This window comes from Heptranchias perlo, chromosome 2 (genome assembly GCF_035084215.1).
Source record: "Heptranchias perlo isolate sHepPer1 chromosome 2, sHepPer1.hap1, whole genome shotgun sequence".
In the NCBI taxonomy this organism is placed as follows: Eukaryota; Metazoa; Chordata; class Chondrichthyes; order Hexanchiformes; family Hexanchidae; genus Heptranchias; species Heptranchias perlo.
In genome coordinates, this window is record NC_090326.1 from 94,087,332 (window position 1) to 94,159,420 (window position 72,089).

At 39.0% G+C, this 72,089-nt stretch overlaps 1 protein-coding gene across 2 annotated transcripts; it reads right to left on the reverse strand.

The window, feature by feature from the left end:
* Positions 1-7,405: 7,405 nt before the first annotated feature.
* Positions 7,406-58,195, reverse strand: col1a2 (collagen, type I, alpha 2). 2 transcript variants are annotated; one of them, XM_068004446.1, is made up of 52 exons: positions 57,995-58,195; positions 53,936-53,952; positions 53,810-53,830; positions 51,392-51,436; positions 51,046-51,123; positions 49,952-50,002; positions 47,848-47,892; positions 47,636-47,689; positions 47,476-47,529; positions 45,524-45,577; positions 45,277-45,330; positions 45,102-45,155; positions 41,033-41,077; positions 40,830-40,883; positions 40,332-40,376; positions 37,892-37,945; positions 35,469-35,567; positions 35,320-35,364; positions 35,121-35,219; positions 34,934-34,987; positions 34,709-34,816; positions 34,079-34,132; positions 33,809-33,907; positions 33,071-33,124; positions 31,627-31,725; positions 30,750-30,803; positions 28,647-28,700; positions 28,052-28,105; positions 26,670-26,723; positions 25,368-25,412; positions 25,174-25,272; positions 23,575-23,682; positions 22,999-23,052; positions 22,831-22,884; positions 20,367-20,420; positions 20,114-20,167; positions 19,904-20,011; positions 17,380-17,433; positions 17,229-17,282; positions 15,871-16,032; positions 15,649-15,756; positions 13,591-13,698; positions 13,413-13,466; positions 13,195-13,302; positions 13,028-13,081; positions 12,284-12,391; positions 12,138-12,191; positions 11,927-12,034; positions 10,095-10,344; positions 9,213-9,403; positions 8,851-9,093; positions 7,406-7,574 (listed from the first exon to the last, which is right to left on the reverse strand). In XM_068004446.1, the coding sequence occupies exons 1-52, from the start codon at positions 58,074-58,076 to the stop codon at positions 7,428-7,430; spliced, it is 4,113 nt and encodes a 1,370-aa protein (XP_067860547.1). In that variant the 5' UTR covers positions 58,077-58,195; the 3' UTR covers positions 7,406-7,427. The 2 variants fall into 2 exon arrangements, with proteins under 2 accessions (XP_067860547.1, XP_067860539.1); XM_068004438.1 differs by lacking the exon at positions 33,071-33,124 and adding an exon at positions 33,164-33,217.
* Between the last annotated feature and the right edge of the window lie 13,894 nt (positions 58,196-72,089).

Genomic DNA, 72,089 nt, shown 5'->3' on the forward strand with positions numbered 1-72,089 from the left:
ACAATACTCCAAATGTGGTCTAACCAAGGTTCTTTACAAGTTTAACATAACTTCTCTGCTTTTCAAGCCTATTATTTAAATGGTGATAGATTGGGAAATGTTAATGTACAAAGGGACCTGGGTGTCCTTGTACACCAGTCACTGAAAGCAAACATACAGGTGCAGCATGCAGTTAGGAAGGCAAATGGTATGTTGGCCTTCATTGCAAAGGATTTGAGTACAGGAGCAAGGATGTCTTACTGCAGTTATACAGGGTCCACACCTGGAGTATTGTGTGCAGTTTTGGTCTCCTTACCTAAGAAAGGATATACTTGCCAAAGAGAGAGTGCAGCGAAGGCACACCAGACTGATTCCTGGGATGGCAAGACTGTCGCATGAGGAGAGATTGGGCCAATTACATGCCCATTCTGCAAGTTTATTAATGTCCTCTTGCATTTTGATGGATTCCTCCAATTTGGTGTCATCCGCAAATTTTGAATTTGCGATTCCCAAATCAAAATTGTTGATATAAACTGTGAACAACAGTGGTTCCAGCACCGGTCCCTGTGGAACACCACTTCCCAGCTTTTGCAGCCTGAGTAGCTACCCTTAATCCCTGCTCTCTGTTTTCTGTTTTGAACTGAAAAATGTTCTGATTAATCTATGACTAGATGTTGGACAATCATTTGTGAACAGTCATGAAACTGAGCGTGGAGAAGTAGAGGTAAAGCTCGCTGTCTTTGGCATGCATATGAAAGGTGACTCCATGCTTACGGATTATGGGAGGGGCCAAGGACGGAAATTTTAGGCACACCGGAGGTGACTGTGCTGGTTACTTTTGGATATGTGAAGACAGTGCAATGGAGGTGAACCATAGATAAGTGGTGGAGGAGGATGGTATAGCCGACTGTATGGAAGACCACAGAAAAATTGAGGAGTAAGGGGAGGGATGATGCATTGCAGTTGCAGTTGTCCAGGATACTGTTGGTGACTTTGAAGCAATGTAGTTTGTGTGTTATACTGAGTCTGTTTGTATTACGAACATTTACCTGTAGTGGTATCACAAATAAAATGTATTATATAAGGATTCTGTTTATATAAAGAAATAATTTGTGACAGTTACAGTGAGATTCAGTACATTTTTAAAATATTACATTTTTTAAATCAGTCAAAAAATGTTTTTCCTTCTCCTGGAACTCCTTGGACCAGGCAGTATACTCTCTGTCCAAACAAGCTGATGACTGCCAATGATGCTCTATACCGTGGGCACTTGGAGATGCCTAAGAGCAGCCGGATGTGACGTCAAGTGACTTTTCCTTCTTCATCTTCCCTTGGTGGGCAAGCGTTTACTGATGTTATTCTGGGACCGGCCACTAGATGGTGCACAAGAGTTGCTGACAGTGACCTATCATTTTGTAACAGGGTATCGGTGCTCGGATATGCTGCATCATTGGAATAGATTTTAATCCCCCTCCCCTGCCCAGTGGAAAGGTGCGGGTGAGGGGTTAAGATGGTGGGGGGGGGGGAGGGGGGGTTAAAATGGTGGAAGGGTTACGCAGCATTTCTGCCGCATTCCTGCCCCCACCATCTGAATTTACCTGAGAACAGGAAAAGGAGATGCTGCCCACCCTCAGCAAGTGCGGGCCTACTTTACATTAAAATTCATCAGCAAAGCTTTAGGGCTCTGTTTGTTAATATCTACTGCTATATTGTCAGTTGTCATTTGCATTGCTTATTTCACTAAGAAATTAAGGTAATGCGTGAAGGGCCATGACGCAGGATACCAAGAAAAAAACAAAACTGAGGCTTATGGAGGTGGCTTTAGCAATGGAAGGAATGTGGGAGTTTCAGTTGAAGTCAGAATAGATAGTGATGCCAGGAAAGCTGATAGATAAAGAACTTAACCACGAATGTCCACATACTGCACAGCAGTGAAGTTCTGTTTTTCCAGCAATATGACAGAACAGAGATTACCGTTCAATTTCCAAATCTGCCCCAGTTCCTCTACAAAAGTAAGTATTAAGGATTTGTGAATGAGCATGAGCTCCTGTGTGATTCAACAACAACAACTTGTATTTATATAGTGCCTTTAACGTAGTAAAACATCCCGAGGCGCTTCACAGGAGCATTATCAAAGAAAATTTGACACAGAGCCACATAAGGACAGGTGAAAGAGGAAGTTTTTAAAGAGTGTGTAAAAGAGGAGAGAGGTAGAGAGGCAGAGAGGTTTAGGGAGGGAGTTCCAGAGCTTAGGGCCTAGGCAGCTGAAGGCACGGCCGCCAATGGTGGAGAAATTAAAATCGGGGATGCACAAAAGGCCAGAATTGGAGGAGTGCAGAGATCTCGGAGGGTTGTAGGGCTGGAGGAGGTTACAGAGATAGGGAGGGGCTAGGCCATGGAGGGATTTGAAAACAAGGATGAGAATTTTAAAATCAAGGCATTGCCAGATCAGGAGCCAATGTAGGTCAGCGAGCACAGGGGTGATGGATGAATGAGACTTGGTACGAGTTAGGATACAGACAGTAGAGTTTTGGATGAGCTTAAGTTTATGGAAGGTGCGAGGTGTAAGGTCGGCCTGGAGAGCATTGGACTAGTCGAGTCTAGAGGTAACAAAGGCATGAATGAGGGTTTCAGCAGCATGGCAGGGGTGGAGATGGGCGATATTACAGAGGAGGAAGTAGGCGATCTTGGTGATAGAGAGGATATGAGGTCGGAAGCTCAGCTCAGGGTCAAATAGGACGCCAAGGTTGTGAACAGTCTGGTTAAGCATCAGACAGTGTACAGGGAGAGGGATGGAGTCGGTGAAAAGGGAACGGAGTTTGTGGTGGGGACTGAACACAATGGCTTCAGTCTTCCCAACATTTAATTGGAGGAAATTTCTGCTCATCCAGTACTGGATGTCGGACAAGCTGCATGACAAATCAGAGGCTGTAGAGGGGTTGAGAGATGTAGTGGTGAGGTAGAGCTGGGTGTCATTAGCGTCCATGTGGAACCTGATGTGTTTTTGGATGATATTGCCGAGGGGCAGCATGTAGATGAGAAAGATGAGGAGGCCAAGATTAGAACCTTGGGGGACTCCAGAGGTAATGGTGTGGGAGCTGGAAGAGAAGCCATTGCAGGAGATTCTCTGGCTACGACTAGATAGGAATGGAACCAGGCGAGGTTAGTTGCATCAAATTTCTCAATGTAAACATTTGTTATAAAGTAAAAAAAGTAATTGATGAAACACTTAAATAATTGTTTTCTTTTGTCAATAACATTTACATTTATATATTAATGTACTTGCAATTAAACACTTGCCACTCGCTAATGTTTTGGGGGTTATGTTTCCACAGGGGTTCTCCTGATCTCCCACCACAACTTTGACGAAAGCCCCGGAGAAATGGCACAAATGGCGGTTTACACTGTTTCTTCGAGTTATCTGTTGCAGTTACGGTGGGCGAGCAGAAGAATCCCACGGAAATGATTACCCCGTGTCAGTTGTGTAGTTTGAATGTGCAGTGTTTATTGGCTGAGGCTTTGCTATACACTTAGGAGAACTTAGCATCACTGTGAAGAATCCCAGCTGTATATGGCTTCATATGATGTATTGCTGCCATATATCGTTTTGATTTTATTGATTTATCTCTAGCCATTTCAGTAGATGGATGAACAAAACCAATCAGCTTAAAGAAGTATAATCTATAGAATTGCTTCATAATTTTAAATGTATATATAGAGATGCTTTACAACGCACTGATGGTTCCCAGTCATCCCTTGTTACCCACTTTTATGCTTTTTAATTACTGCTTAGAAGCAACCTGGGAACAGACACTTTATGTAGCATGTTCCTTGCTGTGCCATCATGTCTACTGACAACATGAATGGGGGCAGTGGATTGTGGGCAGCACTTCTTTATTTTTGACGTCACTGGTGGCTTTCAGTCAGCAGTTCTAAAGTTTAGCAAAGGGTATTCAGGGGTGACTAAGAGACACTGGTGCTCATTTATGTCATTTAAACTGTTAGGATGAGGTGACAGTTCTGTAGACTATGGCCTCGGTTTTTACAGGGGGTGGCGGGTAGGGTACGGGGGAGCCCGGTAGCGGGTGACAAACCCGGCAAGGTCGGGGACGTGGCGGCCCTACCGATCTTAACGGCAGGGGCTCATTTGAATAATCATTTCCAGAGCCCCGGTCTGAAAATCTGGCCGGGAAGTGGGAGTGGGAATCTGGTGGCAGGAGGCTGCAGCCGGGGACCCACGGGAACAGTCCCCAGCAGTCAGTGGGAGGAGGGGATTCCCTCGCATTGTGGTGAGAGGGGCAGGCCGGGATTTCTTTTCATCGAAGATCAGGGGAATGCCAGGGCTCGGGATTCCCTAAAGATCTTGAGGATGCCAGGCTGGGAAGGCTTAAGGACTCCTTAAGGGGCATGGGGGGAGCACTTCTGCTCCACCTCTTCTGGCCAGTCTGCTCCTCCAGCTGTGTTGCTGCTGCCGGGCAGCAGACAGCGCAGGGCCCCCTCTGCATGGACCTTAAAATTAGGTAGCGGCACTGATGACATCATTGGGCCATGACTTATGAATCTGAAGAAGGCCCCTGCTTGCTTTTAGCGGAAGCTTCGTCTACAGCCCGAGTCGCCGCCGCAAATATTATGAGGGCCGGGAACGCGGCAACTTGGAGGTGGGAACTCGAATTTTAGAATTATAAGCCTCTGCCCGACTCTTTCCTGCTTGTGGTGGGTTGGGGTGGGGGGTTAAATCGGAGCCGATACTTCAAAAGAAATCCAAGACAATGATCTCAAACCAAATTAGCTGTAATAAATTCAAGTACATGACAGCATCTCAGCAAATTTTTCTTGTATAAAAAAATGACTTTATGGCTCACCTGATGTCTCAGAAGGTTTATCCGGTGAGTAGCCGAGCTATGCAGACAAAGGTCCCAGGCTCGACCCCTGGACTCTGCTTGTTTTAGCTAGAATGGTGGCATGGGCTCTACAACTGTTCTTAGTGATCCTGGTGAGGGAGGGGACAAATTGGCTAGGGTTACTACTCTTGATTATTATCCAGTGTCCCTGCTGGAAATGTGCATGCATGGACATTGCAAAGATGGGACCAGGTTGGGCTGTGACCCGCTCTGCAATCAACTAAACTGCTGACAGTCATTATCGAGGCTCAGACATGAATAATAGCCGTTTGGCAAAATACTAGAGGTGCTTGATGCTGGTATAACCATACCCCAGCAAGGATTCAATGCCTTTAGGGAAAAAAGTGAAAAAAATCTGAGATGATATAGTGGTATATTTTCCTCTGTTGACAAATCTTAGCAAAAAAGTCAGCAAGATTATAAAGTGTGGCAACTTGTTTATATTTCTGTTGACTTTTCTTGAACATTAGTGAACTGAGAAACTATAACCACTGCTCTCAGAATTTTAGATATTGGGAAGTATTTTCATGTCACAGATTTCAGTAAAGGCCTGCAACAGACCAAGGAAAAGGAATACTTTATTCTCATCTGGACTTGGAAAGAACATTTAAATGGTCTCGCAATGCAAGTGCAATAACTGTTCACTCTGTTAATAATGATTTCTTGTGTTATTCCAAAACAGTTGATGGGCAGCTGATTCCTTAATCCCATTATTTTTACAGTTACAGATAAAATGTGTAAAATCTGCTGCATAAACTGATAGTTTACTTGAAAAAAATGACTTTTAATTCTGTCTGTATGAATGCATGGCTTTTGTGCTTTTCTTAACTTGTTTACTCTGCCTTGATTAAGATTTTAATTTTAGAAATAAACTGAATGCAAGTTTTGTTTGATTACTCTCCTGTGAAGTGCCTTGAGACGTTTTACTATGTTAAAGGCGCTATATAAACGTGAGTTGTTGTTGTACCACTCAAATAAGGAAACACGGTAAGGTAGAGCGAAGTGGGAAAATTTAAATGGGTAGGAGACAAAAGGGACAAAGAGAAGGATTTTTAGAAGGTTTCTGAAGATACGAAGGCAGATGGCAAGATGAAGTGGCTGAGGGAGAAAATTCCAGAGGGCGGGAACAGACACGGATGGTGTAGTGGAACATTAGTAGTCCATTGTCATAAAATTGGAAGGTGCATGCAGGGACATAGGGAGGAAACATCATATGTGGCTGTTCTTACAACCACAAGAAAGCAAATTCTGCACATTTTCTGCGTTCCAATGAAGAAAATTGTTGTGTTGAACATGAATAATAAGCAAATTAGTTAGAATATTTCACTCTAGAAATGCTTTCTATTTGTTCAAGATACAGATGGTAATCATTCAAGTTAGCTATTGCCTTGAGTTTACATTGCCAACTCCCACTTTAGAAGATAATGTTTTATTGCACCAATTACTCTACTTTCCCTACAATTTCCAGCCAAATTACATTGTGAGTACAACAGTAAGATTACCAGTATCTCGAGTAACATGTGATATCAAACAGGTACTCGCGACAACAGGCTTTTATTACCAGTCACTGGACTCAAGATAATCTTAGGTCTCCATGTGAGAAAGGTGGCGACATCTGAACCAGCTACTCCTCTGTCAATATGGAAGGTAGAGACTAAGGGGAAATCTATTTTAAAAAGTTGTAACATGAACCACAGTCATGAAACAAGTTACTTTAGAACATTTTCATGCTTTATTTCACAATTATTAAAACATCTCACTTGTCACATATACAAAATAGGAACATTTTTAGTTTTTATTATGTTGTTTTTAGAACTGTCGCCTCCTTTTTCCATTCAGTTGGAGTGAAAGTGCATGGCTAAAAGCATGAACACCTGAAGTAATGCGATGGAAATGGCAAGGAAGGTATCCACATGTTTAATTTGGGAATAGACAAGAGGATTCCATGATAATAATCAATGGATTTTACTAAGAAATAAAACCACTGCACAACTTAATACAGCACTGGAAATGTGGTCTCACATAGTGACAGTCTCAATGATGGCACGGGACATTCAGTTAGCACCACAGTCAGTACTTCAAGTACGGTATCTGCACAATTCAATACCACTTAGCACCTTTACAAAACGACTTGAACCCCAAGTACCACAGTTAATTTTGAGAAAGAAATTATGTGTTTAATACTTTAAAATAAGTATATGAGGTAGTTTAAACCTTGGGAAGCTGTGGTTTTAAACTTCCTCTTTGAAAAATATTCAAAGACTACAGATGACACTAGTTTTCACTTTCTTTTATTTATTTTCCATTATTTGTGATTTAAACCTTTAGGGCAAGGTTTCACCTGCAATAATCTCTTGAAATTTCCAAGTTGTTGGGAACTGCATTAAAATTGCATTGAGAAAACAATGTTCCTTTTTTTGGATTTCCTACTTCTCTTTAAGCCCAGAACTTAAGCAAGTGGATGAGCAGAAGACATGGAATGAGTCAGCATTCAGTAAAAAGGAAAAGAAAAAATGCGGAGAGTATTCTAAGTTAGCTCAAGTTCATTTATTTGAAACAGACTGGGCCAATGTCCAAACCAAATTCTTGTTCAGGGCCACCAATATCCATAGGTGCAATGTCCATAAATGGCAAGCGAGATGTTTTCTGTGTTCTGTATTCAATGACTGTCTTACTCCATTCACCGGTATGTCTCTGTTACAAGTAAAACAGAATGAAGGGTTATTTTGAGGCAATGGTTTATTATTTGTTAAAAAGATAATGAAATGAAATGGGTTGTGATTGAAAAAAAAATTATTTTCCTTCTAGTTCACAAAAGGGGCGATTTTAATGCTGCCCGTCCAAGATTCCGTTCCCGTCGGTTTTGGACAAACAATTGACCAGAGGCATGCGGATAAGGCCTAGGAACTAAAATCGGCCAGACCTCAGCTGCTGAGGTCCAGGGGGGTTTGTGCTCACCTTGGCCCCTGATGTCCAATTCCCGCCCAGAGCTAAAATTGTGGCTAAAATGTCAGCTACACACTCAAAAACGAGCCTTATTTTTGGCAGAGCACCACATAATACAGTTTGATTTAATTCATATGGTTCCGTATTCACCATTCATAAAGAAATAGAAAGAGGACATGCTATTTAAAATATTCTTCCAGAAGTTACTGAGTCCTTCAATTATTGGCTGCATGCTAAAGACCTATCAAATGTTTTGAACATGTGTGTGGACAGTTCTTATTTAATGTGTGTATTGTCGGTGGTAGCAGCATCTTGTTAATATAGGCACAAGATTTACTAATCTACAGGGTTTTATATGTTATAATTTATTTTTGTGATTAGGATGCTTGGCTTTACAGGATATATTTAACAAAAATACAAAATGCATTACATTTCTTTTCACTTTACTTTATCACAGCCAATCTTTGTTAAGGCACCAAAAGCAGTTACCATGATTATAGGATTAAAAAAGCTAGAAGCAATGAGATAGTGGGAAGTAAGTAAAACTTAAGGCATGGCCTTTACTAGAGGTGATTAAATTAAGGCACAATGGATGAAAGGAACAGAAATGATAGATGGATGTAATGAGAAGGCTGGAATGTGGTTGAGATCAATGAAGAAACGAGTGTGGCTTTTTGGGCCACATTTCCTTTGTACAATTAAATTACTGAAAATAAATATTTAAATAGGAAAGAAAAATAAAAAGGTACATAATGGAAGAGAAAGAAAAGCTGTATCCTACTTTGAAAATATTTTCTAGGAATTTTGAGTTAGGAGTATTGAAGAAATATCCACCAGTAAAAAAATTCATGTCAGAGTTTACAATTTGTTTCATTGAGATCTGTGATGCTTCACTACATTGCTTCCAATTAAGAAAAAAGTGTGCGCAAGCAGATAATCCATTTGAGAATTGCAAGCTTCCTATAAAATGCACAATTAGTGTATCTGGACACGGTTAGTGTTAAAGCAAGTACCCACGACTTACCGTGCATCCGTCTTCCAGAACGCTGTAAGTGAATCTGCTGTTACCTTCAGCTCGGAGTTCAACATCATTGGAACCTAGGAGGATAACTGACTTTTTCAGGTTTCCATCCTCCTCATCCATGTATGCTACGCTGTTCTTACAATGGTAGGTGACATTCTGTGAGGCTTCATTGGAGAGGAGGTGCAGGAAGGTCAGCTGGGTACCCATAACAAATGGAGTGATGTGTTCATCATTGTAAGCGAACTAGAACAAAGAGACTCAGGATAAGATTCCAATATTTTAAATATTGTACTTTATGCTGCATAGATTGTTCGGCACGGGTACAAAATAACCTACACAATATACATCTGAGTTGGACTTACCTGGACACCATCATTGATAGTTTCACCAAACCATATGTGTTTCTTTTCTTTGGGATTCTTGTTATTCCACCAGTTCTTGCGTTCAATGATGTCTGGGTTGGCATGTACACAAGTCTCGCCAGATACAAAGTCGCAGTAAACTCTGATGGCATCCATGATACATCCTTGATTGGGATCGATCCAATAGTAAGCTAAAACAGTCAATTTAGGAAAGTACAGTGATAAGTCATACTTTCTTTTTGCCAGAGCAACTCAGGTCAGAGCTAGCTCTATATAAAAATTTACAAAGCAGATGCTCAAGTCTGAATTATAATACCTTTCATAAATGGATATAAAATTCACAGTTAGTAAACTAAAAGTTCTACCATTTAATAAAGTACAAAAATGCAAGTGTGAAATTTATTTCTGCATTAACCAGGAATGAACAAAAAAAAAATCTTTATTTGAGGAGGTAGCAGTGAGATATGGATGTATTTTACTTTATTCCAATTTCCTCATTCCAATTTTGTAGTTGCTGGCGGTCCCTTGGCATCTTGCTCAACTGACCAATTTTCACATGAGAGCTACACAATGATTGTCATCAAAGATGGAGAACATTGTGACTAAGCCTAATTATCCCTCATCTGACGTGTGCATCTTTCCAGCAGAGATTACTGAATAGCAATTAGGAATGGGAAAGTTGGCCAATTTTTCTCCTCCCCAGCCCAAGGACAGAGGCCAATTGTAACCTTTACCCCAGTGGCTGAATTAGCTCGCTCAGCACAGATCAGGGATTGACCCTGTGACCTTCCTGATCTGGATGTACCATGCTACATGATGTATTTAGTGAATTTTACTTAAAAATAACTGATGATAATGTAGTCATTTTGTGCCTGGACATACCTGACTTCCATTCTGGGTGGCTGAGTCTCAGGTCACGGCATGAACGAGCAGGGTTTTTCTTTGAGCCTTCAGGGCTGCGGATGTTCTCAATCTGATTGGTCAAAACTTTCAGTTTGGCATCAACTTCAAGATCCTTCTCTCTTACCGCAGTTGGTTGATCAGCTCTGTAATACTCGTGATCGTAACTCACTTCATATTGACCACCAGCAACACCTGGGAAGCCAGGAGGGCCGGGTGAGCCTGGAGGACCCTAAAAAAGGCAAGGTTTAGAAATTATTTGTCTATTTTCAGTTGTGACAAATTACTTGTATACTATTCTCTGTTATCATCAATTCCTCCTCACTAAGATTTTAGATGATTCTACAATTTTCATTTATTTAGAGAAATGTTGCTTTATATATTCAGAAATAAGAGCATTAAGGACTGATCAAAACTCATACTTGTCAGGTGTCTAATTACCAGCTAGTGATTATCTTACTTGGGGTGGAAAGGAGGGGGAAGAGAGGTAAGCAGGACCTCTTTGGGTCCAAGTGGCTAAAAGTTGACATGTCTGGTGATAGACGTTCAACCCTCTGTGGCTGTCTTGGTTATCAAATACATGAACCAAGCAGATCCACAGTACTCCAGGGCAGTACTGATGATTGACTATCCAGCCTAGCTCCCTGGAAGCTGGGATTCCTCCCTTTCAGGTCTTCGTTGATCCTGCAAGCTAATGACCTGTGGATAGAGTGGTCTGGCTGGATAAGCAGTTGGGAGAAGCTCAGCCCTGACAGATGCTGATTTTAGCTTGTTAAACTCCAGCAATATCCATGTGTACAACTCAGGGTTCCCACCCCTTAGCCTTGTCAACCTGTGCCTCTGGACTTAGGTAAGTGGAGTGTATCCCTATGAGAGGGAGTATGTACTCTGAATTGGGCAAACAGAAACTTTGTGTGTAGATTTCTTAGTAGTTTGATTTGCAGATTCTTAAACATGTGAGATTTCTGTGTACATCAGACACTCGGCTCACCACAAAAAATAAGAACGGTTAGTAATTTATTTGAATCTGATAAACAAATAGTAACTTGTCAATAAATTCTGTGCTTGGAAGTACTGTCCTTTGGATGAGATGTTAAACTGAGGATGTTAAAGACCCCATGGCACTACTTCAATAAGAGCAGAGTTCTCCTATTGTTCTGGCACTAATTACTGCCTCAACCAATACCATCAAAAAAAAGACTAACTTGTCATTCATCTTTTTTTTGTGGGATCTTGCTCTGTGCAAAATGGCTGCCATGCGCATTTCAAGTAATTGATTTGAGATGTTTGAGAGATTTGAGGAGAAGCAATATTAATACAAGTTTTCTTTTTCTTCGCTTAGATCGGATGTTAAAACAATCTGGTTACATGAACAATCAAAACAAAAACTATCATTTCTAATGGGGAATCTGGAGGTCATTATTGTGGGGTTTGAATATTCATTCAGATTGCATTTTTCTCTTCAATTCTTTCCCCTTACCCTCCCTGTTCTGACGGTGGGTTCTATGAGTGGTACCTTTGGTACCTCGTCAAATATCCATTCTTCTATATGGACAATAAGTGGCCACTCTTCAAATGTGAGCCTGGACAACGATTCAATGGCTATTTGATAATGAGTGCATCAGAGCCAGGCTAGATCCTGTTGTCATCCAACAGCCATGCACATGTCATTTTCCAGCAGGGATCACTGGACCTGTCTGTAGAGTTCAATGTCATATTTCACCATGCCACTGAATCACTAGGGAAGAGGCCCTTGTATTGCATATGAAAACTGGAAAAAAAATACTGTCATCAGATTATAAATTTCAACTTACGCCAGGACCCTGATCACCAGGACGTCCACGATGACCAACGGGACCAATAGGACCAGAATGTCCGGATACACCATCTTTACCAGAAGGACCAGAAGGACCAGATGGACCCTGGAAATAATGAATACAGCAGATTGTTTTACTGTTAGTGTATTTGTTCTCAATTGCAAATGACTGATCAGTAGAATTATGAAACAGATATTTCTTTACTCACCCTTGGACCAGAAGGACCAGCAGGACCATGAGAACCAGGTTCACCAGAAATACCCTATTAAGGTAAGGAAATCAATTAGGAATTTTGTCACTGAGAACAATAGAAAAAACATTAGGGGGAAATCAAGAATCATAAATATTACTTACAGAAACACCGGGAAGGCCTTGCAAGCCACCGGGTCCTCTTAATCCTTTCAATCCTCTGACACCTGGTTCACCAGTTTCACCCTTTTCTGCACGTGGACCTTGCGGGCCCTACAAAATGAACAATAGACATATTTAATGGTTGATATCATATGAAAAAGAAATAGAATAAAATTACAAAGAAAAACGAATAGACCAAGGCTCCCAGTTTGGCCCTACTTCCAGAATCAGGAGCGTCATTACAGGCCCGAGAGGCCTGCTGCTGTGGGCCTAGCTGCTAGGCTCTTGAGGGACAATCCAATCATACCTACAATAAAAAGACACTTACCCGTTAGCCCTTCTTTGCCCTGCTGCCTTGCCCCTTTAGGCCCTCCAATCTGAGGGGGATCCTGGTGCAAAGCCCACTGCCAGACTCTTGGAGTGCAATTGTAAGTGGGTATCTCTTGAAGATTAGCAGAGAAAATTGAGTTGGGAGAACTGGAATTGCTCCTTCCCATCTCATTATCATGCAAATGCTGGACATGCGACTTATTGCAGGTGCAGATCCTGCTCTGCTCCTCTGAGGAAGCCCCAGAAATCCCCTAGCAACATAAGCCCTGACATAATGGGTTCTCCGTCCCTTTTCCTCTCCCTAGCACCGAGGAAATTATCGTTCCCCAGGAAAAGGGGGGAAATATTAAAGCTTATATCATCCAACTTTTTTCTATAAATGTGAATGATATTACAGCTGCTTGAACATATACTCACAGGAAGACCTCTTGGACCCATTGGACCAACTGCACCAGTTGCACCTGTAGGTCCCTGATGTAAAAGGAAACAAAGAATTACTTTTCTTTATAAATTACAAAATGTAAAACTTAACTCTACTACCACACATCTTCTTGTTTTAAAGAAAAATAAAATTGTAAACTTACACCCTCACCACGGTTGCCAAACTTGCCAACTGGACCTGCGTGACCAGGGGCACCAGGTGGACCAACCATTCCAGGTGAGCCAGCCCTACCAACATCACCACGTTCACCCTAAATACAAGAGAGGGAAAGAAAAAAAAAGTTCATTGTTAAAGAAGCAATGTGATATTAGATCAAAAAACAATAATCTTTTTGAGGGTAGATGTTAGGACTGCACATACCTTAGGTCCAGCGAATCCAGCACGACCAGGAGGACCATCATTACCATGATTTCCCTTAAAAATAAAACAGAAAGGAGGAAAAAGGATTATGTAATGTTGTGTAGTATATTGTTTACCCATTTAGGATATCATGTACTTAATAACAGCACCGGCAATAGTGCTTTATTCGTTCACTTACATCACGACCAGCTTCACCATGTTGACCAGTCAGACCGGCAGAGCCAACTGCACCAGCTGTACCACGGGAACCAGGAGCACCTGCAGGACCTGTTGCACCAGGTAAGCCCTAGAAATAAATAACAAAGAAACATGATTTAATACAGAAGAAGAATCTTGGTGGGAATGTCTCAAAATATTTCAATAACATACAGTATTCCAGCATTCGATTCTATAGGAAAGATTCTATAGAGATTCTGCAGAGATTCTTGCTGTAGCTCCAGCAAGAAATTGGAAACTCCAGGGAAATGACATATTAAGCTGCAAACAGCTGCTTACACTGTTCCCCTGCGGGCTCTGCCAGTCCTCTGCTGGAGTTATGGTGAGAGACCAGTAGCGCCTCCGTGGACTATCAGGGCTATTGTGTCTTAAAGGTGTAAATTTTCTAAATGCCTGCCTACTGCCAATGCCTAAATACTGTAGACTAAATACTGTATAGTACTGAAAAACCTAACCCTTTATTGCTAAATTGTAGAATACTGTTTTTATTATACCTTTTAAGTACAGCTTCAAAGGCTACCAGATATGGGAAGCCCCTAGAAAATAGCGTACTGACCTTTGATAGCGAGACATTGGAGTGATTGCTGTTATTTTTACATATTTATTCCAGAATGGTTCAAAATATATAAAAATATTTGGTTCTTTTGCTGTGGATAATGGTAGTAATGGTAGCATATTTGAAATAAATGTTCTAGAAGGAGTAAACATAAAGGCTGATTCCCCATTTAGGCATTTCTGGAGAGAAACGCAGGGAGTGTTGTTCGAGAAATTGCAGGCCAGCAGCCCCCTGATTTTTCATCATTTAAACAAATGGACAGAAAATCGGGGCTGCAGGTTCATGATATCCCGACCAGGGCTACCTGCAGGTGCTGCTTCTTGCTGGAGAATCAGCCCCATATTCCCAACTTAAACATGTAACAATCAGATAATAGGTGTTCTAGCTGTACTGATTGGTCATTCCCTGCCTTAAAAGAGCAGAGCAGCGTGACCAGAAAGTGAAAGAGCAACAACCCACCCTAAAATTCCACTGTGGGTAACAACCCAACCTGGAACCAGCACCCTAAAACCACTCGCTCTGCTTGAAGAGCCTAAACCAACGATCACCTACAAAGTCACCAAAGAGTGTACAATTTTGCTAGCACACTTGAGGGGCAATTTTCCATGTTCACTTTCTTGGTGGGAATCCTCGGTTGTCGTGGACACATGAAAAAAAAAGGACTTGCATTTATATAGCACCTTTTGCATTCTGAGACTGTACCAATGTGCTTCACAAATTAATTACTTTTTGAAGTGTAGTCACTGTTGTTTTTGTAGGCAAATGTGGCAGCCACTTTGCACACAGCAACATCCTACAAACAGCAAGTGAGATAAATGACCGTATATGTTTTTTGGTGATGTTGGCTGAGAGATGAATGTTGGTCAGGACACCAGGATAGCACCAATGAAAAAGTTCCACGGGGTCTTTTACAACCACCTGAACAAGGAATGGGACATCGGTTTAATGGCACCTCTGACAGTGCAGCACTCCCTCAGTACTGCACTGAAGTATCAGCCTAGATTATGTGCACATTTCAAAAATTCAGGCTTGCACAAATTTACAATATGCTCTCCTGGTGAGCAAGACTCCTTGGTGGGAATGTAGACTCAAAAAATTACCCCTTTAATGTACAGTTGTTAAGGTATTAATATAGGAAATGCCATTTAAAAAATCGTAAACTGACTAAAAGTGATATATAATTGGAGTTTCTTGTTCTTTATTTCAAATTAATTTGTATTGTCATTGAGCATAGTGGAAATCTTTACTTCTCCAAATTTTTCCTCTCTCCTACAATCTACAGGCTTTTAAAACCCAAACTTGTTAGCACCTAATCATAGCTTCTTGATTTATCTTGTTTCCTCTCTTAGTCTTTTCAATCTTTACCTAGATTTCTGAATAATAGAAAGATTAAACAACATACACTACTTAATTTATCTGTTAACTATTTCAAAAGTTACTATGTGAAAAAAAAGTTATACTTACATTTGGACCTGAGACACCTGGGACACCATGCTCGCCTCTTGAACCTGGGAGACCAAGAAAACCTACTCCACCAAGTAAACCTGTAGGACCAGAAATGCCTGTAGGACCCTGTACAGAAATATCAACATAAGTAAAAATGTGTTTGTTGAAGGAAGTAATGAAAATTCAAAAGCTACATGTCCATAAAAATAAAATCTTTACTACAAGTTCAAAGTAACTTACAGGAGCACCTGATTCACCAGCTGGACCCTTTTCTCCAGGGAAACCGAAAGGACCAGCAGGACCTGATGCACCTGAACGACCTTGAGAACCTGAATCACCTCTTGGACCTTGTGGGCCAGGATTACCAGTTGGACCACTGGGACCTTGTGAGCCTTGAGGACCCTATGAAATCACAAATGCATTAATCACATATTTATTCTCTTGATTATACCTTCTGATATAACACATTTTCTATTGTTCCATCCCTAATAGAAAACCTATATAAAATATGCTTTTTGTGTTGCTCTCAAAACGAGTCTCAAAAGGTCTATTATATGATGTATATTCAGAACGTTAGTAAATGGAGGAACATGCATTCCAGAAAACAGACAGTCCTCTGCTATTGTATGAACTTTGATGGGACACATTCAGATAGAAGTCTCCACTGATATAATAATCTCAAAAGATAAACATCAGAGGTTCTTGCCTTCATTTTTACAATTCCTCCATTGAGACACTCTTAAATCTGCATGGTCAACTCCCTGATTATTCAACAAAAGGAATCATTCAAGCTGGGGATAAGAAACATGAAATACAAACTGCAGATGCTGGAAACATTCAGCAAATCAGACAGCATCTGTGGAGAAGGAAAGATATGGTTAATGTTTCAGGTTTAAGACCCTTCAACAGAATTCACAAAGGGTCATAAACTTGAAATGTTAACCTGATCTTCCTTTCTCCACAGATGCTGTCTGACCTGCTGAGTGTTTTTAGCGTTTTCTGTTTTTATTTTAGATTTCCTGCATCTGCAGTATTTTGCTTTTTGACAAGAAACGCGATATTGGCATCCTGCTCTTCCTTGTTTTCTTTTTCCTCCTTCCTCCATCCTGAAGCAACACCTTCCTTCTTTGTGATAATTAAGCTAGCAGTCTAGCCTAAGATTGACAAAATTCACTAGAGGTAAGTGAGTTCTATAACAAACATCTTTGTGACATTAACTCACCCCTTACTGGTTGGGAGTTGAGATACTGGCAAATTAAGTGAACACATAAGGTTGAGGATAGCTGCGAATAATGAAATATTCTATCAACTTATCTTTCCTAATTATCCTCAGATTCAATCTTTAGTAATCAAACACAGGAACACCATCCATGTATTGAGGTATAATGGATGCTAGTATTGAACTTGCACCATAAACCTTCAGTCTGGATTTGCTATTCATAGCACAGAACCCCAAAGTTATCACCGTGCAAAGAAAAAACATATTGCCCTATACACCAGACGACAGATAATATTGCTAACATTATAACTCTAGCTTCTTGAATGCTGTGCATCATAATGTCAAAGTTAATTACTAAACATAAAAAAAGAATACTTACTGCTGGGCCAGGAGCACCTGATCTACCAGCTGGACCTGGGAAACCTGTCATACCCTAGAAAATGCAAGGCAGTTGTTGAAATTAGTTATTTATATTCCAAGTCGCATTACTCAGGTTGAAATATTTGTAATACAATTATTATTCAACTTACTGGTAGACCAGAAGAACCAATAGCTCCTTGTAGACCAGGAGGTCCACCAGGGCCCTAAGGGGAGGAATGCAAATAATTATGAATATAGAATGGCTGTTGTGATTACTACTAATGCGCATGATATTTACAGATGAGTCATTTCCCGAGTGCTGCAGAGAGCACATTTTACCTGACTTTGTTGTATGTTACAAAATGATTCCCCTCATGAAGTGACCCGTAGGTATAATAGTGCAGAATCCTTGAGGTCGCATTGTTTAGCATGTAATGTTTGCATGATTGCTATTTAAATCCAATTTGTAAAATTTTGCAATATTATTGCTTTGCATATGTGGTGGATTGAATGCTGATTTTTGTAACTAGTTTGTTCAAAACAAATCAGTTTGGACATGTGAGCAATGACTTTGACAGTGTTGAAGAAACAAATGGAACTGCATTCAGCGTGCCACTCATGTTGCAACTGGCTTAGGAGGACCAGAGAAAAACAGCAGTGGGCAGCCTGTGTGGTAAGGTGGTACAGAAGGCAGAAACTCATGCATCAAGTACATTGTTCCTTGCAGAGCTACAGGGGGGTTACTCGGGAAGCTGAAGCTAGTCTGCAATGTTCTTACAGATTGCTGTCATCTGCTGAATGAAGGCTTGCAGTACACTTGGATACAGCCCTGCCAGAGACAATAAAACTCACCTGAATTTCTGTGCTCCAGGGGCATTCCAGGTAAGCACTGCTGATATATTCAATGTGAACCAATTTGCAGTGCTCAGATCCATCACAGATGTTTTATTCTGCTTTGCCAACAATTTCATTTCTTTCTCAATGCACCAACAGCACCAATGGGATAGGCCAATATATTTCCCAAGGATGCAGGAGTCACTGCATGCATGTTGTCATTTGTGCCCTTGTGCACAATGTAATGCTCCACATGGACTGCAAGGGACTTTACTGAATGAACATGCAGGGTATGCAATTTCCAGCTCAGAATTATACAAGTAAATGGTCACTTTCCAGGGAACTTGCACAACACATTCATTTTAAGCCAGTCCTCTGTATCATCGTTATTTGAAAGGAAAGGAAGACTGGAAAGTTGGTTGCGGATGTACGTTCTACAGCTCAAGGCACTTTTGCATCAACCACACACACAAGTAGAGTGTAGGTTGCTGGGTGATGGGAAATGAGGAAGAACGTTTAAATGGCCACAGCTGCAAATTTAACGGAGAGAAGGATGTTTGATCTTATGTTCCTTATTAATGAAATTTGCATTTCTGAGTGGAGGCAGCTGCATGGTGATAGTTGGGGATGTTGCCTGGCCCTTTAAACTGCTGCAGGCATTGTGATCCTGCATCAGCAACGGTTTCCTGTCCCCCTCCCAGTGACAAGCTCCCAACAACAGGAAACAGTACCACAGGGGAACCACCTAATATATTTCAATTAAGCTAACTCTGGAAAGTTCACTAGGGTCAGCGCTAAATCCAATAGGCAGGCAAAATCCTGTCCCACCACACATCTGGCAATGATTGTGGTGGAGACAAAAACCAGCCTCAAGCATCTATAGCAGTAATGCCAGCATTCAAGTGCCTACGACCTGCATCACTAAGGGCTCCACTACAGACAAAAGTATTGTTCACTTATTCCTTCCCCTGCCTGACAAACCAGCCACTTCTGTGGGATGGTGCCCTTCTGTCTTGTCGGCGATGTCCATCTGTTCTCTTGTTCCCTTTGTCAGAGCCAAGTGCCCGATTGTCCCAGTGAAATTGCTCAGGAAACAGCTGCACTGAGGTGAAATGTGCAATTTTCTAAGTGGCTGCTTAGCAGATTACAAAGGTGCTGGACAGGATTAATGCAGCTAATATTCCATTGGCTGCTCTGTTGTGTGCTCATTATAGTGCACAGAATTGTGCGCTAAATAAAGAGAGTAAAATCATGGGTTCAAAATGTGCAAAATAATGCTGAAACAAGATAAACAATGCTCATTTAACCCTTCTTTATTGCCAAAAGAGTCATTTCTAAGTTCAAATCATGAATTCTTTAAGTCATGTTAGCCTAAGGACTCCCCAAGCATGACCTGATAAATGACATGGATAAAGTATCGAGGCATGCATAAGAAAATTAAAAGTTTGTCTGGGTATCGACTTAAATCATTTGTGGCACAGTATATTGTCGATAAAATAAGTTGTGCCCCTCAACATCTCAACAATTCATTTCAATGTCAATTAGTCTTTAGGATCACAATCCCAGCTAATATTTAATTCCCACAATCATGGACATCTTAAAGATGACCAAAATGGTCCTGGATTTTGGACAGTTCAGGCAGGACTTTCTTCTTATTTACCACTGCTTTAATTACAGTAATGGAGTGGGTGGCAGCAGAAAATTGGGCAGGGACCCATTACGCCAGATCTCTGCCCATTTTTATGCCAGATGATACAAGTCTCTTTAAACCATGATCTATATGTAAAAAGAGAACTATTCTATAATGAGATGTCAATGCATTCTGATTTTACTCTAATGACTTTAGATCAGGATACTTACCGCAGGACCAGCGGGACCAGTAGCACCAGCGACTCCACCAGGACCGACCTCTCCTTTGGAACCAGCAACACCGGGCTCACCTTTAGCTCCAGGCTGTCCATCTGCACCCTATGTTGTAAGAAAAGAATAAGCAGAATAAAAAAGTAGGCCCATGTTTTTAAAGGAAATGAAAATAATTTAAATGAGGTAAAAGAAAGTTTTGAAACATACGGGTGGACCAGCAAATCCTGAAGAGCCAGCACGACCAGCTTCACCACGTTCCCCCTAGCCAGAGGAAAATCAAACCAAATAACTTTACTGTTCATGCTCCTCCTCACATAGTAGGCTGATTACTATTAATTACAACAGACTTTCAATTCATTGTATTATCAGCAATTGATAAAATATTTAGAAAAATATAAAACCAAAGAATGCAGGAACTCAGTTTAAAATCAATTTACCACTTGTTCCTTTTTTTACTTACTGGAACACCACGAGCACCAGCAGAACCAGAGTGACCAGAAGCACCAGATTCACCCTGAAGAAGAAAAATGTAAGTCAGCTGATGATGATAAGAAGAAGTTATAGAGATGAAAAATATTGTGAGAAGGGAAATGTTAATTGTGATACTGGCCTTTATATCTAAAGGACTAGAATACAATGGGGTAGAAGTTATGCTGCAGCTAAACAAAGCCCTGGTTAGACCACACCTGGAGTACTGTGTTCAGTTCTGGGCACAGCACCTTAGGAAGGATATATTGGCCTTGGAGGGAGTGCAGTGTAGGTTTACTAGAATGATACCTGGACTCCAAGGGTTAAATTACAGGAGAGATTACACAAACTAGGGTTGTATTCCTTGGAATTTAGAAGATTAAGGGGTGATTTGATTGAAGTTTTCAAGATATTAAGGGGATATTAAGAGAAACTACTTGCTCTGGTTGGTGAGTCTAGGACCAGGGGACATAGCCTAAAAATTAGAGCCAGGACTTTCAGGAGTGAAGTTAGGAAACACTTCTACATGCAAAGGGTGGCAGAAGTTTGGAACTCTCTTCCACAAATGGCAGTTGATGCTAGCTCAATTGTTAATTTTAAATCTGAAATTGATAGATTTTTGTTAACTTAAGGAATATGGGGCTAAGGTGGGTATATGGAGTTAGGTCACAGATCAGCCATGATCTCACTGAATGGTGGAACAGGCTAAATAGTCCACTCCTGTTCCTATGTTCCCATGCTCCTACTAATGAGAACAATGGTGATATTTATGTTGGTAATAAAATGAGAATGACAGATTTAGTGGCATTAATAGAAATAACAGTAATTTTGATAATTGTGTGGAGTCTGTAATAGTTCTGTTATCATTGGTGATAAAGAGCCTGACATTCCTCAGTTCACAAGAACAGGTATGAAGCACGTTTTTTTCAGACTTTGAACAGGCCAATTACTGAAATCACTGTAGCTCACAACAGGCATGGTTTTCATGTGACCCCTTTCATTGGGCAAGAGGCAAGTGGAGGGATTCCGCCGCACACTCGCCCGATGAAAGTAGTCGGAGGCCCAAACCATTTTCATGGTTGTGCCTCATTACCATATTCCTGGTGAGCTGCCCCATGCTTGCTGATTGGAGGGAGGAGGAAATCCTGCAGCTTTTCCGTGGAGCAGATGGGGTCAAGTTAAGTTAATGGGGGGGGGGGGGGGGTGGAGGTGGAGGGGGGAGGGCGGGGAAGTGATCCTGGGGGAGGGCCGTGAAGGGTCAGGCATCAGACTGGTCAATTTTAGTGGGGCTCCTCTTGGCCCCACACAGATTGCTAAAAACCCTACCTGTCCCATTTTGTAGCAGCCTCCAGCAGTCCCCTTAAGGACCATTGGTTAGGCTGCTCTACACCCAATGTCACTATTTACCACTTTTACTAATGATGCTGTTACACTGCCAGGCCATCTCACACTGCTTCAGGTTTGCACTAATTGCAGCATGAAGCTACATTTTAAAAGTGCCTACGCAGTCCATTGGGTCTCTTGGCAACTTTTAAGACTCTGTAAGGAATCTTCCTAATGTTAGGATAACGTGGATGCTCCCATTGCTCTCTTTGAACCTTAAAGGAGTAATTTTCCAACTTTGTACTGCTGAAGGGGAGCCTTGCCCTTTGGGAGCTCATACCGGAAATTCAGGCACGCACTGCACATAGTTTTCCGATCATTTAAATGAAATGTCAAAAAATCATGTGCAGCATGCCGGATTTTCAATAATCTTTGGCAGCGGGTGAGACTCTCGGTTAACAGCACAAAGTTGGAAAAATTGCAGACACCAGCAACAAGTTCTAACGGTGGCAAAGTGACAGAATTCCCTGTAGTTATAGTGATTGTTTGATATGTTGATGAATAGTATAAAATATCATGATAATCGCAATACAAGAACTGCAGTGGTCCATTACACAGCTGTTGTGTCATGGCGATGCCCTTTGAATACCAGAGAGAATAATCAGAATTTCATCCATGTTGGCATGGAAAGAGTTCAAACATACTGCCTCTATTCATAGCATATAATGGTTTTGATTTTGATATTAACGTTGGAAGTACTGAGATTGAGAGAAGAAAATGTAACATTAATAACTGTTCTGGCTGATGATCTCAATCACTGTTCTCACCATTAATTCATTGCACAGGCAGCTGTTTATTGCTAAGTAAACACAGGCTCCTCAATTGTCTGTTAATAGTTATTCTATCAATGACAAAAATAATACCAATGGCAATGCTACAGCAATTAACATAAGGATAAAAGGTTGTTAATAAAGGCATTGGTGTCTGGAGCTGAAATCATCATATTGGTGAGAAGAACATTTGATCTCATAAAAACTTATGGTAAAGCAACTATCCCGACTGGAAGTTATGTGTCAACTTGAGAAAAAAAATTGTCACAGTGAGTGAACTATAAGAAGCTTCCACAAACTTACCCTATCACCAGGAGGGCCACTGGGACCAGGAGGACCACCAGGACCAGGAGCACCCTATAAAATAGGAGTATGGAAATGTTAAGATAAAGGTTATATTGGTGTTCACTTACAGATACAGCAGTATTAAAAGTTTACCTTTAATGCAGCAAATAATTATGGAACACATACCCGTGGGCCATCCATGCCTGTATTTCCTTGAGCACCGGCTGCACCACGTTCACCCTATAGAAACATGCATAATGAGGTAGACTGAATATAGGATAGTGTAAAAATATGATAACACATGGTTGTTTCTTAATATCTCTATGCATTCTTCAAAGCATTACTTTCAAAACTGCTAATAGTTTTATACTTTCGTAGAATACAAATTGCTCTGGCCATGAGCTAAAGTTGCTCTTTTTTTACACTTCCACCATAATACATCCTTTAAATTGTTAAAAAAATCCATACTAAATGATAGAACCATAGAATGAGCTATAATTATAATGTTCCTAATATGAAGCATAGGACATATGATACTGAGTGAGTTTCAACAGTTTTTATTTAGATTGGTAGATAGCACACTGTGTAGCAGTGGTGTACTGTATTTCAGAGAGAAGGGAAAAACATGCATGACCACTCTAGCTCTACAGAAGCCTACACTACAGATCAGCTACGAAGCTAGGGGCCCTTAAAAAAGGGAAAAGAAAATGGAGGAAATTATAAATAGTTTAAAAAAAGATTCACAATAAAAAAACAACTTACCTTTTCACCTTTGACACCAGGAGCTCCACCAACACCTCTCTCACCTGGCATACCCTGAGCACCTTGAGGACCTTGATGACCAAGAAGACCAAGAATACCAACTTCACCCTAATAAGAAACAAGGAACAACTGATTAGGGTTGATGAGAGTTAGTTAATACAACACCACATTTAAGGCACTGGAAACCCCTTTGCTACCTCTTCACAAGAAATTCGAGTTGTGGCATGGGACCACAATTTCCATATTTAAGGAGCCTAACTCCAGTTTCAGATGGGCGCCCTGGATGACTAAAGTCATCCAGCACACTACCGGCGCAGTTTGGGCGTGGCAGATCGCGACACAAAATTTGACGGCCTTACACCAATTTTACTCCGGAAATACGGGAGGCTGTGAATTTGTCCCATATGTTTTCATGTTAATGTAGTCTTGATATTGATACCATACAAGATGTGTGTAAATTATTTCAAAGAAATACTGTAAGAGATCAAGGAGGAAAGACCAAAGCATAGGCTGAATATTGATAATGAGTCTCCTAAAAATATTCCTAATAGTTACTGTCAAAACGTTTTAAGAACTCAAGAGTTAAATTGTGAGAAAATATTAAAAGTAACTAGGGAGAATTATATGGCTTATTTCTGAATGGCTTTTATTAGAATTTCCCCCTAGAAATTAAGGGTGCATTCACAGTGTGAGGGTGTATGGTCAGTGCAAAGTAGTTTCACATCAAATTGACACAGCAGTTACAATGGGAATGCAGCCTGAATTCAATGTCAGGGGCTGAGCTGACACCAGAACAAAGTGGAGTGAGGCGCACTGAGGGAATTCTCACCCCTTTTCATTCAGGGGCCAGTTTGGGCTTTAAAACCTGATTTACACCACACAAGTTTAGTGTTGGTGTGAAACTGAAAAGAACTTCACACTGAGGCTAAACTTGTAATGTAAATGCACTTTATTTATGACACTTTATATTATACTATTGTAAGTATATTTTTCTTTGATCAAATCAATCTATGTGGCAAGTCACTAAACTTAATTTTACTTTTGTGAATTCACAATTGACCTAAACCTGATAGAGTGAGATAAAGTATCTAGGCTTGTACAAAATACCTCTAATTAGGTATCAGAGAATTATTTAACATTATATAATGTGTGTGACATGCAAAAAAAGTACCCATACAAACTGTCTTTTGCAAGCCTTTGTAAGTTGTCACTTTGATGATATTTAATATGATTTTTAGACAGAAGGAAAAATATAGATGATTTTCTTGCCACAAATTATGGTGTAATAATGATCTATATTCTGGGGTTATTGTTCAAAGTAAAATAAACTGCATTAGAACTTTCTAATTAGTGTTATACAGAAGACAAACTATCAACTTGTGAAAGTGTTCCGTTATAATTTAAAAATAGAGCCATCAGAAATTCACTAATTAGCTGTCGAGTGAGTTTGCGTGACACCAATTGTACATTTGTGATGTCTATAATTAGATTTCAAGATACAAACCAAACATCTTCCTTGTTTTCAAAGAACTATTAGACGGCAGGCATGAGTTGTTCAATAGAGTTGTCCTTGCTACTCTTAAATTGCTTTCAACCTACCTTTCCACCATCAACACCAGGAGCACCAAGGGGACCACGAGGACCATGAAGACCGTGGGGACCTGCGGCACCTCGTTCACCTGGGAGACCTCGTTCACCCTAAATGGGAAAATGTGAAGCACACTATTTTAATTATGATCTTATGACATTAAACAAACTGAAAGTGCAAAACCACAGAAAAGACTTAAACTTACTCTTGTACCGGGAGTACCTGGACTACCAGAATCACCTCGGATACCCTGTAGAGAAGCGAGAGGGTAAGAAGTAAGACATTTTGACACCACAGTGAGTTATAAAGTACAAACAACATTTAAAAAAAAATGAATGTGCTAAATTTGGCCATTATGGTGCAGATTTTCTCTGAGTGCTATTGTAATAAATTCATAAGCCCTTTGGGTTTATAATTTCATTATACATAGCTCAAAAAGGAAACCTTATACCAATAAGTGTACAATCAAGAAAAATAAAAAAGGAGCTTTCCAGTTGGCTGGTATGGATGCTGAAAATAATGGGGTGGATTTTCATTTTCACCATCTGGGTTGTAATCTGGTGGAACGATTGTCAGTCTGTTTTTCAACCCACCTGATTGAAATCAATAGAATGAAAATCCGCGATCCGCCACACCAAATTACCCTCCAGGCAGTGAAAATGAAAATCTACCCCAAATTCCTTCAGCAAAGATCAATATGCATGAATGTAAGTAAGATACTTACTGCTGCAGTTTGTTTAGCTTAGGACAAATAATTGTCCTTTAACTTTTGTTCAGTGGGCAAAGACTAGCAGAAAAGGTTATTTATTGATACATCATTGGTAACTAAATCAAGCTATTGGAGGTAATGGGACCAATTTTGGTCTCGGTACAGCTCTGCTTTTTTGTGTGGATGCGATGGTAGCGAGGTCAAAATCACAGTGAAGCACTTATCGTTCTGTTCCCGCTGACCTCTGGCCTACTGGGATTTGAGTGGGCTGAGAAATAGGCAACTAGCACACCCGCTTGAAATAGATGGGAGCCTCATTAATTTATGCAAATTGGGGTTTTACGACATACATAGGACTCTGATGCACTTTCAGGACTGCAACACGTGGTGCATGTGCTGTGCAAGCACCGCCCAGTGGAACGCGACGTAAAACGGCCAGACCATTAGTCCTTAAAGGTACCACTGGAGGCTGCTCAAAAAATAGTTTTTCTAACTATGCTTGTGGGGCAAGCGTGCAGGCAGCTCAATGGTAATATTTTAACGTGGCCTCACCGTGAAATTGGTTCAGGCCTCCAGGGAAGTTCATTGGGAGGGTGATGGGCTCATTCTGCCCAGCACCTGCCCAATGAAGGGGGTGGGTGGGGGCGAAGAGTCATTTATATACTGTATTTCAAAGTTCAATATTTGCATAATTTTGTACCATATCTTTCAGATTATTCACGTTCAAACATATAGATCATACAAGCTATTTCTCATATTTTTTCTCTCATGGAATGGATAGACAATTGTTTTCCTTACCTGATTACCTGCTTTACCAGATTCTCCAAGCACACCAGAAGGACCAGGGAGACCCTACAATAACAGAAAAAATGCTAAACATTAGCACATTATGATTGCAATACTAGATAAAAGGGATTTTAATGGGTGAAAAATCGTGCACAGCTGGCAGACAAAGCTCCTTGCCAATAGTGCACCTTTATAAAATCTTATTATCTTTTCACTTAAGCATATAAAAAAACATTTTGGCAAATTACTTCATATTATCAATAATTACACCAAATTTTAAAAACATGCAACTGTGGAAATTATTGCTGGAGGTGTTAAAAACAAGTTAAGCAACTCATGCATTACCAACTTTTTCCCTCTATTATTTTACTATTTTAACAGAGGAATTCATCCATTTATTTTAAACGGACAGAGGAACTTGGTTTGAGTATGCTAAATATTTGTACAATAACAGTGACAGTAATTCTACTCTTTAGACTTGAAATTAGTGCATGCTGCTTATGAGTTAATGAAATAAGAAACCTTTCAAATTTATCTATTTAGCTAAGAGGAGAATATATCATCAATCTCAGCCAGTCATCCTTCAGCAATATTTAATACTTAGGAAATAGCCCTTTATTGTCACTTCAAAAATAAACTGCTTTAATACAAGAATTACATTTAGTAATATATCTATTTTATTTAATGGGCAAAACACATACTACATCCTGTTGGAACTAAGATTTAGTTAATGAGTTTTAAATTAACTCCAGATAAATATAAGAGGTTATAGTTGGCTAACCAAAGCCTGCAGTAGGTTCAAACCTAATACTAGTTCTTTTATCTCCACCAGTGATGGGATATTTGAAATTTCTTAATTTAATGCTCTGTGAGGTAATTCTGATACTGTAGAGTTAATACTAACAAAGTGACTGTAACAATTTCCAGTCAGCCATAATGTAAAATTCAGAAAAGATTATTAAAATACAATTGCTCGAAGGCCATTTTTGCATTGAAATCAAGCTGTGTGCTATTAGCAAGACACACATTAACACATATGTATGAGCATCCTTTGCTATTTATACAAAGATGTTAACCCATTTATTTAAAATTTATTTTCATTAGAACAGCACACCAACCAATTGCAATCTATTTGTGTTTTATAGTAAAGCGTAGGGTATTACTTTACTCATATTTATAATATGTTCCATTTCACTGTGCTGTTATATATAAAAGTTTATATGTAAACTTAGTGATTAGGCATGATAGCTCTTTTTCAGCCAGCACAAACTCAATGGGTCGAATGGCCTCCTTCTGTGCCGTAAATTTCTATGATTCTATGAAAAGTATTATAATTCGACAAGCTTATACTATTGTACCTAATACAAAAAGGATGTTCAATTTCAGAGACATACCTGGAAGCCAGTACTACCAGATGGACCTTGTTCACCTCTTGAACCAGTAGGACCCTAAAGAATAACAACACTGAAATTGTTTATCTGACCAAATTGCTGCATGCTAACTATATCTAACTTGTCAAATTTGTATATACAATATATATGGTGATCAAAAAGAAGTAAATTAATATATTCTGCAATAATAGTCATTAAAAAATTTCTATTATATACACATTTATTATAAGTTCAGCAACTATATAACATCTACCAGTATATAATACCTGATAAAGTTGCATGAAAAAATGTTTTTCAGATTTTAAAAGGACTGTGATACTATATATCATAAAAACTAAGATCTTGAAATTAAACTGTGAATATTAGCATACAAACAGTTTAATACACTTATATCCAATTTCTCTGTCCATTACTTAAATCTATTTATTAACCCATTTATTTTAAACTGGTTAAAGCACTCGTTAAAGTAAAGGAAAAGGAATTGCATATGAATATATTAGGCGTTCACAAATTGATATTCATACAGCATAATTTTAAGGCTTACATTTGTACAATTAAAACCAGTAACATAATTTTATGTTTGTAATGATCTACTTACACCAACACCAGGAGAACCTTGTGCTCCAGTTTCACCATCTTTGCCAGGTGCACCCTGAAGGACAAAGGGACCAGAAGAAAATCTTGTCAGTGCCATTACTTACATCAATAAGCACTACTTACTGTCATGTCTATATTCTTCATACTGCATTTAACATTCAGAACAAATAGGTAAATTGCATTTCGTGTCTGCCATTTTTGGAGTGAACTGTGATTCTATATCCTATACAATGGCCTGCTGCTCTATTACTGACTTTACTGGAGACATGAGAATGATTTCTACATGTTTCTCCAGAAATGGAGAATCATCTACAGATTTCTACATTTTTGCAAATGTAATAAATGTAAAATTTTGTCCTGTTATATTTTATTCTTTGCTTTTAGTGTCATTCCCATAAAAACTTTATTTAATAAGAGCAACAGATAAGAAAATATTGGCAATTATTGCTGTTTCTCCCACACATTGGGGGCGATTTTCAACTGTTGGCCACCCCTTTCTCACCTGAAAAGGTGACCAGCAGAGGAAAATCTAAAGGGTACCTTGGACACCCATTTGCCTACCTGATTCAATTTTCAGGCATGTCTTTAAGTAGGTGTCCAGCCTCTTCCTCCCAAAACAGGCGAGAGGTTATTTAAATATGTAAATCTGGGTTGTAGGATGCAGATTGCAGTTTCATTGTAAATATGGGTGGAGTATGCGCCGTGCATACTAGTCCCAGCTGTATCAGGCTTTGAGCGGCCTAACCAGCAGTCCATAGAGAGACCAGGAAAAGTCACGTTTTTGGATTTAAGATTTTAGTGAGGCCAGGAGGAGCAGACCCTACCTGCTGGCCTCTCCGTGTGGATGCTAGATGATTTTCCGCAGTCCAAAACCAGCAACCTGTGCCCATTTCGCTACTGCAGCTTACCGATAAAGTTCAAATGAGGCCCGTACCTGAAAACGATTCAAGCCCCTTGACTGTGGCCTTAGGCGGGTGCTGCGGGTTCACTGCCAACTTCAATGTCCGTTTTGGGTCGAAGTTGAAAATCCCTCCCCATTATTTTGTAACCTCTCACCGAATCTGCATCCAATCATTCCTTATCTTAAGTTCCCACTTAATGTGCATGAGTTTTGTTAGTAATTGAAGGAAGGTAGGCTCCTGGAATTCAGCTTCTTGCACATGAAAAAATTAATTATCCGAATGGCTCACAGAACAGCAGACTGTCATTTGCCTGCAAAAGATATTCTTTCAGTTCTCCTCATGTATAGTTCTGTTGAAGGTCCACTTCAATTTTGACTATGGCTTTTAGACTAGTTACCTGTTTTTGGACATGTCATTTTTTGATTGTCTAAGTGGTCTAATGTTAAGCCAAAGTTCATCTTTTTAGAAAAATAGAACCATAGCCTTGAATTATGCCATGAAATATTGCATATCAATGCTAATACAATTGTCTGAAATTCCTCCCTCTACCAGTTTAGGAGAGGCAGTAACCCATTTGAAATAAATCAGTTAATGTCTCCAATAAAATAGTGGATTAAGGAATTTCAGAAGACACATTATATTTCATTGTATAATTTCAAGGCCTAGGTGGGCACTGTTAACCTAACCTGCCTGCCGGGAAACTCTTGGGATTAGATTGGCTGCCTGTTTAACACCCAGCTCAATTTTACTTTTCGTTGAAGTCAATATATAATAATTCCAATTTTTGCATTTCAAGTAAGTGTGGTTAAATTATCTTTAAGTGACAGGCATTAATATTGGTGGAATTTGTGACAGAGTCAACATAAATCATTAAAGGCTGGAAGTTACTATCGTCAGATGAACACTTAACTGATCCATGCAATGGTGCTGTGCTATTTTAAATGGAGGAATTAACCCTTTTATTTAAAATGGGTTAACTCTTTCTTAAAATAATGGACATTATGCAAACAGATAAGTGTTTATCTGTTAATATCACAATAGTAGCTTCTACCCTCAAATGGTTCCAAACAGCACAACTCTTAGTATAAGTGAACAGATAGATACACTCGAGCATCAACGTATCATGTAGCGACTTTATACAGAGCATTAAATAAGCAATACCTTTGAAAGTATTGCAGGAGAATCAGTGACATTAAACATACCCTTAGACCAATAGCACCGGTAATTCCTCTCTCACCAGGCTTACCAATTACACCCTGGGAAATAAAGCAGATATAATAATAAGAATAACTTATGATCCCATGACATGGTTTTTTATATCTTTGGCACTTTGAAGAATCATGTTTGAACTCTTATCTAAATGAAGGAATATTACATGTTGTTCCAACTGGCTGATGTTTTACTTAACGTGACTAACAGTGTTTGTTTCTGAACTAAAACTTACTAGACAACATATGATTTGTGGAGCTAGTGAGGAACAAGCAAAAGGTGCTTTCACATTTAGCACTTCTATAGTTGAGTCTGTGGGAGTTGGCACCCATAAATCAGCTCCCTGCATTTACAAATCAGCTCCCTGCATTTACATTGCTAAAACCAGCAAATCTGCCATTGGGATATGGGAGCTGGTTTTAGTTATGTATATCCAGGTAGCTGGCACACGAACATCACTCAGTCACAATCCAAACAGCTGACGCATCAAATGTAAAAGCCCCTAAAGAATAACAACCCTTTCTCCAGCTGTTTAAGAGCAGAATCTATCTCTAATCACTTCTTATTGTTTGTCTAACTAAAGTTGTCTTTTGAGTGTCAAAGCTCCAATTCAGAATACACAAAGGAATTGGCTGTAATACAAAAGGTTTAGTGCATTTGCTTGACATCACTTTTTTATGTTCCTAGAATATTAAAAGTTTTTAAGGAAAAAAGGTAAAGTTTATTAAAAAAGCCTAACATTTAAATAATTTCAGATGGGAAAAATTATATTTAAAGGCCAACTGTAAAGGCTACTCAGAAAATGTTAAAACAAAATATTTTAAAATTTAGAATGTAGTTTACTGATAAAAATGTAATTGTGTTACTTACAGTAGCACCCTTTGGACCAGGGAAGCCCATCATACCAGCCTGACCTCTTGGGCCAGCAGAACCAATGGCACCAGTACGACCTTCTTCACCAACTGGGCCCTAAAATATATGATCTTAGACAATGAAATAATGCTCTTCACAAGTTACTGTAGGTTCTTCTTGCATGATTAAGGCAAGTATATTAAAGAACAGTAATGCAACATTCAAGCTATAGGCAAAAAGCATATAGCTCAATTAATTCGGTTTGGTTTATTGTTTTACTTCCATGCATGTTATTGCTAATACTCTGCATTTGTTATTCTTTTGTAATTCCATAGTAGTTGCTATTGTAGCATAAGGTATAATGCACAAATCTAACACATTAGTAGGCTTTAGTATTTTAAGGATCACATTGTACATCGTAGAAAATTGTGGCATGGACAACAAAAAATTTAAATCAATTAAGGAAGATATCCATGATTACTACTTATCCTACGATATTATCTTCAGTGATATGTAAATTGCAGCAGTATTTGTACCTTTAATCTACTGGTCTACACATTAGTCTGAAATACTCAGATACTATAATGTTGATAACACTCTAATTATGACCAGACCTTAATACAGAAAACAACTGCAACCGAATCAAAGTAAACTGCTACAGTTGAATTGAGATGGCTAATACCCTTAATCGATATGGCTCAGAATTCTGTGTGTTCAATGCATAATTAGGTAGTAATATAACATTCAAAATGTTGCTATATGGATGCACCTTGCTAATAACCAAAATGCCAATACTTCCTCAAGGAGGTTATTCTGACATTTTGCCTTTTGTTTAGCTAAAAATTAATTTAGTACATTGAACTCCTTGCGTGCTGCCAGTCTTGGACCATTTCTCCATAAGTTTGTCACTGCAAAGCTACATTTAAGTGACTGTATCTAGAGTTCCATAATATCTTGTATATATAATGCTTAAATATATATACACATAATATGCATATGGGTTCATTAATTTTTAGGTAGTAAATGGCTGATGTAACACAATTATATACTTGATTTAATTGTGAAGTGCAGTTTGTGTGTATGATTCAGGTTTCGTTTACAATATTAAAAGAAAATATTATTTCATGTTACTGGGATATAGGACATAGCCTTTGTTAAGTAATAATGAGTATGCAATGTTATTGCATCATAAATAAGTAATTGTTAGTATCACTAAATGGCACAGTGTTTGCAGTTACTGCACCCACATTAATAAATTAATTATTTGAATTGCTTTTTAATAAAAATGTTATTACCTTAAAGGTTAGCAAAACCTAACAATTGAAGCCTTTTCATTATTTAAATGTTCTGTAACATTTGTAGTGTAGTATCCCCATGCAATTTGCCATGCTTGATTCAAACCTAATATTAGCTTGAATAAGCTGTCAAGAATGGGGAGTAGAAAACCTCAAAAACAACTTACAGCAGCACCTGACTTGCCTGGAGCACCAATATTGCCAGAACTACCTACGAGACCCTGAAAAATAACACATTACTGTAAGGTGAGAAAACTTACTGCAAGACCTTGATTTCCCAGAGTACCAGATCTACCAGGTTGTCCAATGTGACCCTATAAATATTGAGGAAAGCAAAAACATTTTACATCTTATTCCATCATACAACTAAGATATTTTATTCTAGATTTTCATTGAACTTGTCTATTAATTTTCATTTGTCTTTAAAAAAAAACCTCAAGGTTTAATTCTAATTAGGAATGATGACAATCCGATCTGTGAAAACAAAAGTGTGTTGTTCCTAAATGTCCTCAACAAATATAGATTGACAAACCAATCGAACACCAGCTCCAAGTTAAGAAATAAGAAAAACAAAATCAGTGACATTTCATTTTTTTGAAGACATATATATATTAAAAAAATCAGGAAATAAGTTAAAATGTCTAAATTACATGGTAGATTTTAATAAAGAGATATTTTATATTGTCTTCAACATAATTCTGGGAGCTTCTACTATAATGTACTTTACAATTAATTAGCATTATAAACTAAAGTAGTATGTCTGAGTAAAAAAGTATTTATTTGTTATAAAAGTTATATGAAGTTTAAAAGTATATAATTTAAAGATAAATATTACTCAACAAACTTTTAATTCTATGCAATACAACTAGGTCTATTACTACTGTAGTTGTTTCAATTTTACTCACCCTTGCACCAGGGATACCACTTTCACCAGGGCGTCCAATGTCACCAACAGGCCCTCTGGCACCAGCAGGACCAGTTTCACCACGTCTGCCAACTAGACCCTAGAAATGAAATAGAAAATAAGGTAGCAACATTCCATTTCTGAATGTTACATATAAATGTGTCATTCTAGTTACTTAATACAAAGAAAAGAAATATCACTGTTTGTAGAAAATATAACCATGTTTCTCAATTTTTACTTGATGTGTTAATCTCAACAAAACAAAGTTTACCATGCCACCGATCGAACCATCGCGACCTGGGATACCACGGTTACCAGGGGAACCCTGTAAATGAAATGGGAGAAAATGTTGAAAATCTACATAAGCAAGGGACTCAATGAACTATGCATGTGTTAAATTTACTGGGAAGTTACCAGTCCACAATTGTAACCTAGAATTAGTATTTTCTCATTTATCTTAATGTTGTTGTTTTACTATAATTATTAATTAATGTATTTATTATAAAGTACATAGACTAATAATATGCAGGCAAAACTATTATGGTCCATTCTGTACGTATATAATTGTCACACACAAAACTCTTGTGATCAGCATATTAGAACTTCATAAAATTTATCCTAATAGGTTATAATTAAAATGATCAATAGTATTCAGACACAAATGCATTTGCGAGTGTACTGAATCTCTTAATAATCTCAGATTCATTAGACCACAAATATCTTGCTAGGACTTTATAATTACACACAACAGATATAAGCATTTACCATTTCATCAAATATCTGTAAACATTATTACAAAAAAAAGACAATTAGTTATTGATTTGTTCTAACAAACTGAAGATCTGTAAATATCATTCAGTAATATGTCAGTGTAATTTTTACAATTTAAAATTAACCTTACCCTTTCACCAGCAGATCCAGCAGATCCCTGAGAACCAACTTCACCACGAGGGCCTTTCTTGCCTTCTTCACCAGATGGACCAGCAGGACCTGAGGGGCCGGCATCACCCTGGTTTTGGAGCAAAAAGATGAGCAATGGTTGACAGAAAATCTCAAGGCAATCAAAACCATGGAAGAAAATATGCAATTAAAATGTAAAAATGCACATCAAATAGAAAGTACTTACAGGCTCGCCTTTGGAACCGGTATCACCCTTGATTCCAGGAGCACCTGGTTCACCCTGAGCAGAAAGTTTACAAAAGAAAAGGTTTATTAGCAATCTAGTCATAACTTTAGTAAAATTTTATTGTTTTGTTCCACGTAGGGATTATTTATGGTAAATGCTTTACTATAGGATTGTGTATTTTACTTACTGAGAGCCCCCGAAGACCTGCAGGACCACTTGCTCCATGTTGGCCAGAGAGACCACGTGGCCCTGGAAAACCAGGAGCACCACCGATACCTGGAGCACCCTATTTAAAAAAGCAAAAGCATTAGTATTTTAAAATATAAGTGGACTTGTCAATGAGGCAGTTTATGAAAGCACTACATAGGTGTGCCGAACATACTTACAATTGCACCCTTTGATCCAGTGAGACCATTTGAACCTGCATTACCCTAGGATTAAAGAAAAAAGTAGGAATGTAGTAGATGCAATATTTCCAGTTAGATCAAATCATATCTCAAAATGCAATAATGATGTTGTTACCACAGGTACTTACGGCAAGACCCACTGGACCAATTATACCTGCAACACCAGGTTCACCTCTAGCACCCTGAGCACCAGATGGACCACGAGCACCACCTGGTCCAAGCTCACCCTATGTCATGCAGAGATAAAAGAAAATCAAATTGCGTATTCAACATAAGTTGTTATCATAGGTATGTTGTATTTATTAATGTGCTAAAAGCTCATTGATACAGTACCGAGCACATCTAGCACAAAACTAACTTTCTTTTTAATCTTCTCCAACTAACACGTGATCACTGAAAATTATGCACTGAGATAGTCCGATTTTGTTTAGCTATAGACTATTTGACTTTTAATTGTTTTTAATTCTGTTGTTTTTATAAGAATGTTAAAACAAGTGGAATGGTAACCGCAGTAGATCCCATCTAACAAAAATGTCAAATATATTTATGAATAATTTCAAGTGATGTACAGTGAAGAGTTCATGGTATTAATGGATATTTAATTTAAAAACTTTTGGTGCTAGAATACATAAATGATAACTTTATTGTTTTTATCTGTACTCAGTATGTGGAGAACTTTTTAGACATTTTACCACCAAACTGCAACTTTAAAACATCTGAATTACTGTCAATCCAAAATCTAAAATAAAAATCAAATGGGTGTGTTTTTTTTACTTTATTCTGTGATATAAATTAAGTGATACCTGCCAATGGCAGGAAATTATATAATGGCATCGCTCAAGTTCAATAAGTTAATTTGTTGGATCTGATTATAGGTTGTTATTTAGAATAAAAATGAAAAGCAGAGTACTTTTAATTTACTTTTTGCACACAAATAATGTACACCGACATTTCTTTAAAATAATATATTAATACATATATCCTTCTTTTACTAAAGGCAGTTCTGAGTACTGACAAATCAAATCTGTGGTAGTATGAAAACAAAATCGTGACTTTCACAAGGACCAGATGAGAAACACCATTCTTGTGACGACCTCACTAAATAATCAATATTCATTTTGGTGGTATAATTATTTCACTTTCTGAAATAAGCTATGGATGCAGCATTTTCCTGGTAGGCAGAATATCTTAAGATAACCATGACAATTAATTTAGTTATTAATAACCCAACATTATTTTAGTTTGAATAATAATCAAAATATTTCTATCCATTTCCAAAGCTTCCACATGTTTTCTCAGGAATGTTGTAAAATTGTGAGTTTTGTGCCTTTAATATCACTGAGTTTCAGAACTCTTGTGACATCAGAAGTGTCCAAATAGGAAGCACAAAAAAATGACAGGATACAGGTGAGAAATCCAGTTAATGAATGGATGCCTAGTTACAGCTAGCAACTATTACACCCTCAGGTTTGTGGAGGCGTAAGTCAATGTGGTCCCTATGTGGCTAGCATAAAGATAAAATTAAACTCAATAATTATTCATGTTATTTGCACTACCTTATCTAGGGTTGGACCTGTAACTATAGATAAAAGCTACAGAATTATTTACTTATATAATTTGTATTATATGAGTAAAGGTTGGACAAGTTGGGCCTGTATACATTGGAGTTTAGAAGAATGAGAGGTGATCTTTTAGAAACATGTAAGATCCTGAGAGGATTTGAAGGGGTAGATGCGGAGAGGATTTTTTCCCCTTGTGGGAGAGACTAGAACTAGAGGCCACAGTTTAAAAATAAGGGGTCTCCCATTTAAGACAGAGATGAGGAGAAATTTTTTCTCTGAGAGGGTTGTGAGTATGTGGAACTCCCTTCCCCAGAAAGTGGTGGAGGCAGGGTCATTGAATATTTTTAAGGCTGAGTTAGATAGATTCCTGATTAACAAGGGAGTCAAAGGTTATAGTAGGTAAACGGGAAAGTAGGGGTGAGGTCACAATCTGATCAGCCAGGATCTTATCAAATGACAGTGCAGGCTCGAGGGGCCAAATGGCCTACTCCTGCTCTTAATTCGTATGTTCGTATTTCAGCATTATACAATATTTACTTTAATACAATATTCCTTTTAATATACTTTCATTTTCTTGCTGCTCTCGGTAGTTTCTCATAAATTTGACATTTGTGTAACAAAAAGTTAAACGTTTGGTCTGTGAAGAATTATGTTCAAACAATAAAACAATTGTTGCAATTAGTTATGAAACTGTGCTACAACTGGGGTCTGTGATGGGAATCATGGTTAGACTTTAAGCATTTTTAAATCATATGGTAACTGCTAATACAATCAAAAATTTGAACACTGGATTGTGACAGGTAACAATGAATTGGTAAATTGCTTAATTAAAGCAGTCTCATAATTTCCAATGGTTAGAGACAAAGAGTAATAAAAATGCAAGAATCTCTCACACCACAAATAAAATTCTGTGTGATATTACATGTTCACTTTTAAATAATATCTCCCAGCATTCACTTTTTATAACATTACAAAATGCCAACTGTTACCTTGAGTCCAGGAGCGCCTGGGAAGCCTGGGGGACCAGTTGTACCTATGGGTCCCTATAAAGAAAAGAAATTGCAAATAATAATGTGCTTTTTGTGATCTTTTGATACCACAATTTACCATGCGGCTCCATGTTTTATTGAATGCCTGCAGGAGCAACTTTTATGCTAATGCTGATGAAGACTACGGTAAATCGGGAAATAGTTAAAACCTCCACCAAAATGGATTCAATAGTAATGTAGTGGACCTGTATTTCTGCTTATTACAGGTCAGGTATCAGTACCTGGAGAGATATTGACCCTGTATTTGTACCTGCCTACTCACACATTATATTATACATCCTTTACAGGCGTACTATCATGAACAGTAACTTTAATGGAAGTCATGTAATATAAACTAAATTATCATTTATACGGCAGTTTTTTTTCATAATTTTTAATGCACAGTGCCAGACTAACACTAATAGACAAAAGTACATGGTGACGCACTGATGACAATATATCTTGCATCTGACTGAATAGAAACTGTGGGCTTGAAACTGAGCCGTGTAGCGCCTGTTGTTTTGGCGCTACGTGGGCTCCCGAACATCCAAGATGGCATCTTGGCTGCGGACGCACATTTCCAGTGTGACATGAGCCGGACGCCCATCTTGCTATAGGTATTAGCGCATGCACAAATACTAAACGCCAGCAGCATGTAAAGTAAGGAGAAAATGAATACAGTGTGCAATGCTGATTTAAAGTGATTTGGAACCTAACGCTCAACTCAACGCACAGTCTTAACCACAACCATCTGAACATGTCTTAGAGTGCCAGGAGGCCCCCCCACTGGTGCTAATTAAAGGGACCATGCAGGATTTATAGTTTAGTGGCTGGATTATTGCTTCTGGCTGCCGAGACATTTGTAACTGTTTTTGGAGATCTCCTATACTTGAATACTAGGACGTGGGGACATAGCCTAACATTTAGAGCTAGGACGTGCAGGAGTGAAGTTAGGAAACGCTGCTACACACAAAGGGTGGGAGAAGTTTGGAGCGCTCTTCTGCGGACGGCAGTTGATGCTAGCACAATTGTGAATTCTAAATCTGAGATTGATAGATTTCTGTGAACCAAGGGTATTAAGGGATATGGGGCTAAAGCGGGTATATGGAGTTAGGTCACAGGTCCGCCATAATCTCATTAAATGGTGGAACAAGCTCGAGGGGCTAAATGCCACTGCCATGTGTGTCTGGGTGATGTGCCTATCATGGTTGAATAGCTGCCAATGTTTGTGGTCTGTGAGTTATGGGTGGGCAGCTTGCACCAGTGGTAATGTGTAAGGGTGAGAGGAAGCATCTGGCAGAGTTGAGTACTGATGAAAAAAGTTTGTTGGTGTGTGGGTGTTGAGGGGTGTAGTGCATGGAGCAGTGGATGCAGCTAGTGGTGCTGTTGGTAGGAAACACCACTTGACAGTTGACCTCACTCACTTTGATCACTCATGTCAAAGCATTAAACTTCTTCCTGCACTGCATCCATGTTAGTGGTGCTGTGGGCCAGGCATTGACTTCATCCTCCGCTGCCTCCCAGTGACTTTTGGGCAAATCCCCCCACCCCCCCGCGGATGTAGGACGTCCCTCCTTCTGTCCACCTCTTGCACCAAGGCATCTAGTGCATCATCTGAGAACCTTGGTGCACGCTCTCTCGCAGGCCTGGTACCAACTCAGATCGGCAGATTGGTGAGGTCTGGTATGCAGATTGGAGGATGTGGGATTTAGTAGTGTGCAACCTTTACTCAATGCTTTAACATAACTCAGTGTGTTAACATAGGAACGGGACCTGCATCTGTGTTTCACATGTGCAATGTCTGATCTCCATTCAGACGCCGCGCAGACTGCAGATGGTTATTTTTAGCAAACAACAGATACCGGCTACCTTTGAGCGATTTCAAGAGACAGCCTGCCTTTAAGAGATTGGGGCTCCCCCTGCTGATGGAAAGTGCAAATTGCACTGAATCCTCATGTCAACGCTGATTTCCAACACTGCTTGCAGTTAAGTCCACAGGCCTGACTAAAATCTCGTCCTGCCTGCGCAGGGGCCATTGGGCGTAGGTCAATAGCTACCTGCTCCCAATAATAGGCCTTAGCAAATTCACCCCCACCCCCCCCACCCCCGGGGGGTAAGGTATTTCCTATTATTCTTGAGGAAGCAGGAGAACATTATTTATAAAGGAATGATTTGACAATCCCATACTGCTAGGAGGGAAGCTCCACTCACAGGGAGTTTGTGTTGAAAACATAGCTATAACATTAAAGCCCTGATTCTCTGACCCATAGTCCCGGAGAGTGTGGATCCCCTCTGAGGGCATCTGATTACAGAAGCTCCCTTATAACTGATTAATAATTGCATATTTGCCTATTAACAATGGATTAAGATTCATTTACCATTATGCAAGTTGTATACTTACAGGAGGGCCAGCAGGTCCTGGCATACCATCACTGCCTCGAGCACCCTGAAAGGAAACACAAAACTTGTATTAATAAACTTACCAAAACCTAAGAATTCTCCATACTACAACAAACATCAATAGACATCAAATTGATAATAAAAATAAACACTGAAATAAATGCTTTCATGAAAGTGCCAGAAAGGACTATTATAATATAGCATTGCAAAGAGGCAAAACACTTTTATTCATTAGCAATATTTTAAAAATCATCTTAAAGATCTATTTTTAATGGCATATATTTAATTTGGTTCAAAAATATTATTTGCGACCTCAGTGCAGGGCCTCATTCAATGGAAAGGCAGATCTGCCAATTAATAATGGAAAAATTGGGAGGGCTGTGAATCGTGTGCACTGACCACTAGGCCAAATTGTCTGATCTGCCTCTTGTTGAGCGAGGCTCCATGCTGGGAGCGCGAACAAGTAAAATTGACAAAGTATTAGAAACTTGAAACTCACAGTTGGGCCAGCGGCTCCAACGCGACCTCTCTCACCTGTAAGACCACGAGGACCCTGTTAGCAAAAGAGAAAAGGTGTGTTTATTTTTGCTCAGGCAATTTGTTTTGAAATGTAATATATGACATTATGTACAAATTTGACTTTAAGGATTAGGCAGAGTGTGATTAAAACTATTCTCAAATTTAGAATGAAGGAAAACATACCATGAGACCAGAGCTACCACTTGCTCCTGCGTTACCAGGTTCACCCTGGAAAAAAAGTCAACGCAATATTTAGTTTATTTGTTGCTTTTTAAAATATTAATACAGGAAAATATCTGCAACAATTAAACCTGAATGGGGTGATATTTTTTAACCTTACCTGATGACAAAGATCCTATTGTTTAATTTGTGCAAAAGGACATGTAAAATACTTCATCAAGTGATGACTGGCCAGCTTGAAATGAACATAATCAAAAAAACTTTGTTTTGCTCAGTGCTTTGTCAATACCTTTCTTCTTGATATTTTTAAACCTACATAGCATATTGAAGAGTGAGCATGCTCACTGATCCCACAGCAGTGGAAACACTACTCCAGTGATGAATGACTTTGGCTCTGTTTATAGCTTACATTGGTTGCTAAGTGTTCCACATGTTTAGTAGCAGAGGTAGTCCACTTATAGTCTAGTCCTGATAAATTCAAAGTCATTTTTTGATGGAAAAATTTGAATTACCCAATAGTTTGAATGAAGCAATGTAAATAGCATAGCAAAGTATAAATTTAGTACTAAAAAAAATGGAATTGTCAGATAGTTTGAATTAAGCAACTTTCAATCAAGAGGAGTAGACTGTGCCCCATTTCCTCACTAGCCTAAGAGGAAGAGAATGCTGACAAGCTGACATTAAATAGTAATGATGCTATTCCATTTATGTCTGCTGCCAGGTAACAGCAGGATATAACAGAATAGAGATAGATTTAGGAAGCTATTTGCTACTTTTACTCAGCATGCCATCATACATACAAAACCTAAAGATAGAGAAGTAAGTTTCTCTGGCCTGACTCTGATGACATATTGTAGCAATCTTTCCAAGTTTTACTCCAGACCTGAGTAGGATACACTTTGGGTTAAAACAATAAAGCTTGACCAAAATGTTGAAATTTTCTTAACTCCAATAAGCACCAAAATGCTTTCTTTCACTTTTAACAACATTGGATTATGTTTCTGACTTTCTTGCAAATTAATAAAAAGAGAAAATTACTGCAGAAGATTGATATTTGCTTGAGGATTATTGGCTGCCAATTCTTAGGTGTTTGAACTGAATACAGCCAATCTTGAGATGAATGAAGTAAAAATATTTGCTCTGATTTTTACTTAATCAAAAGCGCCACAAACCTGTGGACTTGAATTGCAAATTAATCTTTCAAATATTGTCAGGATAAATAATAGATTACCTGTAATATAAGTACTTTACTAGGTAAATAAAATTTGAATTAAATTTCAAAATATGAAGATATAAAAATGTAGGTTGTCCCACTTCACTGCATTATGGTGAACTATGGTACACTATGTTACCAGTTTAACAGTCCTATGCCTCAAGGGAGCAACAGATGCACCAGAGGCAACACTGCAATAATAAACATCAGAAAGAAGTGAAGATAATGCAAGTTAAAAAAATGGCCAACATAAAGACCAACAATAAAAACTGAAAACTGGAAAGCCTAATGATATTTAATGGATAACTCTGGAAGATCAGTTTTATCCCATATGGGAAAGGCATATAATAAAGTGGTGAAGTCTTTAAACAAATGCTTTAAGTATGTTTGCAATACCAGAAGCATATATTATAATTAAGACTATTGAACTTGCTGTAGTGATTATTAGCTAATGTAGTGTTTGTCAAACATTGATGTGTGAGGGATCCCATCAAATATTAACACACTCCTCAGGACCACTTGCAATTACTGACATGCCCCTGGGGCTTTCTGTTTCAACTTCTGACATCAGCTGCCTAAAGGAAAACAGTGCTATCATTGTAGAAAACAGGTTTTATTAGTATAAACAGCAACAAAAATAACATGCTGGTATATTACCAAATATAGAAATCTGATTACAGATGAAGAAAACTGATGGCTTCAGGGACCTCCTGGAAACTCCTTGCAGATCCCCTAGGATCTGGGGAGCAGTTTCAAAACCTTATGCTTTGATTTCAAAAGGCTCATTCTAGATCATACTTAAAAATAAATTCCCCAATTTGTTCCTACTAAGTGGTTATTAGAGGAATAGACAAAGGTCTGACAGCAGGTCAATCAAATGCCCTCTCAGCCATCATTGGTGGGGGTTAGTGGGGGGAGTGTTGATGGGATAGAAAGACTCAAGGTAGGGAGATAAAGAGGATTTGTCCTTATCAAACAAAAGCAGAAAAGTGTGCAGGTTGAGAGAGATTTTTTTGGATGTTTTAATGAACATTCGTCTCGTCATACTGTCAGAAATAAGATTCAGTATAAAAATATCAAATCCGCATTGTCTGCCATGATCTTTGATACAGCTCCATTCTCTTGGCACTGTTCAATGGAATCAAAATACTCAAACTTTGTAACTGCACTGAGATGGGCTTACAATGGAAAACAAACATTTCTGTTTCTTGCGGGATGTGACTATGTGTCTAGTTATCAGGTAGAAATCATCAAATATAGTGGGTTATGAAATACCTCATACGTGCCCAGAAACAACATCTGGCCTTACTTTTGGGTATTTTATGATGAACTTGAATATCTACTTAAAATATGTCCAAGCAAGTTGCAAGGAGGTCTGGCATTTGACTGTTCACTACAGTTTCAAAGCCCCAAAGCAGCTTTCCAATCCTTGAAGATACGATGAAGCAGCCAACATTTGATATGTATAATTTATCTTGTGTTCTGCCATGGAAACAATTACTGGCCCCAAAGTTAGAAATCTGTTTCTAATTTCTGCACTGGGACATGCATGCTATGAAGTTGAAGTGTTTTTTTGACAAAGAATGAGTCATTGCCCTCATAAAATGGTAACTTTTTACATATGGGCTGTAGGAAGAACATTTGGCATATCAACTAATGACTGTTATAAGTAACAAAACAAATTCAGCAGTTTCCAAGCACATTTGGTGCTGTATGTTTTTGCATGTGTTATAGCCACATAATATTTTATTCTGTTTCACTATTCTTTTTGTATGTGCATTGTTAGTGAAATCCTCTAACCAGGCTCCAACTCCTGGGAGATACAAATATTAAGCAAAATCATAATTATTTAGCATTGTTTAATTTCAATGACTAAAGATTGACACTAATTAGTCTTGTATCGATCTCATGGATGACTTTGCACTTGGGAACCACAAATTCCTTAACTCCAGGACTGGCATGGAAAGTAAAGAGCAATGGTGCTGAAGCAGGTGCTTTGTCAACTCTTGCTATGATGATGTTGACTGCAAGTGACTGCTTCTGACTTTCAGTATTTTGGTATAAGGCACATTTAATGAAATACTGCGCTTGCTTACGAGGATGCTGTGATGTACGACAGGCTAGTTGGTTATAGTACAATTGCATCACAAACAAAATGGACTGAAAAGACGAATCTCAAATTTATAGGGGAAAAAAAAAACACAGAAAAGATTTGAGTTAAGAGCTCAGATTTCTATTGAAAATCAGTAGAGTAACACAGATTTACATGTGCCAGTATTATGAGATGGAAACAGGTTGCAGGTAAAAAATTAGCATAGTGAAGACAAAATGGGGGTGAACTACCTCCCTGTAATAGTTTTAGCAAAAAAATCAATAGAGGAAGATATCCACTGTGAGGTATGTGTCACAAAATTCTAAACCTGCTCGTTATAAGGAAGCTTGTGATTTCAGTACACTGGGACCCCCTAAATGGACTGCAATGGTATTTTCTGGTTCTGTACATTCTAATTTCCCAATGAAATCTTTCCCCAGCATGAGTACAAAATGGGATTTCCTGTTTTGTACTCATGTTGGCTTTTCACCAAAATTCTAAATTGCAGAAATTTCGCCTCAAAAGGGCAAAAGGCTAAGCATACACATGTAGAAAAATATGAAATTCTCTACATCTGAACATAATTAGAAAAGATTAAAGGTTTGTGTTCAATTTTCTGATATGAAATCTAAGTATATCACTTGTAAAATGAAAATTAGCAGTAGGTACAAAGAATATTCCTTTGTTTAACTGTATAAATAGCATGCTCCCTAACTCATGTTTAACAGCTCAGAGTACTGTAACTTGATCATAGCTGCATGGTTTACCTTTCCACCAGCGGCACCTGGTTCTGCCTTAATTCCATCCAAACCATTGTAGCCCTGTAAGGAAATGGAAGATATTATAATATGTCAGTCACTGGCATTAAACGGTGTAGCACTAATTATTTACTGCAGTAGAACAAAGATGTAAAAAGTAACAAAAAGAAAATGTCTAACTCACTCTGTGTCCTTTCCTGCCAGGGAGACCAGGGGTTCCTGGGAAACCACGAGCACCCTATGAAGAGGAAGAGGAAATACAACTGAATCATCAAAATGAAACGATTTGGCATTGTTGCTATGGCTGTTTGGTAAGATAGTATAAAATAAATATTTGCATTTAACAGAAGGATCAGCACCTTCAAGTCAGATAGTACTAAACCAAATGTTATTATTAGATTATACATATCTTATGCTGCCACATCTCTTACCTGAGATCCAACAATACCACGATCACCACCTTTGCCAGATTTGCCATTTTTACCCTGTTAGAGAAAAGTAAATATTTAGTACTAATACAATGTTAATTAAGTAAGAGATGTACATAGATTTATACCAACAGGTAGATTATATTACTATTTACTTATGTGAGACATGCTCTACTTTTTTATACCTCCTAAAATATATTGTTAATGTATTTACTTCTGGACATTAACAGCTACCAATCTAAGTAGAATGTTCATACGTTAGGCACTTCCAAATTGTTTAATATCCATCAAGTGAATGGATTTCAGTACAATGTGCCAAACTGGTAACATCATTTACAAAAACCTGGTGAATTCAATGCATACTTGATCCTCCAGATCAAATAACAGCTGTAATGATCCTTTTTTGGAGGCAGAATGGGTTAGATTGTTAAAATTAAACTCTGGACAGATAGGGCTCAGATTAGTCACAAGGTCACTTCTGATCTCACCCAGACCCATTTGCAGACATTGCAGAGAGAAACTAAGATTGTTCCTCCACAATGGGAAAGTTGACTTGGGTCCATCACTCATGAACATTAAGCTGGTTACAGAATGGCATTGACAGGAAGTGGGAGCAAGTGGCTAGCTGCCCACTTGGTCAGGGTAACATGACGGAAGTCTTCCTCAGAAACTTGGACAAATATGGCGAAAATAAAAACTTTAATTAATTAATCGTTAATAGAATAGTTTTTTAATTGTACATCATGAATTACCAGAACCTTCTGTTGTTCTATAATGTGTAACAATAAGCAAACCTTGACCTGAATGAACAGGCCTGATGGCAAATGTGGCAAGGATGCTATGGAGGGCGTCTCTGACCCAATTCTGAAAAGGTGCTAAATATATAGAATCTAAGTCTCCTATAGGCATCTAGTACATATGATTGGACACTGAATCCAGGATTTGTTCATCCTTATTGATGTGCACTTTTGATTAGTAATGTTATATTACATTACGAAAAACATTGCCTTGTTCTTTACTGCATAGTTGCTCATCTGTGACATTATATGTTTAATTGGATAAGAATCAAAAGGACTAGATTTACATGTTGGCAAGTTGTTGTGAGCTTTCTACTGGCAATACCAGTAAGACTTTATGCATGACCATGGACATTTTTAATAGCTTCTGCCCAAAGAATATACAACCCACATTGTGTTTTGATTTTAAAACACCCAGAACTACAAAAGTACAACGGGAGAATTTTTTCACAAAGGATAGGGCTCCATTTGCATTTAAAGGTCAGGAGGTGCTCAAAGATCATAGCAAATATATAATCAGATTCTAAGAAGCCAGATGCTTGCCAACAGTAGCATCAATCACACAAGAGTAAAATTGTGTGTGTAAAAGGGGTAATACTGTCAATTCATCTCATTGTGAATCAGCTTGACCCTTCCTTATATCCAGTTTATCCTCTTTATCTTTAGCACCAAAGAGAAAAGGAAACTCAAGAAGTTGCAGAAAGCCATTTATGGAACTATCTCCAAGCTAAAACTTTAGGGTGACTTGAGAACTAGGTAATTGTTTGAAATATGCAGTTCATTACAGTAAATCATCATTGTGATAGGTCTAATTTCTAAACTCTGGTGACTCAGAGTAATGTTCTCTCCATGTTCACTGGCCTCAATTTTGGACTAGGGATTCAGACAAATTCCTAACATAGTGAGAAGCTGTGTGAGGTTCTCAACTTGCAGTTCAAAATTATCTGAATGCCCAGCTCTAGAATGTAGACATTTCTTTCAATTATTCAGAACTTAACTTTAATTTATTTTCTCTAGATATGATGAGGCACAATATGAAGCACCCCCATTGTGTGATATTATCTGATTGATACATAAAGCAGTTGTGACCCAAGGAGCTGGCAACATTTAAAAATGCTGTCACGATTCATATTTTACTTCTTCATAATGTATACTTACATCTTCACCAGGTTTTCCAGGTGTACCTTGAGGACCACGGGGACCCAATGCACCCTAGTGAATAAAAATACAAAAAGAAAATCAAAAATCAATATGAAATAAAAGTTTCACGAATTATTTCATGTCACAAATTGAAAATATTGCTTTGAAGTGTACTTACAGTTGGACCAGTTTCACCCGGAATGCCTGGAGGTCCTTGGGGGCCGGGAGAACCCTGAAAGTGAACACATACATTTTATTCAAGTTATTCAAGACTGAAGTATCTAAAATAAATTTTAATCAAGATAATTTCAAATGGAGGTAGTACAATGTGTTGCATAGTTTCAATTATAAATGGGCAAGAGCAAAATACCAAGAAACTGTAACACTTACAGGAGCACCGGATGCTCCTTGTGGGCCTCTCACTCCCATTAGTCCCTAAAGAAAAATAGATTATATCTGAATTAGTACACAATATGCCAATCAGTAATTAAGCAACAAGACAATCTTTGGAAATATAAACACAGTATAGATGTAAACAAGGCAGATAAGGTTAGAGTGAATGATATGATGGGCTCACAAATAATCCATATGTACCGTTATGTTTTTGACTGTCTTTAGGCTTAGTCTTTATAAACAGTTGGCCACTTAACAAAATCTTAATCCGCAAATACTAAAATATAAGTGAATCTGACTTTAGGTGATTAGTATAACTGAATTGATAGCATTTTAACTTGTTTATCTTTCAATCAATTGAATCTGTTTTTGGTGGTACTGGTTCAGGGAAAATGTTGGTCAGGACACTGGAAGAACTCTCTGCTCTTCTTCAAATAGTGCCATGTAATTTTAGTGTTCAACTGAACCAAAGAAACAGGTAGATGGGTCTCATCTGAAGGATGGCACCTTCAACAATATAACACTCTGTCAGTACTGCACCGTATGAGTTTAGATTTTGTGCTGAAATACTGGAGTGGGGCTCAAACTCGCAACCTTCTGACAGAGACAGCTACCAACTAAGCCAAGCTGACAATGATAAGTGTATATCAAAAGGAACATGTATGCTAAAACAAAATACCCAAATAAAGGGCAAAAATGGAAAACTTTCTCATATGTTCTATAGTTATAATGAGCAAAAGTTCTTCTTCCACTTTTGCAATTAGAATTGCCCATTACAATAGAAGCAAATCTTCTGTTAACAAGTAGAGGACAAGTGAGATGCTTTCATTCATACTCACTTTCTTCATCATTGACAAGTTTTGATTTAAACTACGTAAGTTTACTAAACTGATCTTACTGGAGAAAACAAAAAGAATGAAAATACTCAATATATTTCTTAATGGTCACTGTATTCTGCCTTATTTTGGAAAGGGAACGATGGGATATAATGTGGTTTAAGTGCTTGGAGAGATTTAGTAAAAACACTCCACACCCATACAATTTTATCAAAATAGGAATTCATACATAGTTTATTATTACATTTTCATACAATGGTGACCTGCAATTTGGATTTCTTCTTGTATCCTGTATTGAGCTGAGAAAATCCAGTATTTTCTTTGCTCAGGTACCTCTGAATTAGCACCCAACCTGATTCAAATTCTGAATTCAGTGTTATACTATGGAGCTGTCCCTGGACACATCTGTAACCTATTTTGTTAGACCAGCTACTTAGAGTGGAACTCAATATGAGTGATGAACAAAATGGTGGACATGCATGTGAGAAAGATGCAGTGGCAAAGGTGGAAGATCTTTTCTTCATGCCTTGAAATAATATAGCTTGGGGAATACTTCATTCTGAAAGTGTATCCTTACATTATACTTGTTCTTTAAGATGTTATCTTAAAGTGACTTAGTTATATAGAACATCTGGCACAGAAGCAATAATGTTCCTGGATAATTTTAGGGCCACCATAACTTTTGTAATAACAAGGAAGTGTAACAGTTTCAAAGATTTAAGATCACATGTTCAGCTGTATTCTGGTGTTTCTGGGATACATCTTGGTGTTTCTAACTCTTTATGAAAATCAATCTTCCAGCGCTTGCTCACTTTAAAAAAAAAAACCTGAAACTGCACACCGCCTTTTAAAGAAAGCTTTCAAATAATACATGATTCATTTACAGGACATTTGATATGAAAAATGAGAACATTCAGATTTTTTTTTAAATTATTCGTTCATGGGATGTGGGCGTCGCTGGCGAGGCCGGCATTAATTGCCCATCCCTAATTGCCCTCGAGAAGGTGGTGGTGAGACGCCTTCTTGAACCGCTGCAGTCCGTGTAAATTCAAGATTACATAAAAGGCTAATCCTGTGATCCAACAGTCCCAGTGGTTGGCCACACTTGTAGCAAATAGTGAGTTGAATAATCATAGCTACAATCTTGTAGTTCTATCTAGGCCTCACACTCCCTTCAAGTGTGGCTTCCCTACTGGGAGAACTGGATCATGGAATTTAACCTATAGTGTTGTGGGATGATTGAAGAAGGAGTTGTAAATGCATACCATGATTCCTGGTGACACATCGTCCTGTTTCCTGTACTGAGCAGCAAAGCTCTGAAAACCAAAACAGAGACACATCATTACTTTAGGAGAGGCCTTAACTGATTATCAACTTATCTGCAGTCATGGAAACTTGGTAAGATGAAAGCACCAAGGCTACACTGACTGAAGAAAGTTGCAAACAAATGCTAATTTGTACATGTATCTTTAGAACCAACAATAGAAATAGAAATAACCTCAACCTACACAAAACACTTTCATGTACATGGTAAAACTAACTTCCCTATTAACCAGTTGCTCACAAGGGCAGGATTGGGGATGGGGAAATGAGAAAGGACAGAAAAATCAAACTATATTCTTAAACCCTTCACTGTTCCCATTTTTCTTATAGTCAATCTTTAAATATTCAGTTGTTAACATTCAAAATCAAAAAAAAATTGGGTTGATTAAAAATTCTTCCTTATTGTTGCCATACGGCAGTAGGAAACTCCCAGTTTAAATCCCTGGTCTATGTTGAGGAGTTAACTGGTCTCAGCTAAGGTGAACATTGGGAGAGGACTCAAATTAGCTTCAGCGTCTGCTAGTTAAGAAAGAGAAAAAAAAATCAACCAGGATTCCAGTTCCTTGTCACTGGCCTGTGACCTCCCAGCTGGAAATATATGCATGTGTGTATATTGGGTGAAGACAGGGTTGGGCTTGGCTATGATGCTCCCACTTTGTATAATATCCTTCTGACACCCATTGTCCCTAGAAGATAGAAGAATGGATGCTTAAACTGGAGAGTTGTAAATGCAACCCAATTTTTTTTGTCATTGATAAGTTTTGATTTAAGCTATTTAATTTTACTAAACTGACTGTACAGGAAAAAACAGAAAGAGTGAATATATTTCAAAGTGCTGATCCCCTTTAGCTATCAGAAAAAGGGAGTACATTGGGAGGTAGGAGAAAATTCTTATTGTTGTTTGGTGCCATTTACATTATATGTATTATATAACGGGAACTGAGATTGGTCTAAATAATTGGTCCAATAACTGAATGCAATTCAAAATCAACCATTACTCTGAATAGAATCAGCTAATTTTGCAATAATAACTTACTATGCCAGGTAAGCCAGGTGGTCCGGCAAGGCCTGGCGTGCCTGGTATTCCATCTCTACCGTCTTGTCCTCGAGGGCCCTATGATAGAAAGAATGCAGATTGTGACTGTGTACCATAAGGCACAATACAAAAATGGAAATGTTTAGATTTGACAATTTAATTAACGTGGTATATAGCGCAATGTGGTTGTTCATAAATCAATTTGATATTATCAACAGAAAACAAAACTAAGAAATATCAGACAATATTCTGTTGAAACAACATTTTCTTCAAAAGAACTTAAATTCAACTTTTTAATTTAAAAAAATCTGGTTGAAGAAAACTAATCCAATTCAAGCATAAATACCCTGTCTCCTGGTGGGCCTGGATCGCCATGGGGACCTTGGGGTCCCTAAAAACATAAATATTTGGATCAAGTTAGATATACAAAGCTGTAACACAATTTCAAAAGTTGCAGTTTATATCATACTTTCAAATGATTACAAGATTGATCCATTACCCTTCCCCTATTCTTATGTCCAACAGGATCGTATCATAGATAGGTTTAAGAAGAAAGATGAAAGAAAGAATTTGCATATATATAGTGCCTTTCACAACCTCAGGACATCCCAAAGCACTTCACAGCCAATGAAGTACTTTAAACATGTAGTCACTGTTGTAATGTAGGGAAACAAGGCAGCTGATTTGTACAGAGCAAAGTCCCACAAACAGCAATGAGATAAATGATCAGATAATCTATTTTTGTTGGTGTTAGTTGAGGGATAAATGTTGGCTAGGATACCAAGGGAATTCCTTTGATTTTCTTTAAATAACGCCATGGAATCTTTTGCGTCCATCTCAGAGGGCAGATGGGCCTAGGTTTAACATTATTCAAAAGACGGCACCTCTGACAGTCTAGCACGCCTTCAGTACTGCACTGAAGTGCCAGCCTGGATCATGTGCTCAAGTCTCTGGAGTGGGGCTAGAACCTACCACCTTCTGACTCAGAGGCAAAAGTGCTACCACCAACCAATGCTGACACATAACCTAAAAAGCCTACAAGATTACCAGAAGATGCAAAAGCATTTTTCAAAGGATTTCCCCTGAGAGACTTGGGGAAAGAGAATTAATATAAACATTTAAAAATCAAGGGTGGATCATTATTTTAGAATGAAACAGCATATACACTGAAAATGATGGATGTTGAAAGTCATTCAGAGACAATGCAAGATTTTTTTTTGCAGGCTTGTTTCCTTCACTTAAAAAACACACCAGCTACATTAGAATGCTGCTCCCAATCTTCCTTTTCATCTTTGCCCATTGCCACTCCCAATCGGTTTATGAAGGTACTATAACAAGTGACAGAATGAAAAGCTGTCTAAGTAAAAGATAGACAAATATGATAAGTGTGATAATATAATTCTCTGCATGCTTGCTTCACAATAGCCCAGCAGTCAAATGGTTAATCAGGGCTGCTTGATACTGGAGATTGCTTACTGCACTAGAACTTAAGGAAGAAGGAATGAGGAAAGATTGTGCAGCAAGTCAGCTTGGTCCATTGTCTAAGTTCTGTTTCAGAGCCTAATTGACCATTATTGGTGAGTTTTGTCAGTTCTGAACCATGCTGCTAGATGGTGTGCTGTCATTAAATAAGGAGTTTCATTTCATGGATGCAGGAAAACAAAGTGATATTATCCAGTTTGTCTGCAACCCCTGCGAGGCAATCATGCAGAAGTCTGAGCTTCAGACCATCCTGCTAACCAGACTGGAGAAGGACGTGTGATAAGTGCAGTCCACACAGAGAGAGGTTCCGGAGGAAATGTGAAGAAACAAAAATAAGCAAATGAAAGCATGTAAAAATCACACTTTACATCACTGTGATTACTGGGCAGAATTCCAGTGCTGTCGGTACCATGGGTCAGCTCTCAAAAGGGGTAATAAGTTGTAAGTGGAGGTGGAGTAGCTCTGCTTGAGGGAGAGGGAAGTGTGACAAACTGACTTCAGCTGTCTCATCCCTCATGCAGCAGGCCTTAAAACATTAGTTGGGCATCAACATCCATGTCTAAAAGGAAAACTGTGTTTTCCGCGTGTCGATTTTTTGTCATTTAATTTTTTATTGCATCTTTGTTTTTATCAAGCTGATGGAACACAACGTAGACAACAAACTATAAAGACCCATGATATATTATTTATGTCCCATGAGTGGACTTGTGTTACTCATGAGTGACACAGATCACATAAGTTATGTTGAGCACCATGAGCAAGGTATTAATAATGCCCCATTGGACAATAAAACGTATTCTGTTTATATCATACATTAAAGATTGAGTAAAAAAATTAAATAAAAAGATTTAAAAATTGGTTTAATGGTGCACTATATTCCTTTGTAATTACATTTCATGAAACTGATGTTACTATGTATTGTATATTACACCAATTTCCAGTTTTTGACCCAGGTATCAGCATTGAAAACTCTCAGACTGGCTATAGCACTGGATATAGCACAGTACAGATGCAACACAGTACTTCCCCCAACAAACTGCCTTAACAGCAACATCAGGAGAGCACCTCTTACTGGAACAGTGTGGCAATTTCCAACTGTCGTGTGAAATGTTCTTATGGTGTTTGAGAGGCTTTATCCAATTAGTGGGCAAGTGTGTGCTGGGAGTAGGTTGAAATATTCCAAGGTTGTCTCACTGCATTTGTACTTCAGAAGTTTTTAGAAATATTCCATCCTACAGAGTGCACAGCCACACAAGGAAAGAAACAATATCATCATACGCACCATTAAGTCATCTTGGTAAGCCTGTAACAAACAAGAGAAAAAAAAATACTTAATTATTTTATCTAAACAGAATCAAAATACAATGGAATTTCTAAGAGTAACAGCATAATGACTGTCAACACTTACGTCACTTCCATATGTGTCTGTAGAAAAAGAAACAGAAAATAAGATGTTAGTTAGGAATTTTCCAAATATGTAATTGTAGGGTTAATATATTGTGCATACATGACACTCCAAAACATTATCATAAATTGTTGTAAAACTGTCCTGTTTGATTCAGTAGTATACAGCATTCAGTAGTAGTCACTATATGATTATAGTGACAATGAGGAAATATTTCCTCTGTTCACTATTTGTAGTGAAATCCTAACCACATTCTACACTTGATTTGTGATTTTGCTAGAAATAGCAGAGTAAAATCTTCCCCCAATATTTGAAAGGTTATCGTGATGTTTTTCAAAATTTATAAAAAGGAAGCTGAAGCTCAGTAAATAAAAATTTTCTTCTTACTCTTACTTTGGTCAGGAAATTTATGACCTTAAATATTTTCCAGTAATAAATAAACCCTGCTGGGACTGCGCTGTGTCTGAACTTGGCTCTGTGATTTGGACAAAAGTAAATTTAACTCTTGTTAGTTATACACTTCATAACTGTAATAAGCTGCTTCTTAGAATCATAAGTTTGTTTTTTTTAATTTGATAATGTATTTTTTTGGTGAATTTTGTGTTCATAGAGGAATGGAATACTTTCTCATTTCAAGCACCCAGCATCAAGTACTCAAAGATCAGGCACAGCGTAGCCAGATGTGGAGTAACTTTACTCTGCCCCAACAATGCAGCTGATTCCCAACCCCCACTGTCAGAAGTGAACCCCCCTTTCCTATAACTAGCTGTGGTCGTGGCTTCGCTGAGTAAGATTGCCATTTTTTGGAAAAATATGGCAATTGCATGCTTTGCATCCTGCCAACTAGGTTGAGACTATCCAAACTCAGTTTACATTGAATCCTTACGGCCAATAGAGCTTATAGACTTTCATCCCATCACGCTTGGCTGGATTTGAACCAAGGTCCCGAAGGCCAAAAATATAATATCTAATGCACTGCGCTACCCCATGTAATTTGTCAAAAAAGTTGAAAGGGAATGGACATGAAGTGATAGTTCTTTTGACTGTGTTAGGAACTCATTGTGCTAAATTCGAATGTAATGGTTAAAGGTATGTTTTATTTATCCCCTTCCTCATCTGAACTGGATAGTGGTAAAACAGACTCCTATTACTTCTTATCATATGCAGGATCCACACCAGTACTGAATAGAGACGTATACTGTGTAAGTTAGAAGAGAAACTCATCTTCAGCTGAAGGAGAGTGTAGCAGATTACCTTTGTCGTCACTGTGTCAGTCAGCGAGTATATTTTGGACCAAATTTGCAGAGTTATTTTTTGTAATCTATTTAAATAATTATTCCTATCTGGTCCTATTCTTTAAGACCAATTAATTACATGGTGTATATCCATCTTGGGTCATGAAACTAATGGGTCTAAATAAGTTACATTTTTCAAAAATATATACTCCACTTTAAAACAGCCGCTTGGTCCCTTTGCTTTCTGAAATGCACACAATCATTTGACATTTGAAACATTTTTGTAATTTAAGAAAAAATTACTTCAAAAATGTCCATTTTAGTAAAGCAAACATTTTATATTGGTCAGTGTACATTAACCAAATATTTATTATAAAAATGTGAAGAAAATTTAAATGGATGTCTCAATCATTGATTATTCTTATTAATTGTTGTTTAATTAGATTAGCACACTTGCTTTATAGTACTTATCCATTAAAAACAAACACATAAATCTGTTTAAGGTACACAATTATCTTATTAGATTTCAGTTTGGAGTCCAATTATATATTAATATTAATAGCCTAATGAGTCGAATGAAAATGTGATTGTAGAAAAGTGTGTGGTCTGGAGGATGAGCTAAGGTTATTGGTGCCTGGATCAGGTTGGTACTCTGGCGACATTTCCGCCCCCTGACGCTGCAGCCACCCTGCAGACTCTCCGATGATATCATCAGGAACGAAGGGCTGCTGTCACACTAACATGACCAACAAGGCTGGGGTTTCCACACCTCCTTGCACTTCATTTCCTGCACTTTGATTCACCCTACACCGTTACTTAGCCCTGCCACTACAGGAGATGTTGGCAAGTGGCCGCAAACCACAGGTCATGTATATATACAAATGCTTTCAATGTGCTGAAACTAAGTTATTCATACAAAGCTGAACAGCACAAGCACACTTGCAATTTTACCGTGTATACCTGCTAGCTTTTTGATGGAAATGATATTTGACCCTTAAAACTATACACTTGCAGCAATGTCAGATGGCATTTAAAAAAGCATTTACGTCATGTTTATCAAGATGCACCATGGTTATAACATTGGCCATGTAACATCTAGATAGAAATTACTTGATCAATGATTTACCCTTACTTGAGTACAATTCTAACATATTTTAGAAATCGCAGATAGGCTTTGCACTTCCAGTAGATGTAGCTGAACATCACTTTACTAGGACAATACTTTGTAATGTGAAGAACTATCCAGTCACCTTGCACATCAGAAAGTTACTATAATACCAAAAAAAGATGGACTAAAAAATTAGAACTGCTCTGACAAAATAAAGTAGTGCAAGAAATACTATTGAAAAGTGAGGCATTAACACATCAAACACCTGGGGAGGGATCCTCATCTGCTTAAAAACAAAATGGAAAATATGATTCTTGTGAAAATTAATTTGTAATGTTGCATCTATCTATCTACTTTCTATCTATATATCTATGTCGTAACTGTGCTAATTATTTTCCTTTTGTGAAGTGAAGACTCATTTCCTCCCTCCTCAAATGCAGCTTTCGCCACGGCCAAATCGGCACCTACTTCAAATTACCAGTAGGAGGCTCCAAAATTCTTGTGTTGGTTTTAGTTAATTCCATTGTCAGTGTTTGTGTGCGCATAAAATGTGTGTATATATGCACACGTTATATAATTAAACATTAAATTACTTTATAGATTATATATAAAAAGATACAATCTATCGAATACGTTAAACGATCCGAAATGCATTTGTTATAAACGAGAAAAACGTTATCACATATGTACTGCGTCTGAATACTTTTGGGAATTGCTAAAGTGGAGGTGTACTGTCATTCCGCAGATCCCCGATGGATTCCCATTCCCACCAATGATCAAACTTGCTGATCTCTCCCACATTGTCACTAATTCGTCCACTCAAAGAGACCACACCTTCTTTGGGCTTAACATAAGTACTATTTGAAACGAAGAATTCCAAAACTGCCCTTCACTGGACACATCTTAAGTTGCTCTACATTTGCTCCAAGGGACAATGTAACTAACATCAGATGGGCGGGGGGCATGAAAGAATCCACGCCCGCGAAAAATACATTTACTCATTTGAGAAACTAGTACTTTGGACTTGTAAACAGATGTCCTTAAAAACTCTTTCTAAAATACAATAAATTAGTCTTTACTATTAGTCTGCTCGACGGAACAATGAGGCAAAGCGCCGTATTAAAGTCGAAGACTAACGCAAGGTGGCGACATCGCAAAATTCTCTCTGCTCAGCCCAGCATTGTCATAAATTAACATCAAGTTCCCCCCATATTCAATCTGCTCATATTTATTGATTTTTTTTCCTATCTAAAAGCTAACGACAGATTGCTAAAATATCATCTAGACTCAAAGAAGCAAAATAGTTTGAACTGACGCTCACAATACTCGTTCAATGGAACACATACACCCGCGCTAGTTTTCGTCCAAATCCCAACGCTTGTGCGACCACGCCTTTAAGTACTTATATACACATTAACTTTAAGCAAATATATTGGTATATATTTTACGAAATAAGCAAGGTGCAGTTGCGTTTGACGAATCATTTGCTACTGTATTGCGTTACTTGTTTAAGAAAGATTGTTCGTTGCAAATTACTGGATTTTTTAACGGGTCACAAAATATGATTTTATACTTTTATTATTCTTGTTTCACTGCTATACTTTTTGATAAGTTTGAACTTAGGGTTTCTGAAAGAATTCTGGCATGCCTTATCTTACTGGGTTGCAGCGTCCAAGCAAACATAAACATTATATTGTCAGATTTAAAAGGGGCACTTACATTCGTCTTCATATTGGCCTCTTGCAACGAACGTCGTTACTGCAAGCAGCAACAAAATCCGTGTATCCACAAAGCTGAGCATGTCTAAATGTTAGACATGCAGACTCCTTGTGAAAAATAGCTCAGCCTTTTACCCAGCAAGCATAAAACAGAGGTGATGATAACTCCAGACTTTACAGAACCCTCCTGCCGTATCTCTAGCGTGATGTACCCTTCTTATAGTACAGGAGGATCCCTGTCTGCGTGTCAGGACATCCCCTTAACCAATAGAAACCCAACGGCCCAATACTTTCAACCCCAACAGGTCCATTGGAGGAGCATGTTCCAATGCGCCCAGCCTGCCAGAAGAATACTGGCACAGCATCATTGGAATGACGAATCCAGAAACACTTAATTGAATGCAGCCCTCTGCGTTGTCGGGTCAGTCTCCACTTCGCGAGCTGTGGTGGGGGCTTTAACATTTGTCTCACTTTAGAAAGTGGGACACGGTGGCGATCGTGTCAGCAAACTGCCGGCGCTAACAGTAACACAGCAAGACAAGAAAAAAGGGGCAACTTTGTGTGTGAACCCGAAGAACAGAACATTTCAATAGTTTGCTTTGGGTGTAAGTTAGGTCTTTTCACCAACAAGACTAACAATCGTTTCAATCACTTGCATCGGAAAGAGCGAGTATTTGTGATAACTGCTCGCCAGTCATTAAATTCCAATGGATTTGGTAGAATCTTCGACATTTATTTTAATAGGAAGAAAGAACAACGAAATCAAACGATGTCAATCTCAGGTCCACGCCCTTTTCCCAAGAGTTTACGCGGCTCCCCTGTCTCAAACTATGTAACGCGCAGTTTTAACAGGGTCTTGAAGCACTTTGCCTTTCTGGTTCTTAAATAGTTTCATTACCTGGTTATCAATAACTGTTTAATACAAACCATTTGACAGCAGGAGCTCAAATTACAAATCAACCCATCATAAAGGAGCAGACCCTGAACACGAAGAGTCGACCTAACGAATTATTTAGGTGCACTGAGGGAGATGTTCTCTCTGTCTCGCTGTCACAAAAGACTTAACACTTGATAGTCACCCTGAAGGATATTAGACGTCGAAATAAGTGTATCTATTTAAAATAAAATAAAAAATCTCCGACAAAATGAAACTTGCATGGCATCATCTGTTATAAAAATACACACTTTTTTTGAATCTGCATTTAATTTCCATCAATGTCATTTTTCATAGTTTGCCGCAACTCATTGTAAAATTACACAGGACAATAATGAACAGGCACTGAGCGAACATTAAACCCCTCCATCAGGTACAATAGGATGAGAAATATTTCCTCCTTCTGTACAAAATGCTGCTGGTTTTCTCTGTATAAAAAGCGATTCATTCAGTAAGCTTGACCGCAAATGTTCTTCTGAAAAGCTTACAGAACTTTTAACAATATGTTGCTGTTAAAATTGTTCGTGTATCCTTTTCATTCGAAACTTAACGCCACTCTGAGTTGCCCTCGCTATAGTGGTGTTGTAAGTCTTATCTTTTAAGTTGCTTTCGTAAACCAAAACGCTTTCATTCTCATTAGATCCCATCAGACAGGCTGCATCTAAACTGTACTCGTGGCTTAGCGGAAGTGCACTTAATTGTGTCAGTTTCTTTAAAAATAATCGAATTCCGATTACAGTTCCAAATTCAAATGTCATCATATGAACCCAATTATATTTATGAGGGGGAAGGGGGTCCTGTTTTACAGCAGGCTTGCCAGCATCTTCTGAAAGAGAGTGAATGCCCAAAATTATATATAAAAAACGCATGCAACCTGTCTACTGCTTACTTCGTAGTGATTTCGTTAGTTATACAAACTAATCTCATAATTCCACATATATTCTATTTGGAGTAAACCGCTAATTACACTGTGACGAGTTTGAAATTGTACTATATATAAGTTGTGGTGCTAACTGTAATCGTGGATGAAGTTCCCCCCAGATGACCAGACACTGCGCCCTTATCTGAAGCTAAGAGCTACAAAAGATGCCACATATTCAAATTCCCCTGCCGCCTATTGAATTATACATAAATCAGACAAACCATTCAAACGTCAAACAAAAATGCTGCGTAACCGAAACAGGATTAGTAATATTACAATCGCACTTTTATGTATTGATAACCTTTGCACATCTCTGGTACTGCATGAACTAATTTGAAAAGTGACAAGAAGTGATTTTTCTAGAGATAAAGCTATTGTAGTATTTGAAATTGTGAGTCCTATAGTTTTAAAAACTTTCTCAGTTGCAGGAATGCAGCGTCGCTTTGATTCGGTGATGCCCAGTATTATCAGTGAATTCTTAACACACGGAATTGAGCCTAAAGGGAACAACAACTCACTGCTCTTATTTCACTTTAAAAAAGAATGAGAAACAGGGCAAGAAAAATCATGTCCAGACAAATAGAGCAGCAACAGACAGCCCCTGCCACCCCTTCCCCGTTGCATGGTAGATTTCGGATCACTTCTGAAAAGAATTGTGAAGATACAGTTAGAATGAACCTCAGACAGATGTGAAATTGGATCATGGAGACAGATTCGCTTTCACTGATGACATGGCACCGATTTCACCTTTAACAGACGGCGAGATAATATTGTTCTAATTGCAGTTTATTTCTCAAATAGACTGTGTGATATGTTTGAATCCTAGAGACAATGGGAATATCGGCTGATTTTTATAGCCCTGCCCGAGTCATCATTTCATTCTTTTTGCACATCTGGATATGTTTTCAAAATGATTATGATCCACGGGGAAAGACAGTCTACCTCTCCTACCGCCCTCCAAAAAAGGAATGAAAGATATAAGGAGGCAACTTTCATTTTGTATGAAACAGCTCACTAAAGAAAACAGTTGATCTCGCGAAGAAAGCGATGTAGCTATCGCTGTTGGATTATATACAATCTCTTAAAGCGTCTAACAGATCTTAGGTGAATAATTCTGATCAATGAGAATTTTTACAAGTCTATCTGTTTGATTTATCCTGTTGTTACCAATGGTACTTACAAGTGTGACACTGTAATTACGATAGTGAATTTTGTGCCAGCAAGTGAATTTTATTACATCATATTAATCTGATGTATCTTAGCACTGACTCAAAATAAATGCTGAAAAAGGACCGAATTCCACTTGAAGTAAAACAATTGCAAACAACAAAAATTCTGTTCACTGTGATATAAAAATGCAATGGCTAAGACCAAGTCTACAAGATCAAATCACGTCTAAGATCACGATTTTTACAGTAATATTTTAGGCCATACTTAGATTATTTACTGCCTCTTCCTTACTACAATAAGTTGCTTATCAAATAATTGAGCAAAAAGGGATTTCCAGGCTAAAAACTTCTATGAATTCTGCTTCTGTCCTAATGGTATAGTTGCTAGCTCTCCAGTGAGGTAACAACTGCAACGAATGTCACTGCTTGAAACCCAGGAATCATTTGGAGTGCAGGGAGAAGTTTAACAACCTCACAAAAGCAGCTAAGATAATCTATCTGCTTCCATCAACCTTTCCTTATATGTGTGGCACTCCTTCATTTATTATCCTCACAGTGCTAGAGGAGTTAGAGGTGAAAATGGGATCTGACAGTGGGTAATAGAGGCTCCGTAGAAATCAGTCCCTGGCTCCCGAGCCTGTGGATTTAAATATCGGAGGACCTGCCCTAAACAGGATGCTGGATAAGCATCACACTCACCTGGAGGCATCTCGGTGGACCTGAAACAGATGGTGGTGGTCATAGCAGAACCCAACCCCATTCTCAGTGCCAATACCTGAGAAGGATTCAACATAATGAAGCTTTATCTGGAGCAGGTGGTGGCACCGCAAATTTCTGCATCAGTGCCCCCTCACAGAAAAACTTCCAGACCAGTCAATCTCTTCGTAATGGACACTTTGACCATTGGTGTTCAGGCCTTGGGGGACAGTTTGAAGAAAACAATGGAAAGTAGCTTCTGAAATCTTCACGGTGATATCACTCAGGGTCTCTAGGATCCAACTGATACAATCAAGTCTGTCCTCCCACTGATTAGTGGGCATTCAAATCCAGGAACCAGCACAAAGGGCCTTCATATCACAGTGGTTTTATTGCACACAATAATACTTACAGCAAGTACTTCTTTTTATCAATGTGCCTACCTGTGTTGTTCTTAAACCTATCCTGATGCTGTGCTGAGGTGATACCTGAGTGCTAGGCATACCAGTGGTACTTAGCTGCACTGTGGTATTGTGATGCTCTTGGGACCGAGGTGTGTCTCGTCTCAGGACCTTTGAGTCTTGGGAGGACACTTCAGCAGGCTGCGTCACCACTGCAAGTGCATGAGCAGCTTGGTCCTGTATCCTGACATTTATATGAACAGGCATCTGAGGGGGGCTGGCTAGAAGGATCACATTAGCTGTCACCAGGAGAGAGGATGACATCATGGAGACCATAGAGAGGTTGCTGAGAGGAGGCAGATCTTTGATGGTCTGAGTCTTCCAAATAATAATACTCTATTCATCAGTGAAGGTGAGCTGAATGATTCTGTGTCAGCTATCTAGCACCTGTTGCTACTGCACCTGTTTCCCTTTCTTCATTGGCCAGATCTTTAGCATCAACAGTATTATCATCGGCCTGTCTGGCCTCCTCTGGGGCATCTACCATTAGAGCTTTCCTGATTGCAAAGTAGTGAAACACACAACATGCTACCACAATTCACGAGAGGGTGCTAGAAGGTACCTCTGGGCCAATCTAGATACTGGAACCTTATTTTGAGCATCCCAAAGACTTGCTCATTGCGCAACCTTGTCTTCATGAGTTCTTCATTGTACTTCATTGTACTACAGTTCTACAAAGAAGTGCCATGAGCTATGGGAGTAGCGGGTATCCTTTGTCACCCAGCTGTCATCCTGCCCCTTGTCTCTGCCGTTAAAATACAGCTGAGACACTGGACTAACAAAGTATAAAAGTGTGATGACAGCTCCCAGCATGTTGTGAATTCACATGCAAGATGGTTTTCCTGTTATTTCAAATGAGCTGCACATTTAGAGAATGGAGGCCTTTGGAGTTCAGTCAAATATGGGGGTTTACATTTGGGGCATGTAATGTCATCTGGCTTCAATCATAAATCCCAGCAACCCTGAGGAATCTGGTAAGTCCCTTGTGGCTCCCAGGAATGAGCTTGTGGTATAAAAATTGAGAGCAGGGGTCACTTTCTCCGCCATAGTCAGAGTTGTGCATGCTGTGGATCTTGGTTTCAGATCTGGATGCAGCAATGAGAAGAGCTCCTCCAAAGCTTCATAACTGAAATGCAACCTCCTGAGACAGAGATCCTTGTCAGGTCTTTGAAGGTGCCCCTGGGTCTATAGAATTGGCTGAATGGATAGTGCTAGGATGGTCTGGCTCTCCTCTCTTGCTGCCTGATGAACCTGGCCTCCTTTACTGCCTCCTGCAGTATTTCCTCTAGTATATAGGTCATGTAAAGTGGGATTCCCATTGGGAAGCCCACTATGAGGATAGTAACAGACTTCAGGAGAACATAGACAGACTGATGAAATGGACAGACACATGGCAGATGAAATTTAACACAAAGAAGTGTGAAGTGATACATTTTGGTAGGAATAATGAGGAGAGGCAATATCAACTAAATGGTACAAATTTAAAGGGAGTGCAGGAACAGAGAGACCTGGGGGTGCACATACACAAATTTTTGAAAGTGGCAGGACAAGTTGAGAAGGCTGTTAAAAAGCATATGGGATCCTGGGCTTTATTAATAGAGGCATAGAGTACAAAAGCAAGGAAGTTATGCTAAACCTTTATAAAACACTGGTTAGGCTACAGCTGGAATATTGTGTTCAATTCTGGGCACCACACTTTAGGAAAGATGTCAAGGCCTTAGAGAGGGTGCAGAAGAGATTGACTAGAATGGTGCCAGGGATGAGGGACTTCAGTTATGTCGATAGACTGGAGAAGCTGGAGTTATTCTCCTTAGAATGGAGAAGGTTAAGGGGAAGGTTAAGGTGTTCAAAATCATGAATGGTTTTGGTAGAATAAGGAGAAACTGCTTCCAGTGGCAGAAAGATCTGTAACCAGAGAACACAGATTTAAAATGATTGGCAAAATAGCCAGAGATGACATGAGGAAACATTTTTTTATGCAGCCAGTTGTAATGATCTGGAATGCACTGCCTGAAAGGGTGATGGAAGCAGATTCAATAGTAACTTTCAAAAGGGAATTGGATAAATACTTGAAGTTAAAAAAAATTACAGGGTTATAGGGAAAGAGCAGGGCAATGGGACTAATTGGATAGCTCTTTCAAAGAGCTGGCACAGGCACAATGGGCTGAATGGCCTCTTCCTGTGTTGTACCTGCTATGATATGCAGCTCTCAGAACCTAGCTCAGTAGTTGAAATGGAATGCTTTCTAAGGGTACTCCAGAATGTAGAGGCAGGTTCCTGAATATGAGTGAAATTTTATTTTGCAATAGCTGCAGGGAGTCCCAAGATATGACCAAAAGTCACCACAAGCAATCTTAGTAGAGCAGTTTTTCCTTTAACCAAGCACTTCTGCTTTAATGAGCAGGTCCAGGCAAAACTGTATCTTTTAAATAGTGGCGCACAATACAAAGATGGATGGGAAGGTGGAGGTCATGGAATTTAGGATGGGTGACATCATCCAGTTCTAATTTTGCCCTTTGTGTGTAGCTACCACTGGGAGTGTGGATGCTTCTTCAACATGTCATGAAACTGAATGGAATTATGCTGGGGCATTTTTCCAGTGGCTATCAGAAATTCCCAGCCCTGCAAAGGCATAATTGCCAACTTACACCCTACCCCAACTCAGAAATTGCCCAGGACCATTATCTAGGCTTGACACTTCAGTGCAATATTGAGGGAGTACTGCATAGTTAGATGACACAGGAATTAAGGCTTTGTTTGTCTGTTCTGGTAGCTCACATGGGTATTAAATATTATAGGGCACAATTTGAAGAAGGGCATGGAATACTTCTGGTGTCCTGGCCAACATTTCCTCACTCAACCAAAAACAGAGGAACTGGTAATTCATCCCATTGCTATCTGTGGGATCTTGCAGCGTGTCAAATGACTACTCTGTTTTCCTACATAACAACTGGAATTACATTTCAAAGTAATTCATTGTAGGTGAAGTGCTTTGGAATTTTCTGGGAGATGTTCTGTATAAATAAAAGGCTTTCTTCTACCCACTCCAATTGTACCGCCTCTCCATATCAGTGGAGTACTCCACCCAACATCCTTTACACTTTTGTTGATGTTTCCACTCTTTGATGATTCCAATCCTCCCCTCTCCTGCTCTGGGCTTCTCCTAGCTTCCTCAATCTACTTGCTCTATCCCCACATCATTCTGCAGCTTCTCCCTCATCTCCCTATTGGCCCTCACCCACTTCCTGTATCCATCAGCTTCTACCAATACAATTCCTGATCATATAATTGCCCATTCTTGACCCAATGCTCATTGATGTTGTGATTTTTTTTTTTTTAATTCGTTCACGGGATGTGGGCGTCGCTGGCAAGGCCGGCATTTATTGCCCATCCCTAAGAGGGTAATTAAGAATCAACCACATTGCTGTGGGTCTGGAGTCACATATAGGCCAGACCGGGTAAGGACAGCAGGTTTCCTTCCCTAAAGGACATTAGTGAACCAGATGGGTTTTTACGACAATCCGGTAGTTTCATGGCTATCATTACTGATACTAGTATTTTAATTCCAGATTTTTATTTAATTAATTGAATTTAAATTCACCAGCTGCCGTGGCAGGATTTGAACTCGTGACTCTGGATTTTAGGCCAGGCCTCTGGATTACTAGCCCAGTAACATAACCACTACGCTACCGTACCCTAATAGCTTTATCTCCTCAGGTTCTGTCTCAAGACTTCTTTTATCATCCTCCTCCTTGGAAACCATCCCCATTCCTTCCACCAACTCCAACTATTGATCCATCGCCAATCTCCCTTTCTTCCCTAAAGTCCTCGAATGTGTCGCTACCACCTAGCTTCATGCCCACTTCTCCCATTATTCCATCTTCAAATCAATTCAACAACTTGCTGCCTTCCCACAGTATAAAGACCACCATGGTCAAAGATACCAATGACATTCTTTGTCATTCGACCATGATTCACTATCCATCCTCATCCTCCTTCAAATTCTGTGGTATTTGATGATGTTGAGCATTCCATCCTCTTTCCTCTGTGATCAAACCTTGTGGCACAGCTCTAGCCTGATTCCATTCCTACTTTTCCTGCAATGGTTTCAATCTCCTGTCCCTGAAAAGTCACCTTGCATATGCCCAAAAGCTCCACCCTTTGTCCACTTATTCTTTTTATCTACATGCTGCTCCTTGATGATATAATTCATAGGCATGGGTCAGCTTTTTCATGTTCGCTGACAACATCCAAATCCACCTATCTCCCGCCATCTTTGATTCCTGGACCAGCTCATTGCGACTTGACTGCTCAGCTTAATCAAGTCCTGGATAAGCAAGAACTTCCTTCAATTCAAAGTTAGCTAAACTGAACCAAGGGACTAGAAATTAGATCTTGTAGTGCCTGTTTTACAGTCCTATGCCCACTTATTAATTTAATAGATGGAAAACGAGGCAGGCTCTGTTATGGGTGTGCAATTATCCCTGTCCCATTTTCTTCTATGTGCTATGTTCAGGCAATGTTTTACAGCCAAGTGCTGACGAGGAAGACCGGCCCTCTGTGTCTGACACAGGGAAGGAGCCAGTCTCTTTCCTCACAGTCCCATTCAGCTGAACATCCTACATCTAGCCCATTCAATTTTTTTCTCTACATTATTTGGAGTTCTAGCGTATTAAAATATGTGACTTCCGTACTTTCAAAGACCAAATTCATTTTTGAATTTCTAACTGTGCTCACCATCTCTTAGAAGAACGTGTAAGCAACCTCTACTCAATGGCCTCATTATTACTTCCTCTCATCTTCATAAACAGCCACATTATCACCACAATAACCAGTACATTTAATAATTGCATATCCATAAAGTAAACTGCAGAAAAATAATAACATTTCCACAAAGTAACACTAGATATCTTTCAGCTGCTCATTTTCTCTTAATCAAGACCCACAATACGAAATTACCCTCATGTCCCCTGCAATTACTTTTTAAATGATGCAATTGCAAATTTGTATTTTCATTAACAACATTTTCTATGTATTCATCCTTACAATATTCTACCTTGGTCTAGAATATGTCAGTGAACAGAACTTGTCAACTTTAACAGTAACTTCCTCAAATAGATACAAAGCATGCAATTCTCAAATGGTACATTTAAAAAAAATACATGACGAACCTTATTACAATGACAACTGCAGACTGGAAACTTTCAGATTTATGCCTCTTAAAACACATGCATTTCGTATCTCATGCACCACTGCATTGTTGCTGAAATATTTATGACTGGATCACAAGGGTTATCAAATAAGTCAATCTGTAAATTTAAACAATAGATGATATTTCTTCTTAGATATTGCATTGCAAGTTAATTCAAGCCACACTTTAAATGGGGGAGGCTTCTCTCTGAGCCATGCCAGGGTAGCAGATTTTCTGGCCAAAGCTAACAAGATATTGGCCGATTTCTTTTACCCAGGCCCACCACATCCTCACAAGGAAGTCCCAGGAGGCAACACAATGGCTCATGTAGACTATCAGCCTTGTTAAATATTTTCCTGAGGATGTGTGTGGGCCTGACTATAATCAGTCCCAAGTGCAGGTAATACTTACTATGGTGTAATTCCAGCATGATAACGCAAAATTAATGGAGAAAATAAATGTCATTTATTGCAAGTATTAGAAATGATGGTTACTTCTAAGGCCATATGTATACCTTGGCAGACCAAGATTCACTGCACAAAATGTAAAACATTAGTACTATTTCTATCTGTGCTTATTGCAGGTATTTTGTAAAATCCCTGCTCCAATACTAATAAGTGGGGAGAGAAACAGGATGTTATTATTGTAGTATATCACTAAATAACACTACCATCATTGTGCTAGTTTATGGCGATGCTGCAAGAGTTTAAAAAATCTGCCTCTGTATCTTCATCAGCAAAGCAATATTTATGTTTGTAACAATTGTTTCATGTATACTAATTACAATGTGTTCAAATCTTTAATAGCTTTTTTCATCAGATGATCCAGAAGGACGTTGAAAAGATCTGGTAGCAGTGACCTTGAGATATTGCTACAGATGTTCAAAATCAGTCTGTCAGTTCATTTCTACTTCTTACAGCATTTATTACTGGCTCCTTTAGTCCCTCTCTCTTCAAGGATGACAATCTTTGGTGGCATTTTATGTTGGCACAGTATCCAAAACAATTCTTTCTGCCATAGTTAATACTCTTGCACCCTAAGATGTAGGGTGTTGTTATTTCTGCATTTTTCCAGTTAAGAGCATAAGAATATAGAATATAGAAAAGGATGGAACAAGAAAAGGGCCATCAGCCTATTGATCCAGCTCCTTCTCATAGAATATGTACAATTTGAACTGTTGGGTGTTATAAATTGGATAGCCAGGTGGTGAAGTATAGAATACTAGAGCCTAGTCTTCAGTTGCCTCCAAGCCTTTATTCGCAGAGCTCCACATTACACCCACACCACACCCTAGATCAGCTCTCTTATAAAAGGATACAAGCGAGTTCCCAATTGGTAGGAAATCTGGTGCTGCTGCAGGATATAATGGCCTGCATCAGTTTAAAGGAGCAGGCATTGTGGTTTTCCCATCTTGAATTTAGCAGGGTACATGTTGCACTATCAGCAATCTCCTGGAAGTGGTCCTTCATTTTCATCCTTACATGCATTCAACCCAAACTAATCCTCCCATCTAACATATCTGCCTAATGCATGCATGGTGGGCTACATGCTTACACTTGATTTGTTTATTTTAGCGTTTGGAAAACTGACACAATGCACAATGGAAGAATGCCAAGCTATGACATATAATAACAATGAATTAATTTTATTCAGTTGTGCAGTTCTAGTGGTGCATGTGCTCAATATGTTCTGCTGTTGTGCTTGCCCCTTATGTGTCATGAACTACTTCACGTTTGTTGTGGATATGTCCTAACACTAAGTGCTCCCTTCACTGAGGGATTAACACTGGTGGATGGCTGCATAGGCAATGGCTGAGCTCCAGGTAATACAGAGATCCTCTCCCTGTATTTAGGATTAATCCTGTTGGACCTGCATCGATGCCAGGAACCTCCTTTGCTGGAGTCATTGTGCACTTCCAGCTTGCAGAGACAACCTGTATTATCACTTGTGAGAGGCTAAATTATGGCACAGAATACATGACTGCTAACCAGATACTCCTTTGCTAGGCAACATTTCCTAATGATGCCCACTGATCTTTGTGACCCCTACTGGAAGTATACATATGTGGTGGTCAGGTGAGCTTCTGAAGTTTCATTACTGTTTAATTGGAATGGTTGAAAAACATGCTGACCTCCAATTTTTTGTGAAAACAGGAATAGTGCGATGACAAAGGAAGAACTAGAACTGTAAAATTCATAAAGAAAGGTATAAAAGAAAAAAATATATAGATGGAGGTGCTACATTCCAATTACAGAAAAAAATAAAAGCAATATATGCATGAAGATTCAAATAGTATGAAAATGTGACCATTTCAAGCATTTTTTTTATACTGGGATTATGATATTAAAATATACCAGACAATAATACAAAATAATACAATATAATAATACAAAATAATGAACATAGTATACTTCCCTACATCAGTTGATCATCTTGCATGTTTTAAATAGAATATCTCGTTTCTTGCATTCTAACCTTGGCAACACCTTTGTTGGGCCTGACTGCCGTGCAGCTTTCTGCGCGGGGGTGGGGCGGGAGGTTGAGGGGCCTTGAATGTTCTTGGTGCCCAGCTTACCAAGAATTCTTAATCAGGCTCTGCCATGATCTCTACTTTGGAAAATAGAAAAATTCATAGCAGTTGAAGAGGGAATATGGTTGAAGAGATTGCATTTTGTTTCAGCAGCGTAGATACAGCTTTACCCTACTTTTTAAAAATTCGTTCATGGGATGTGGGCGTCGTTGGCGAGGCCAGCATTTATTACCCATCCCTAATTGCTCTTGAGAATGTGGTGGTGAGCCGCCTTCTTGAACCGCTGCAGTCTGTGTGGTGAAGGTTCTCCCACAGTGCTGTTAGGAAGGGAGTTCCAGGATTTTGACCTAGCGACAATGAAGGAACGGCGATATATTTCCAAGTCGGGATGGTGTGTGACTTGGAGGGGAACGTGCAGGTGGTGTTGTTCCCATGTACCTGCTGCTCTTGTCCTTCTAAGTGGTAGAGGTGGCGGGTTTGGGAGGTGCTGTCGAAGAAGCCTTGGCGAGTTGCTGCAGTGCATCCTGTGGATGGTACACACTGCAGCCACTGTGCGCCAGTGGTGAAGGGAGTGAATGTTTAGGGTGGTGGATGGGGTGCCAATCAAGCGGGCTGCTTTATCCTGGATGGTGTCGAGCTTCTTGAGTGTTGTTGGAGCTGCACTCATCCAGGCAAGTGAAGAGTGTTCCATCACACTCCTGACTTGTGCCTTGTAGATGGTGGAAAGACTTTGGGGAGTCAGGAGGTGAGTCACTCGCTGCAGAATTACCTGCTCTTGTAGCCACAATATTTATATGGCTGGTCCAGTTAAGTTTCTGGTCAATGGTGACCCCCAGGATGTTGATGGTGGGGGATTCGGCTCATAGACTCTATAGCTAACGTGAGGGTGCTTGACTCTAATATTTCCCTCTGTGTGTAAGGGTTAAAGAAGAATTATTTTAAAGAAAAAATATAGTTTTCAAGTATTCACTGCAGTAACAAAATAGCTGCACCTTTCACCATCTTTGCAGAGACACGAAACCAACATAAAACAGTAACACTTCTGCAAATTAAATTTTCTTTAACTTTACACACTGAAGAAAATACATCTGCAAAAAGTGGGAATTTCCTTATCAGCAATCACAAAATCCACACCCTCTCTCCCTTAGCCTCACTTCTTCAATACAGAACCCAGGCAGTTGCATTCCGTCATGTCCCAGTCCTTTAGGCACAGCAAGTCTGAGCACTATCATCTACAGATGTGACGAATAACCTTATTGTACAGCAATATTGAGGTTGCCACCAAGGTCCTCAAAGGTGATGTAATAGACAACTCTTTCTAACCTTAAGCACCCTGGGATTAAGGATAACACAGCATGATTTTATTCTAAAGTACAACAATCTTGTCTTTTGAAATATTATTAGTTTAACAATTTTTCCTTAAGTATAGGTGCTAGAAATTCTGGCAAGCAGTATTGCGCCACTGGAAGTGGGGTTGGGGTGGAGATTCCAACCATCGCTTTGTCCCCACCATGACTCCATTCCATATCCCAGAGTTGGGGTCATTAACATATTAGGGGTGGGTACCTGTACCAGTAGCAGCACTGCAGGGGGGCACAGCTAGCAAGGCCAGCAGGATATCGCGCAGCACCCTGCTGCTCTGATGGGGTTGGAGAGGGGGGGTGGGGGTGGAGGGGTCACAGACTGGTTTAGCTGAAGAGTTTGGGATTTGGGATGGGGTTGGAAGCAGGTCGAAGTTCATCCCCGCCAAACTTGTCCTGGTGCAATGACGCTGCGGAATTTGTGCTCTTATATTTTGGTAACCCTACTTGAGATTCACCAGGTTGCCTTTAAAGTGCTTGGAATACAACTGCCTCAAATTCATTCTTCTCAGAACTGGCAACAGTATTCTTCTCTGAAATGGTACTACCATTCTTAGACTAATAGAATCATAGAATAGTTACAGGACAGAAGGAGGCCATTTGGCCCGTCGAGCCGGTGCTTGCTTTCTGCACGAGCAATCCAGCTAGTCCCACTCCCCCGCCTTTTCCCCATAGCCCTGCAAATGTTTTCCCTTCAAGCACATATCCAATTTCCTTTTGAAAGCCATGAATGAATCTGCCTCCAGCACCCTTTCAGGCAGTGCTCTCCAGATCATAACCACTCGCTGTGTAAAAAAGTTTTTCCTCATGTCGCCTTTGATTCTTTTGCCAA

Coding starts and splice junctions, on each gene's coding strand:
- col1a2 (XM_068004446.1), bottom strand. CDS start 58,076: ATGCTCAGCTTTGTGGATACACGGATTTTGTTGCTGCTTGCAGTAACG. Junction 50,003..51,045: donor CACCTGGCTTACCTGGCATA/GTAAGTTATTAT, acceptor TTTGGTTTTCAG/AGCTTTGCTGCTCAGTACAG. Junction 34,133..34,708: donor CTGGATCTGCTGGTGAAAGG/GTAAGGTTAATT, acceptor TTTCATTTACAG/GGTTCCCCTGGTAACCGTGG.